This window comes from Lepidochelys kempii, chromosome 4 (genome assembly GCF_965140265.1).
Source record: "Lepidochelys kempii isolate rLepKem1 chromosome 4, rLepKem1.hap2, whole genome shotgun sequence".
Classification (NCBI taxonomy): domain Eukaryota; kingdom Metazoa; phylum Chordata; order Testudines; family Cheloniidae; genus Lepidochelys; species Lepidochelys kempii.
Genome location: NC_133259.1, coordinates 128,837,256 through 128,909,344, shown reverse-complemented (window position 1 = coordinate 128,909,344; position 72,089 = coordinate 128,837,256). Strand labels below are relative to the sequence as shown.

The 72,089-nt window shown below is 44.0% G+C and overlaps 1 protein-coding gene across 2 annotated transcripts; it reads right to left on the bottom strand.

The window, feature by feature from the left end:
- Positions 1 to 28,076: 28,076 nt before the first annotated feature.
- Positions 28,077 to 59,347, bottom strand: SUCLG1 (succinate-CoA ligase GDP/ADP-forming subunit alpha). 2 transcript variants are annotated; one of them, XM_073342911.1, is made up of 9 exons: positions 59,126 to 59,347; positions 47,202 to 47,305; positions 43,728 to 43,844; positions 42,860 to 43,072; positions 42,678 to 42,735; positions 34,430 to 34,513; positions 32,137 to 32,288; positions 31,365 to 31,553; positions 28,077 to 28,309 (listed from the first exon to the last, which is right to left on the bottom strand). In XM_073342911.1, exons 1-9 carry the CDS (start codon positions 59,172 to 59,174, stop codon positions 28,283 to 28,285), a joined length of 993 nt encoding a protein of 330 aa, XP_073199012.1. In that variant the 5' UTR covers positions 59,175 to 59,347; the 3' UTR covers positions 28,077 to 28,282. The 2 variants fall into 2 exon arrangements, with proteins under 2 accessions (XP_073199012.1, XP_073199011.1); XM_073342910.1 differs by lacking the exon at positions 59,126 to 59,347 and adding an exon at positions 58,387 to 58,805.
- Positions 59,348 to 72,089: the final 12,742 nt, after the last annotated feature.

Here is a 72,089-nt window from a genome sequence, read left to right as displayed (position 1 = left end):
ACACAGTACACGGGAAGGCAAAACAGAGCCATTCCAGTGCACAGCTAAAGATACCACAGCCCCGCTGTGGGTTAACCTTTGGGGGCATCTGTAAATATCTCAATGATGAGACAATAATATTGAGAAGAAGCAATTTTAGATAGCAAATACAGGAGTGGGTTTTGATGAGTCCTCAGTTATCAAGAGTAGGGTAAACAGTTCCAAATCTCCAGTCTCGTGGTGACATCTTGGATTTACCCAACTCTATTTCATTTCTTGTTAGCTCCCCCACTGTTTGTTTTCTCTTCTTCGTGCCTCAGTTGGCTTTTTCCTATGCAGACATGTTAGTGGGCTTCCTGACAACTCTCATTTCTTTCCAGTCACTCTTCAAAGGTCCCTAATCTCTTTCACCCACTTTAGTGACTCCCCTTAGCTATCACTTCTTTCGGTCACTTCAACACCTCACAAAAGGTTCCCGTGTTTGAAACACTCTTGTGAAGAACTGAATTGTTATTTGGAGCAGCCAGAGGCCCTGAAACCTTCTGGGGCTAGATGCAGTGCAGTCACAGTCCCTGCCCTAAAGAGCTAGCTGCTTAAGTAGACTCAACAGATGCACAGAAAGGTTAAGTGAATTGTCTAAGCTCACGCAGCAGCTCAATGGCAAAGCTGGGAATAGACTCTAGCCAAGACTCCAGACTTTCAGCACAGTGTCCAACCCACTGGGCCACATTGCCCTTCACTAGGGTCAGCTCATTCTCTCTTGACGGTTGATACTATGCTGAAACAAGGTTTGTGGTCAGTATAAATCAGGACCACTCACGTACAGTACCATGCCCGCTAATCGTGATTAAACCCTGAGGTTCAGGTTTGTTCAAAGCCTGACAATCTAATCACCATTATATTTACTAGGATTTATAGAAAAATTAAAAAGCTAAACCTGATTTGGCCTACACTGCGTGCAAAAATGCATATCTGTGTCCTCTAACTCCATTCTTCACAACTGTCGGCAAACACGGTGGTTCTCAACCAAGGGTATGCCTAGGTCTTCCTGGAGGTATATCAACTCATCTAGGTCAGTGTTTCTCAACCTAGGGGTTACAGGACTGGTTTAGGAGCATTGCAGGGCTGGCATTAGGGGGTGGCAAGCAGGGCAATTTTGCAGGGCCCCATGCCAGAGTGGGCCCCGCAAAGCTAAGTTACATGCTTCAGCACTGGGCGGCTGGACTCAGGTTTCAGACTCCTGAAAGAGGAACAGTAGCCAACAGCATATCATAGCAGCTGCTGAGAACTACAGCTCTTAAATCCATGACAAAATAAATCTCATCTGCACATCACAGTCTGCAGCAGCAACCCCCGGGATTGTACAAAAGATTAGCGACAGTGTGTGAGGCATCCAAGCCACAAACACACAGCAAGGCATGTGGTCTGATTCCACTGCTGCTGTAGCTGGCCCCAGGGACCACTCACACAGATGCAATCAGTGACTTTCCTACTGGTCTGCCTGTTCACAGTGAATTGAGCCAGTTGCATCCTTACCCAACACTCCAGCCGGCCCCTACGGCTGGATCCAGCATCCACTGAAGTCAATAGAAAGACCTCCAGTGACTTCAGTGGGATTTGGATCAGGTCCTTAGGGGGACAAAGGTCTATCGCTGTGGAGTTGAAGCCACTGGCACCTGGGTTCCCAGTATCCCTACCTCCCTGTGGAAGTGCTGGCAATGTACCTGCACTAGCATAAGCAAGGGGGTATAATAGGTGCAGCTGACTGAACCAAAGATTTTTCACTTAAAATGGGCATTATTTCGGGGAAGTTCTATGGCTTGTCTTTAGATAAAGTGATCACTTTAGATAAGCTATTACCAGCAGAAGAGTGGGGTGGGAGGAGGTATTTTTTCATGCTTTGTGTGTATATAAAAAGATCTTCTACACTTTCCACAGTATGCATCCGATGAAGTGAGCTGTAACTCACGAAAGCTTATGCTCAAATAAATTGGTTAGTCTCTAAGGTGCCACAAGTACTCCTTTTCTTTTTGCGAATACAGACTAACACAGCTGCTACTCTGAAACCTGCATCTGCATTGAGACTGCTGCATTACAATGTCAGTAAGGGGGCTAAGGGGGAAAATCACACCCATAAACTGGCAAAACTTGTTTTGTTTTAAACTTTTAAAGTTTTGTAAGCAGGGTTCATAAAGCATATTTCTGCCTGGGTGAATGCATATTGCTCACTGCAAATGCTGTTTAACTGATGGTGCATAGGGGGATGTATGGATTCCAAAGAGCCAAAGTCAAAGCACATCACCCTTCTTTTAGTATTGTTATTCATGAAGCCCATTCAGCGCACAGTTCAAAGGACATTTGTAAGCTGTTCTCGAACACCCGGGTCCCCTACTGTAATAAATGAGTCATTTATATGTGGGAAATGAAAAACCTACAATGTCAGCAAGACAAGAGCACGGAGAGAAGGTTGCAACAGGATTATGGGGCTCTAAATACAAGGTTAAAATTTATGAAATTTACAGAGCGGTGGGAAGGGCAAAAGAGAAGAGATGAAAGAGTGGCAAATGGAAATAACAAGAGGAATTGCCTGTAAGGAGTTGTCCTTAACTAACATCAGAGTTTATAGATGAGTGACGCTCATCTCATTTTACATAGCTACTGTGCAGTGGGCATCACCTAACCTGACACTCAACTAACTGGGAAGATTGAACTAGTAAATTTAGAGGGTAAAGTTGATCTCACAGGGACCAATTTAAAGGGCCTGGCCTAATACAGACTAATCATGTATAAAGTAAACTTGCCAATTAGTGACTTTTTTAGAAGGCAAACTGGTCTTATATGCAGTAGTTCAGAAGGCAATTTACCTAGTAAGGACTAGTTTAGAAGTTAAGACAGACTAGTTTAATGCAATCTCTTAGGGGAAAGGACAGGACTTTTCTCTATTCTCTACTGAGCCAAGCATACTGAGAGTCGTCAGCCAGTAAAAATGTAATAAAGGAACATAACGAACTTCCAAGCCACGGAAGATATCAGCCTTCCTTAAACTACTTAGCACTCTGGCACTAGGAACGAGCTGTCGTTAGAATCGGCCGTAATTCAGTTAAATCAGGGGTGGCCACCCTGAGCCTGAGAAGGAGCCAGAATTTACCAATGTACATTGCCACAGAGCCACAGGAATAAGTCAGCAGCCCCCCATCCGCTCCCCAGCACCTCCTGCCTGCCGGCAGCCCCCACCAATCAGCACCTACTTCACCCTCCCACTGCAATCAGCTGTTTCAGGTGTGCAGGAGGCTATGGCTGGGTGGGAGGGAGGGGGGAGGAGCAAAGGCATGGCAGGCTCAGGGGAAGGGGCAGAGGCCTTGCGGGAGGGGGTGGAGTGATGACAGGGCTTGGGGCAGAGCAGGGGGTTGAGCAGTGAGCACTCCCCAGCACACTGGAAATTAGCATCTATAGCTCCAGCCCTGGGATCAGTGCCTAGGTAAGGAGCCGCATATTACCCTCTGAAGAATCACATGTGGCTCCGGAGCCACAGGTTGACCACCCCTGAGTTAAATTATATGTGTGGACTGTAAAGCAGCTTTCAATTCTTATCTGTTACCCCACTGCTAAACCAAAGTAAGAGCACACTGAAGTCAGTGGAGTTACCCCAGATTTACACCAGGGTATTCAGATCATAGTGATACGGGCGGAATTTGTAGCTGCTCTGTTTTGTTTTCAAGCACAGCACTGAAAAATACTGCTTTGCCACCAGTGACTGAAAATAGAGGGAAAACCGAAATAAAATAGGGTAAGAAATAGGGTGGCAGCAGTACAGCATAACACTGAGGTGCATACGTTAACAATTACGCATACAGTAAAGAAATCAGGTGGTGGTTTATAGTTTAAAAGTTTGGTAATTGTAAGCGTGAGCTCAATGTTGGCACCTGGAGAAGGATTTCTTGCCATCTGCAAGCAATAGCTCTGCTGCCTCATGCAGTGAAGCGTGTGGATTCATATCCCTGATATATTTTTGGCCTACCTTATTTAACTGTAGATACATTTGTTGTCTCTACAAACACTGAAGCCTTTCTTGAATTTGGCATAGCACTTTGCCTCAAAAAGAACATGCGGCGGTCAGTACCACAAGTAATTCAGTGTGGAGTCAAAAGTATATGAGTTGCCTTTCCATTTAATTGTCTCTTGTATTATGAAAAAGGGTATAAAGGAAAGTGAGTAACGTGCTCCATGTCCTTCATTATTCGACCACATCCCTATTCTTCATCTGCTTATATGAAAGCTTTTTCATGCATCTAATCATTTTCATTGCCCTTCTCGGCCTTTTTCTATTTCTGCTATAACCTTTTTGCAGCTGGGGGGATCAGACAAGGACTGTATTCAAGCTGAGGATGTATCTTTAGTTTATATAATGCTATGATTATACTTACGCTATTGTTCTCTAAACATTTCTTAATGTAGTCTAACAACTTGGTTGCTTTCTGGCCCACCATTGCAAACTGAACAGAGATTTTCATTGAGCTGCCAACAATGATGACAAAGTCTATTCCCTGAGTGGCTCCTGTTACTTTAGAATCCATCAATGTGTATGAGTAGTTCAAATTGGTCTTTGCAACGTGTCTAGCCTTATAGATCAGAATCTGGCTCTGTGAATGCAACTATTTTTATTTTAAAGCCTCAATTCTTTGCAATGATCATTGATCCAATCCTTCACAATTACATGAAAGTGACACCTCTGTCATTCGAACGACAATGAATCTTGTTTCAGAGCAGCAGCCGTGTGAGTCTGTATCCGCAAAAAGAAAAGGAGTACTTGTGGCACCTTAGAGACGAACCCATTTATTAGAGCATGAGCTTTCGTGAGCGACAGCTCACTTTATTGGATGCATGCCGTGGAAAATACAGTGGGGTGATTTATATACACAGAGAACATGAGACAACGGGTGTGACCATCCACACTGTAACGAGAGTGATCAGGTAAGGTTCAAAGAAACATGGGAAAACATTAAAGAAGAAAAAGAAAAAGGAAGCAAGGAAAGAGAAAAGTACATGGAAATTGTTTAACTTCTGCCTTGCTGTGGGTCTTATGCATTTCCCATCCCTCCCTTCTTCTTCTTGGAATTAAAAATATGATTCAAAAAGTCCAGCTATTTATCTGAGCGTTTAGAAGAGGATGACCAAGGCATTAAAACATATTCAGAACTGGATGTGGACCCACTGCAGAGTGTGATATGCTCTCACCAATCTATCACAGTCAAGACAATCTGAAGCGTTGGATCAGCAGGAACTTTCACGTGGCCTTCACAGCCAGCCCTATAAGGTATACATTGCAATTAGACACCTGTGGCTAGCTCATTCCAGCTGACTTGGGCTAAGGGGCTGTTTAATTGTGCTGTAGGTGTTCGGGCTTGGGCTGCAGCCCAAGTTCTGGGACCCTCCCACCTCACAGTGTCCTAGAGCCCAGGCTCCAGCCCGAGCCTAAACATCTACGCTGCAATTAAAGAGCCCCTTAGCTCAAGCCCTGGAATCAGCTGCCATTGGTTTCCAGTCACAGTGTAGACATTCTACAGAGTGTGTGTAGCAGTAATCTTGCCTAAAGGCGATGGCTAGGTTTGCATCAGAGAAGGAGCATAATCTCTTTACCAAATGAACATGGGACAAAGCTTTTCTCGGTTCTGCTCTTATTTGAATGGGTGAATGAGTCATGCAGGGCTCGGACTGTGACCATAAGTTAAAGGCATAAAAGTTATCTGAGCATTAGAGTTTGGTTCTAGAACTGGGAGAAGCTCATGATAGGGTGAATTGGGTGGAGCTTATTTTATCCAATCTGGTTCACTTTCATTTTATTTCTCCTAGTTATGACTCTGATCCAAAGCTCAAAGAGGTCAATGGGAGTCTTTCCATTGACTTCAGCAGGCTTTGGATCATATCCTTGTTCTCCACCGCCTTGGCTTTGCTTGTTACATTTTGCAGCATGCAAAGTCTACAAGGAAAGCAACAAAACTTTTTGTTCCCCTTCCACGGGTTTTGCTCAGTTATGGAGCTAGCAAAACAACAGTAAAGCCAAGGGATTTTTCTGACATTTTTCAAATGTCACCTCCAGAGAGCATGGAAATGGAAATGGATGAACGTTTACGTGTTAACTGGAGTGGGCATTAGCAGTATGATTTTTTTTTCTGAAGGCTTCAGGGAATAGCAGCCACAGCCATACGAGTTTAGGCGTAATGAAGAAAGATTGAGCGATAGAAAAAGCATGTGTCAAGTGTCCACATGTGCAAAGATCCTACATTCCCTGAACCCACGGGGGCTACTGCAGAAATGAAATTCAAGAGCAGGGTTATGGGGGTGAAAGGTAGAGAAAAGTGGCTGAGCCTCGAGTAACAAGTTTGTTTTTAAAACTCTGTTGCAAGCCTGGGATTGGTGTAGTGAGTTAATATCCCAGTCACTCACCTCCTGGTACCTAAGTTTGTATTCTTCTTAGGTTGCCTATAGAATAAGCGTCGTAGCCTGTCCATCAAACCCTCAGCAGGGCACAATTTAGCATGGTTAGCAGCCTCAGGAAAGTCTGAAATGGCCAGTAACACATGAGGACTGAGGTCTTGGAACAGAACTAGAGGCTTGATCAAAATCCTACTGAAGTCAATGGAAAGACTCCCATTGATTTCCTTGCTGTGAAGCCGGAAGGGACAATTCTGGTAATCTAGTCTGACCTCTGCATAGCACAGGCCAAAAACACTCAGCCAATAATTTTTGCAGCACTCCCATAATTTCAGTAGGTATTTGATTTACATATTCATAGATTCTAAGGCCAGAAGGGACCATTGTGATCATCTAGTCTAACCTCCTGTATAGCACATCCCGGCCATAGAACTTTCCCCAAAATAATTCCTAGAGCAGAGCTTTTAGAAAAACATCCAATCTTGATTTAAAAATTGCCAGTGATGGAGAATCCATCATGATCCTTAGTAAGTTGATCCAATGGTTAATTACTCTCACCCTTAAAATTTTACAGCTTATTTGCAGTCTGAATTTGTCTAGCTTCAACTTCCAGCCATGGGATGTGTTAGATTGAAGAGCCCATTTTTCAATATTTTTCTCCATGTAGATACTTATAGACTATAATCAAGTCAACCCTTAACCTTCTCTTTGTTAAACTAAATTGATTGAGGTTCAACAAGGACAAGTGCAGAGTCCTGCACTTAGGACGGAAGAATCCCATGCACCACTACAGACTAGGGACCAAATGGCTAGGCAGCAGTTCTGCAGAGAAGGACCTAGGGGTTACAGTGGACGAGAAGCTGGATATGAGTCAACAGTGTGCCCTTGTTGCCAAAAAGGCCAATGGCATTTTGAGATGTATAAGTAGGGACGTTGCCAGCAGATCAAGGGACGTGATCGTTCCCTTCTATTCGACATTGGTGAGGCCTCATCTGGAGTACTGTGTCCAGTTTTGGGCCCCACGCTACAAAAAGGATGTGGAAAAATTGGAAAACATCCAGCGGAAGGCAAAAAAATTATTAGGGGACTGGAACACATGACTTATGAGGAGAGACTGAGGGAACTGGGATTGTTTCGTCTGCGGAAGAGAAGAATGAGGGCGGATTTGATAGCTGCTTTCAACTACCTGAAAGGGGGTTCCAAAGAGGATGGATCTAGAATGTTCTCAGTGGTAGCTGATGACAGAACAAGGAGTAATGGTCTCAAGTTGCAGTGGGGGAGGTTTAGGTTGGATATTAGGAAAATCTTTTTCACTAGGAGGGTGATGAAACACTGGAATGGGTTACCTAGGGAGGTGGTGGAATCTCCTTCCTTAGAAGTTTTTAAGATCAGGCTTGACAAAGCCCTGGTTGGGATGATTTAATTGGGGATTGGTCCTGCTTTGAGCAGGGGGTTGGACTAGATGACCTCCTGAGGTCCCTTCCAACCCTGATATTCTATGATTCTATTCTATGATTCTATGATTGAGCTCCTTGAGTCTATCATTATAATACCTGTTCTCTAATCCTTTAATCATTCTTGTGGCTCTTCCCTGAACCCTCTCCAATTTATCAGTATCTATCTTGAATTATGGGCACCAGAACTGCACAGAGTATTCCAGCAGCGGTCACACCAGTGCCAAATACAGAGGTAAAATAATCTCTCTCCTGCTGCTTAAGATTGCCCTGTTTATGCTTCCGAGGATCACACTAGCTTAGCTCTTTTGGCCACTGCTTCAAACTGGGAACTCATAGCCAGCTGATTATCCTCCATGACCTCCAAATCTATTTCAGAGTCACTGCTTCCCAGGATAGAATCCCCCATCCTATAAATATGACCTATATTCTTTGTTCCACGATGTACACATTTACATTTAGCCATATTAAAATGCATATTGTTTGCTTGAGACCAGTTTACTCAATGATCTATATTGCCCTGAATCAGTGACTTGTCCTCGTCATTATTTACGCCCCCACACACACAACACACCATTTTTTTGGTGTCATCTGCAAACTTTATCAGTATGAATATGGGGGTTACAGGGTGCCATTTTGAGGTACAATGTGTCACATTAACACCCTCCAGAAATTTCAGTAGAATGGAAAGAGTGTTATCCTGGCCATATGATGCAACTGCATCATCTGTTTTTTTCCCAAATACGGAACAGAAATATTTATTGAACACTTCTGCGTTTCTGCATTATTGAAAATTCTACCATTTTGATCTAGTAATGGATTAATACCACTGTCAGGATTCTTTTTGTTCCTAATATATTTTAAAGAATGCCATATCATTTTAAAATAGTTTCCAGTACAACACTGGATCTAGATCTTATGACTGGTCTTTATCTCTGTAAAGGATTGAAGTACGAACACCCTGTCTAACTCTATGAATGGGGAGTGGAGGAGAGGGATGAAATCTAGGTCTGAACCAAATTTTGTAGTTCAGGACCAGGTAGAGTTTTAAAATATAAATGCACTTGTAATATTTTGCCTGCAGAAGTAAATGGAATTAACATATTCCAGACTGAATGCTTGTATTCAGGCCTCTACTGACAAGTTGACCAGTTTGGAAGCTCAGGACTGAATACCACCCCAGAATACTTCTTGAATAATACATAGACTTTGTTCACTTGTCATATTTTTCATAGATTCACAAAGGATAGGACTGGTTTGAGAATTCTTCCTCATGCCAAAATTCATTGAGTAGTTTTTTCAGCAACTAATACAGACCAGTTCTAGACAACTGTATTCTTTATTTTCTGTGCTAAGCGTTTTGCACTGTTAAACAGCTGCTGCATTAACCTCCAGAGATGGGTGCCTTTTAATGGTGGATGGGATCCTCTCTACTGAAATGTAATGGTTCATGTTTCTGAAGGGCTTTGAGATCCTTCAGGGGGAAAGATACATTGAAAAGGTAAGTCATTAATAATCATTATGGACCAGCTTCTGATACCCTTATTCACGATGAATAGCATCTTACTTCCCACGTAGTTCCCACTGACAGCAATGCAAATAATAGACCAGAATTTGGCCCTGTCTTTTAGACTCTTCAGCGTGAGAGGTTTAAGGGAGAAAACAAGAGCAAGTGCTGTTTCATGCTCACTAACAAACAATCTTCAATCCCGAGGTTTCTTTCCATTCAAATGAGTCATCACAGCATTGTAGCTTTCAGCCCTTCAGGGAGCTTCTGCCACCTGGAGTATCTGGAGCTTATTAGCTGCTCCCCAGAGCTGTGTCTGTAAATAACATCATATTCTGATTACGAGGCTCGAATTTATTTCCTTAACTGGAAAAAAACAGTATAAAAATAAAATGCACACCAATAAAATGCCAGCTAGGAGCTAATCTCCCTCGCTGTCTTTCTAATCAGTTGGTTCATTTAATGACACCAAATGTTTTTTAACTAAGGAGCATCAGGGTTTAAAATCTATAAATCCTCCCAGGGTTGAACCTATTCAGGGTTTGTTGTGTCCGTTGTGTTCTAAATGGGGATACAGGGGTGGCAATTTACTTTAGAGGCCTGCTAGGGACACACAGATTAAGCGAGCTTTACACTTTAACTCACGTCCAAGGCTAAACCACTGCTGCCCACATCACATTCCTTCTCCTGTAAATATCCAGGTAATTAATGGTAATCCTCACCATTAATTCTCTGGCATGTTGCTGTTGATTTGAGGGAAATGAAAGTTATTCAGGGGGAGGGTGGAATTCAGCATCAGAGGGACATGATAATGAGAGATCATTAAAGAAGGATAATGAAGCTGGTACCACTAGGGTCGGATTCTCGCTTGCCAGTTACATCTTCCTGTCCACCCTAGCCCACTGCACCCCAGGGGGATGCACCCAGGACAAACCAAGATGATTATGCCACATGCCCACCATTAGCTTTGTACTTGTGGAAAGTGAGCATCTACTTACCCTTTGCACGTGCAGACCCAAGGTCTGGAAGCTCACATGGTGGTTAAGGGGAAGGGGGTGGGGGGTCGTCTGACTCTCCCCTACCCCCTGCGTAGCCCAAATCACAGTCTAGTCCATCATTTCTGCTGCTGAAGCCAAGGGATGTTCTGAGTAACTTTCACCCACCAGCCCAAACAGACATAGACACTGGGCTGAACCTGACCCGATGTGTCATCTTATGGCTCATGCTAATTCCGTGTCATTTCCAGCTGTTAATAGCAGTCCTTATGATGTGTAGAGCTGGTTCGAAAATAGATGTTCCATCCTATGAAAAATGTAGAGATTTCGAAAACAAATGATCCCAAATCACGGAAATTTCTAAATCTTTCACAAAATAAAATTCTAAAAAAATAAAAAAATAAAGAAGTTTTTTAGTCAATTGAAAACCAGGATGTTTTGACACTTTCAAAACGTTTTTTAACAAAATGTCATATGAATCGATACAATTTTGTGACAAATTTTGGTTTCATGAAAGTGCCATTTGCTGAGGGGAAAACGTCTCAATGAACATTTTCTGACTAGCACTATTTATGTGCTGAGACCTTGCTTCCTATCAAGATAAAAGGAGGCAGGAAGCTATTACAGCTTCTAATCTAAACATAGCTTTGTGTGCAAGGCTGTTTCTGGGTTATTCAGTTTGCCTCACTGCAATGCAGGCTCTGTGGAAGGATAGAAATACAGCCGTGTCTCTCGTCTTCAGACTGGACACTTGGAAATAGGCTTTTTCTATGAGGCTTAACTTCTGGCTCTTCTTTTCTCAGTTCTGACTCCTATTGATTGAAAGGATATGATCAGGCAAACACTTCTTATTTTCCCTTCTGGTCTTAGATCTTCTTTGAAAACCATTGCCAAATTTTCACACTGTGATCACCAAAGATTTGAAAAATCAGCATAAGAAGAAATGAGCCTCAGAGCTTCCCAGTAATTAACCCTATCACAATTGTCCCCTTATTTATTCTTTTCACACTATCAGAGGCTCGTTCACCTGCACATCCACCAATGTGATACATGCCATCATGTGCCAGCAATGCCCCTCTGCCATGTACATTTGTCAAACTGGACAGTCTCTACATAAAAGAATAAATGGACATAAATCAGATGTCAAGAATTATAACATTCATAAACCAGTCGGAGAACACTTCAATCTCTCTGGTCACGCGATTACAGACATGAAAGTTGCGATATTACAACAGAAAAACTTCAAATCCAGACTCCAGAGAGAGACTGTTGAATTGGAATTCATTTGCAAATTGGATACAATTAACTTAGGCTTGAATAGAGCCTGGGAGTGGCTAAGTCATTATGCAAGGTAACCTATTTCCCCTTGTTTTTTCCTATTCCCCCCCCCCCCCAGACGTTCTTGTTAAACCCTGGATTTGTGCTGGAAATGGCCCACCTTGATTATCAGACACATTGTAAGGAGAGTGATCACTTTAGATAAGCTATTACCAGCAGGAGAGTGGGGTGGGGAGAGAGAAAACCTTTTGTAGTGGTAAACACCCATTTTTTCATGGTCTGTGTGTATAAAAAGATCTTCTGTACTTTCCACAGTGTGCATCCGATGAAGTGAGCTGTAGCTCACAAAAGCTTATGCTCAAATAAATTGGTTAGTCTCTAAGGTGCCACAAGTCCTCCTTTTCTTTTTATTCATTCTTGTGTCAAAGGGAGATATTCTGAGAGGATTTGGCCAGATCCTCAGCTGGTGAAATCAGTGTAGCGCCATTGACTTCAAGGTAGGGAGTTTAGTGCTGGTGAAGGGCACTTGGCTGAGACCTGTGCTGGTTTCTTTAGCAGTAAGTGATACCCAGGGGGCAGAGCTAAGGGTAAGAGATCAGCATGCTGAAAGGCCAGTGTCACATGCAGAGGCGAGTTTGTATGGAAGCAGCCCAGTCTTGCCTTGCATTCCTAAACCCGTTGTCACACCAAACCAGGTCCCTCCTGAAATCTAACCCTCCTTTTCCAGTTCCTCTCACCCAGCTCTACTCGTATATATCCTTAGAAGAGATACAGCAAAGGGTGCAGACTTCCCTGTACTTCTCTACCCATATACCCCATCTCTGAGGATGACAGCTTGTTCACTGATCCAGACCTTGCCTTCTGTGCTGAGAGAGCCAGCCAGGGGCCTTACCTGAGCTTTCTCACATGATTATTCTTCATAATTAACGAGGCCTAAATCTTACCCTGGGCTCCACCATCATGGTACGGGTGGTGGTAGAGAGGCTGTGCAGCAGCCAGAGTTCCCAGGAGTAAATCTAGCTGAATTGGGCAGAATTCCTCTGAGGGCTCCCACTTCCAGGCAGTTCATAATGTCATGGCAGCTACACCAGCCTTGACAAAGGGTACGGCATACACCCAGTGAGCAGTGCTGGCCAGTACAGGAGAGGGAGAACCATGGCTCTCCCCCTTCCCTCAACCCCTTTCAGGCACTTGAAGTGCATCTAGGAAGGAGCAAAGATTACACTTTTCAAAGCAGTTCTGGCCAGCTCTTGAGCAGAGGTGCACATTTTTGGGGTGGGGAGAATTCCTTGAGCCTTCCTCCTCCCTGGCAGGCCCAGTCAAGGACTGGCTGGTTTGTGGTAGTGTAACAGCCACCATCTTGGCCAGCACGCCAGGGTTTGAAGTGGGGCTCTCCAAAGCTACATTTACAAGCTGCTACAGTTTCTAACGCACTCTGAGTGGGACTGTAACAGGCTCTCATCCCTTCCCTGTGCATTAGGCACAGAGGGGGACCTGGAACACACACTTGACCAGGTTACATTCCACATTCATGTCATTTCAAGCTGCCTGTGCCAATATCCGACACATCTTGTATTGTACCATTTCCACAGAGGGGCCAGTGTTGAATCTGAAGCTTGTGCAGCATTGTTAACACCAAGCATTCAAATATTATGAGTCAGGCCTCAAAGGAAAATTCATGCTTGGCTTAAAAATCATCAGATTTTAAAAACACAATAAATTTGAGGTTCTTTCTATTTGCCTTTCGACTTCTTTGGGTACACGCAGATCAAATTCTCAAGTTTTTTTTTATAACTAGAGCTAGAAATTAACAAAAACAAACCAACAAAAACTGGTGAGTCTTATGAAATCACTTGAGTCCAGAAGCTGGGGCTTTAAATGACAAACTCAGCATCACACACCTCAAGATGAAATTGCAGGTTTTAACAATGCTGCTTTCAGTTCAAAACTAAGAAAGACTTGCAAGCAATCAATATCAAAATCCCATTCGCACAAAGACTTCCAGATCTCTGAAAGTTGTGACACTTAACCAGTGTCTGAGTGATACTGGTATTTAAAAGAAAATGAGTTTATAATGGAGTCGTCCACTTAAAAATAAAGTTTCAAGCCGTAAGTCAGAAGGCCCAGCCTGTAGCAATGTAAAAAAACAATACATCCAAGAGAACACATTGTCTATTAATGCTATTGCTAATATTGCTCAGACATTAAATCAGAACTGACAAAGTAACTGTTTCACTTGAGCAGTTTCCATTCTTCTTTTTATCATGATAAAACAATTCCACTTTTTAACAACCTCCATCTGAATCATATAGATGCACCATTAGGGTGACAGTGCAGAACTCTAAGATGATGTGATTTTGGCTTTTCAATGCTTTACCAAGGCAGGGTGCTAATGAATTAGAAAGTTATTAAAATTTGTTTTACAAGAGAGAGTATTTTTAATTGTATAAAAATAGTTGTAATTATCAAGCATCTTATTATCAGGTCAGTTTCTCCCTCCATAAAGTCAGTTTATGATCGTAAGCCATTCTAAATCTCTCACCAGGTTTAATATAGTTGCCATTTGAAGACCATGATGCTGGATTTCTTTGCTGTAATCTAAAAAAAAAAAAAACAGTTGCAAGAAGCCACAGTTCATTTTTCAACCATCATACATAAAGCCGTCACTGGAGGACTTTCCAGAGCAAGTATCTATGGGACAATGGTCTCACAAAAGGCACTGGAAAGGTGCACAGGGAAAAAAAACACATTTTTATGTGGATTTCAAATTTATGAATGCAAGGATTTTACAGAGGCTATGTTGTTACCAGTTTTATATTAACTATAAACTAAAGGTAATAAACCCTGCATAGAATAGCTCTGCGTTTACTACACCTCAGTTTCCACTGTTGCAAGCAAGAGTCCAATGGACGATTTGCTATGTTAATTGGCAATGTAATACCGCAAGGGACCTGAACGTTCACCCTCAAGCCAGCTGTGCAGGGGATCGTCTATCTGTAGTCCCTCATCGCAAACAGGTTGATCATGGGTTACTCCACATTACAAAGATGACCTGGAGAACCCTGTCCTTCAGGGACCACTCATGGCTTAGGGAGAAAACCCTGCTGAGATGAACCATGATGATTTTGCACCCCAGTAAATGGACTGCTCCCAGAGTGATGTCATCACAAGTTGATCACCTCCAGGCAGAATACCTTGGAATGTGCCCTTCCCTTGCTTGTACTGTCAGTGAGTATGTAAACCACTGAGTGTCTGATGTGGTCGCAGAAGGCATGACATGCATTGCAGAGGCCAGACGTTCCAACATGTTGATATGGACCAAAGTTTCCTGTTCTGACCACAAGCCCTGCACCCTTCATGAGTCCACATGTGCCCCCCCAACCCAGAAGAGAAGCATCGGTAACCACTGACTTGGTCGGAGAGGGCCAAACAAAGGTCCTTGGGACACACTGTGCAGGGACTTCCAGCAGTGCAAGGAATCTAGGACTGTGGAGGAAAGCGAACCAACCTGTCCAGAGAATGCAGGGCAGGGTGGTACACCATCCTGAGCCACACCTAAAGAGGGCAAAGGTGCAGCCTGGCCAACTGGACCACCTGCGTGCAAGTAGACATGTGGCCCAACAGGCTCAGACACATGCAGACTCTTGTGGAAGTCTGCGACTGCGGACTGATGCAGAGCTCTTGTAGTGCCTGGAAGCAGTCGGTTGGCAGGAACGCCCTCAACATCATGGAATCTAACAGGGCCCCAAGAAACTTGTTTTTTTGAGTGGGAGCCAAAGTTGACTTTGCGATGTTTAAAATGAGTCCAAGACAGTCCCACAAATGCAACCTGGTGTCAACGTGGGTGAGAACCTCCTCTCTGGCACCGCCCTTCAGCAACCAGTCATTGAGGTACAGGCATATGTGGATTCCCCTCCTCCTGACCACCGCCATGCATCTGGGGAAGATTCAAAGGGAAGAAGAGAGGCCAAATGGGAGAACCATATACTGAAAATAGTGGTTCTCCTACCACAAAATAAAGAAACTTTCTATGGGTCAGTGGAATTGCCACACGAAAGTAAGCGTCCTGAAGGCCCAGAGCAGTGAACCAATCATTCTGGGACAGTGCAGAGAGGATAGCCAGTAGAGTGGCCATGCAGAATCTCATGTACTTGATCAATTTGCTGAGGCCATGAAAGTTGAGAAGGGGTCTCATCCCACCCTTGAATTTTGGTATCAGGAGGTACCAAGAGTAAAAGCTGTGGCCCTGGTGTTCTGGCAGAACCTCCTCCACTGCTCCTAACTGCAACAGAGAGCCTGGTCAATGAGCAGTGTCTTGTGAGCAGGGTCCCTGAAGAGGGACAAGGAAAGGGGATGGGAAGAGGGCATAGAAAGGAATTGGCTTGCGTAGCCTGATCTGATAGTTTAGGACCCAGCTGTCAGAGGAAATCGAGTCCCAAGCATTGTAAAAGCAGGCCAGCCTGTCCCCAAAGGGATGGGGGAATGGAGATGGCAGGGTAACTACTGGACCAGTGTTCTGGACTAAGGAGTCAAAATAGGGGCTTAGCCCCTGCTGAGGGAGGGTGTGTGGGCTGCCCGAAGCCTGAGCCCAACTGCTTCCTCTTGTGGGATCTCGTTCTCTGCCTAGGGTAGTCCTGCTCCTTCCGGGGGAACGGTTGTGCAGGGGAATGCTGAGGGTGATCTTGTTGTTGCTGCTGCATGCCACAGTAGCCCTGGAATCCTTGAAGGAGTGCAAAGTGTCGTCAGGCTTGTCCAAGAAAAAGACTTGGGCGTCAAAGGCAACTTCTTGATAGATTGCTGGACGTCCAGAGTGATTGCGGGGTTTTGCAACCAGGAAACCCTCACAGTTACCACCGGGACCGTTACCCTGACTGAGGTGTCTGCAACATCGAGGTGTCTGCAACAAACACCTGGAACTCTTCACTCTAGGCCTTGGGCAACTGGTCCTTGAATTTAGCTATAGCGAACCGGTTAAGGAAATGATACTTGGCCAGAAATGCATGTTGATGTGTGATCCTCATCTGTAGGGATGATGACGTGCAGATCTTCCTGCCCAGAAGATCCAACCTCTTGGAGTCTCTATCCTTACGGGGTAGACTTGAACCTACCCTGCCGGGCCCCATCATTGACCACCATTACAACCAGGGAACTTGGGGCCAGGTGGGAATAGAACCCCTCAAATTCCTGCATGGGAACAAAGTAGAGTTTTCTCATGCACTTAGCCACTGGTGTTACTGAGGCTGGTGTACTTTACAGGGCTCTTTCTGGCTGGTGTCACAAACAGTCCTGGTATGCCTTAAAGTCCTCTGGGATAGAAGTGTGTGGGGGGGGCAGGGGAATGAACCCAGCAGCACAGCATCATCCAGTGATGAGGACAAATGTCTTGGCTGAGCCAAAAGAGGCTCTCGCTCCCAGGGAAATGTGCCCAGGAGGGAGGACTCTTGTGGCTCTATGGAGAGGAAAACCACTGATGCCTGGGCCGGGGCAAATCTGAAGCTGCCACCATTGACCTGGCAGGTGACTTTGGCTTCAAACAGGATGAAGAGCAGGGTCTCTGTGAACAAGGAGCATCCCACTGAGTCCATGGCCACTGATATAGGTAGGGCCTGTAAGGGGCAGGACAGCAACCTCCGTCCTGGCCATAGGATGCAGACCAACTCTGGGAGCCATATTGGTCCACTGACAACCCCCAGAGCTAATCGGGTGATGCGGAGCAGTAGGATGATGACTCCAACTTGGAATCAGAGCACCTGAGATCTCAGCAACATGGGAAGAGTAATGCTTGAGGGAGCCAATAGGCAGTCCATTTCAACCATTGCACAGACTAAGGTGGAATTGGTGCCTCCAAAGAAGGCAGCATCATTGGTACTGAACGCAAAGGTCCTAACGCAAAAAGCAGTGCGAATATGTCAATGTGGATGGTGGATGGCTGGGACCACTCGCGGTGTTGAATACAGCCGAGGGTGGGGGCAAAGAGGGTCCTAGTGCCAAGGTCTCCTGCACTGATTCTGGTAGCAGGTCCATGCCCACGGGAGTGTCTACGTGTCATGCCGAGAAGCACAAAGGCTCCATTGGAGGAGCTTCCCGAAGACACAAACCTCAGAAAGTCCTCACCCAACAGTGAGGAGAGAACAGAAGGGCAGAGCAGGTCCACCATAGGCTGGTATGCTGACGCAGTGGTTACAGTCAGTACTGGCATTGCCTTCATTGGTACCAGACTCAACGGACGCCTGGAGGCCGGAAGCAGAGTCAACTGTACGGGGTTTCTGCCCTTCCCGCTGGGTACCAGGGAAAGGTCAGCGGTAGCCATACCATCCCATGCACCAGCACCAGTCCCATGCAGGTCTGCACTTTTCCTGGAGTAGGCAGAGGAGTCGCCCCATGACCTGGAGCAGGAAGCATGGAAGAGGTCTCTTATGAGACCTCTTCCTCAATGCCAACGATGGAGAACATCTCCTCTGTCTCTTCAGAGCAACGCCTGCCATGAAATGAGAGGCAGCTGTACTCTGAGTCTGAAGGTGTTTTTTGACCTGAGGAGGGCCTCAATACTGGATCAGGCTGTGTGGCCTGTTCAAGCAGGTAACAGACTGGCTGTGTAAAACCCAAAGCCGGGGTACTCAATAGGCGGACTGTCCCCTGAGCTTACACCCCGGCCTTGTGTCCCCTGAGCCCACCTCCATTTCAGCCTCATACCCCCACCCCATAGCCCACCCCAGCCTTGTGATCCTCACTCTCCAACCCCACCCCAGTCTCATGCTTCCTGCTGCTGAGCCGTTCGCAGAGCCCTCCACCCTGCCCTGATGTCCTCCCTACCCCACATCCTTCAGGGCCAGTTCCTGGAGCCCTCTCCAGCCCCCAACCCCACCCAAACAGGCCTCTTCCCTCCACAGTCCGCCTCCAGTCACCTGCTTCTCCCACATCCTGGCCTCCTCCCATCTCCCCAGGGCTGCTATCTGGAGTCTCCTCAGTCCCTCCCAGTACCCGGAGCCTCCTTCCTGTCCCTCTGCTATCCCAGCTCCCAAAGGGGCATCACACTGCTAGCTGGATCACAGTCCAATAGCGTCACTGCCTGGCTCTGAGCAAGGCCTCACACACATACACATCCTGCTTTGCTGCCCAGATCCCAGCCCATACCCATTCCTCGCCCCCTGCCCCGTCTCCGCTGCTTGGCTCAACTGGGGGCATGGGGGAACCGTGTGGGGTTTTTTTGGGGGGGGGAGGGGGGAGGAAGCAGCAACACCAAGTGGCTCAGGCCAGCCCCATGTGTCCCGTTTTCAGTTTAGGGAAATAAGGTCACCTAACTCTCTAGGCAGGGAGCTGGCAGACGATCATGGCGCTTTGTGGGAGGCGGGGGGAGGGGGGCGACTGGGGAGTTAGAGGAGGGGAGCTGAGCCAACGTTCCCTCGAATTTTTAACAGGCCGTGTGCGCAAAACATTTCTTCTCTGCAAATTGCTGTGCAAATGTTTGTGCGTGCGGTCTGTCGCCGTGTGTGCGGGGTTTAGGATCTGTGTGCTCGCACACACACGCACAGCTTAGAGGGAACAGTGGTCTGGACTGTGACTATGCTTTGACCAAGAAATTTGGACCGTGACAAAAAATAATTTCTTACCCCTGCCCTAAGGCATGATTGATATCAGCAAGCCAGGCCAGCCCTGGGCATGTCCTAGTTAAAAGATACTATTTCTCAGGCTGCTCAGTGTAGAACCGAGCCCACCTGGAAATTAGCAGAGCCCATTTTCTTTAGTTCACTAATTCGTGTTTATTTTTTTGGAAGCCGCTGTCATAAAATGTACAATCCGATTGCAATGTGCAATGGTTTCGAATGATATTGTTTCCCATTGCTGCAAAAAAGCATGGATTAATGGTGTGTGGGTTGGCTTTCTGTGTTACAGATACAGCTCCCAGTGTTGCAGGTTCATTTATAAAAGTCATAGTAAATCACTTGTTTAGTAGAGGTTTTGCAACAGAAATAGGCCATCGAGTAAACAGGACCAATTGAAAAATAGAGGGTTATTGCTTCTCTCACATACACATGAAACGATACTATAATAAAGACGGTTCATTGTCTATGACTGTTTATCTGCACTATAAGCAGAGAGGAGGAGCTAGGGCATAGTTGAAATGCTGGCCTGGGATTCCAGAGAGCTGTGTTTGATTTCTGGCTCTGCTACAGACTCCTTTTGTGACCTTGGGCAAGTCGTTTAATCCTTCTGTGCCTCGGTTCCCCACGGGTGAAATGAGGATGATAATGTTTCCTTGCAGGGTTGTCTGTTTAGATTGGAAGCTCTGTTGCGCCTTTGCTGATTTATACATAGTCACATCTGAATCCATCCCTGCTGCTACAAAGCCAAGCGCAGGGTCCAAGGGGGAGACACAGCAACTCCCTTAGCCTAGGGCTGCAAAACCTTGACCGTTGCACTAACTTGCTCCACTATAGCCATAGCTGCTGCGGGTCACTGCAGAACAGCAAGGATGCACAAATGTCCTGACCATGTCCCCAGCAGCCCCTCGGGTGGGGGTGGAGGGGGATGTGCTATTTATCCTAGCTGGGAGCCTGCTGATGAAGCCCCTTGTGCTGGGGGCAGGAGTATACCGACATGAGCGGCAATCACACCTCTGACTGCAGGATAGCCATACCCTTAAATACAAAGGGGGTCAGGTTCCCAACTGAAAGGTGTAAATTGGGCCATTGAAGGCAATACAGCCCCATGAGCTGAGATGCTGGCTCAGTGGCTTAAAACTCATCTCTGGTGCAATTCCGTTGAGCTAACAGGGCTGACTCTGGGCCCTGCCCCAAACTATCCAGCTGCTTAAGTGCTTTGCTGAATCCGCACCTTGATTTGCAGGCCCCAATGCTGATCGCGCAGCAGCGGAACTCCTGGTGGCGTTAATCCTGATTCACTGATGTGGTGGGGGAGAGGGCGCAAGCCAGTGCCACTCTAGCATCACAGTCATTGCACTCGGGTGGACTTGCAGGTGCAGGAGACCTCCGGACACTTACTGGGACGCAGCCTGTTCGGGGGCCGCCTTGGGGAAAGAGGACTGTGCCTTCCACCTACCTCTCCCCCCAGAGTTTAATGATCCCCAATAGCCTGACTGTTCTTGTCCGAGAGGAGAGGGATGAGGGGCAGGCAGAGGTTCGGCACACAAGCCTGAGACTTCTGCATTTCCTGCCCATGGCACAAACCCTCCAGGCGTGAGGCCAAGGCGCACAGCACAATTTAGATGTGACAAAACTACTCTGGAGGAGCAATTTTTATTTTTTTGCGTTGGTTCAAATATGACAGATATTCTCAAACTCTGCTCGTAAGGCACAAAGCCCTGGACTGCTTTGGGAGTGATTGAGTGCCTCGTGTGCAAAATTTGAACACCAGCAGCCTGGTTGTTGGTTGCTGGAAGTCAACGGGAGTTAAGTGTGTGGAACAATTTCAGAAACAGGCCCAAGAGGCCACATCATGTCCACCCCAAGGCTTGCTTGCCGCGACACCTCAATCATGTCTAAGTGGCAACGCTGTCACGATTCACATGCTCTACGGGGCAGTGCCTCGTGCTCATATAGCTAAGTAATTGAGAAGAATTTTTTCTTCCCAGTTTAATTTTCTCTATCTATAGCTCAGGGGAGCAACCAATGACTGCAGAAGTCTTTGGTTCTTTTTAATTTTAATATGATATTGCTTAAAAAAAATTCTGTTTGAGCCTAACAATGCTCTATTCTGTTAGTGGGCAGAAGAGCAAACACAAAGAAGGTATCAGAGGATCTCGGCACCTCTAGAAATTCAATTTAAAACTCATCCAATTTCAAAGTGAGGAAGGTGCTTCTTTGAGCCCTTGCCCTGACGCCTCTCTGAGGACTGCACTGCATCCTGGGAGATATATTCATGCCAAGGATAGAGGATGTCCATAGAGGATAATGGCAGCATGAGGGAGCACAGCTACGTTTCCAAATCAAAACATTTGGGATTTCCGACCAAGCGTGTAGATTTTCAGCTGGCAATTTTTGGTATTTGAATTTTCACAGAAAAGCTGAAGTTTTTCCATAGAAAAAATTGATTACAATGATTTTTTTTTCATTGGCAGTTGTTTTCATTGAAATTTTCCACATGAAAAAAACCAAACATTTTTCAACCAGTGCTAGGCAATACATGGATGGTGGCCTTGTTTCCAGTATTAATGAATACCATGTGAAAAGGACTATGTTGCATTTACTAATGCCCAGTGGCTCACTGCTTAACTCACTTCTATAGAAGTGAACTTGGCAAGCATTGTTTTGGAAGTTAAAAAAAAAAAAAAAAAAAAAAAAACTATACACCCCTGCCCACCACCACCAAACTTCCCTGAACATCTTGGGTACCTGTCAAGTTTGAGCACCTTGTCACTTGTAAAGCAGGCATGGGCATGCCTCTCAGAAGTGCGTCACACAGGAAGTCAGACAGAAACAGACAACTCATGAAGTGTGCAGAGCAGCATAGGAGAACCTAACCATGATGCAGGCATGGAAGTGTACTTTGCCTGGGGAAACAGGACCATAGAGGTGAATGAGGTTCAGAGGCAACCAAACTACAAATCCCATGAGACAGTACAGTAGCATTTTCAAATTGAAATATTTCAGTTTTCACAACATTCCGGTTTTTTTACAACGATCAAACATTTCCCCCAGAAAGCAGGCACCTTCTGTGAAAATGTGTTCAGTTAAAAACCCAATTCTCTATGAAAACATTTTGATGCAACTTGTCAGTTAACTCTAGTGATGGCTAATTTTCAGGAGGTAACACACATCCAAAAGTTGAGGCTTCATGGAAGGGTAAAGGCTGAGTCCAAGGAGGCTCGTAGGCTTGACCAAAAGCCCATTGAAACACATGGAATGGCACCTGTTGATGAATCAGGCTCTCTGTGAAGCTGATCCTTGAAGGTTTCATGGTAGAAAGACAGGTCAAAATTCTCAAACGTGCTCTGATTTTGGGTGCCCTCAGTTTTGGTCTGCAACTGGCAAAACTTTGGGCCTGTCTTTCAGAGGTGCTGCACACCTGCAGCTTCTAGTGAAATCAACAGTGGGATACACAGTCCAAAATAAAACAAGGAAAGAAGTGCACATTTTTAACAGTGAGAGTAATGAACCATTGGAACAATTTCCCAAGGACAGTGGTGGATGCTCCATCACTGGCAATTTTTAACTCGAGATCGGATGTTTTTTTCTAAAAAAATCTGCTCTAGGAATTATTTTGGAGCAGTTCTCTGGGCCGAGTTATACAGATTAGAATAGATGATCACAATGGTCCTTTCTGGCTTTGAAATCTATAAAATGTTATAAGCTGAGAAGCCACTTTTGAAAACACTGGCCTATGCTCATGCAGTAGTTGTGTGATTAGAAAAGGCAAAGGGAATAAGCCTCTGTTTATAGAAAACCCCTCCAAAATATCTGAATTAAGAGGACGGAAAGAATACTCCCTATACCCCATGCCATCGCTGAACCAAACGTATCACCATTTTTGTTGGGAACTGCCACAATCGCTCACAGTGACCTCTGTACTCTGCAGATACATAATGGTCTTTTAAAACATGTTGTTACAGTGAAACTGCAGTAAATGTACAGACTGCAGCCCACGGCCATGTCATGAGCCATTCAGAAAATAAATTTCTGCTCATTTGCCTGGTTTTTATGTTATTTGGGAGCACAGCTATTAAAACACAGTTTGGGCTCCCATCTTTATAAGCGGGCTGGAAGTGCAGTTGCCAAAATAGAGAGTAAAGCAAAAGTGACAAGACTTTTCATTCTGTAAGATGTTAAACTGAATTGTGATGAGTATCATCTCACGGTTGCTTTGGGCAACTGCAAACTATCTGGTGTGGGGAGTCACCATGCCTGTGTTATTTATTGATAGGAGAGGAGCATCTAAAGTCACCAGTCAGGATCGGGGCCCCACTGCGATAGGTGCTGTACAAAAGTATAGGAAGACACAGACCTGTCATGAAGAACTTACAGTTGAGTTTAATACAAGACATGACAAGTAATGAACAATAGGCGGGAAGGGCAAGGGAGGACAAGGCTAACAGTAAGAAGAGCACATGGTTATATTCAGTAACTCCACACAACTTCATGATTCCAAACTGCTTAGAAGTTTTGGGATTTTTTGCCTCTGATGCGGCCATCAGGTGCTGACTGATATCTTGCAGACATTGCAGCAGAAGCAAGTAACCTTAGTCAAAGATCCACCAAGGCTTTTTCACCACCAGTACAGTAAATGAATATGACCTGAATTCCAGGTAAAAAAAATGTGTTTTAAAAGTCCTATAGATTTATGTTTAAAATGCTCTGCTGTCATTAAATTCCACTTTCAAATGAACCCATTTTATGGAGGTTGATGGCATCAGTGTTTATTAGTCGATGTTCCCAGGAATTCATTTTATTGAACTTAATAGGGTCTTTAATTCATAACATCTTTTTAAATACAGAAGGTAATTTTCCACGTAGGGAGACTAGTGAAAAATAGTCATATCCCTAACATTCCAGAAGGAAGCAAATGGCTGACCCTTAGAAATCATGTAAGCCATGTAGAATACACACACAAAAAGATGATTTTTAGAATTATTGCATAGACTGCCAAGCCAATCAATACGCTGATTTGTATATACACAGTATGCACTCACTGGGCCCAGTACTCTCCTCTTCCTCATAAATCAGTAATAACTCAACTGAAGTCAATGGACATACACAAGTGTTAGTGAGAAGACAAGGTCATAGTGTCCAAGGGCAGACGCAGCTATCAATGAAAAGGAACGTAGAATAGACCTGTGGCCATTTCTTAAATATATAGCAGAAGTTGTTCTATGCTAAACTTTCTTACATTAACTTAAATGAAGCCTCTGCTATTGCTCCTCCTTAGGAGGCATGAGTGACTTATACAGCCTGAACATAAGCAGGAGACAATTAAAATCAGGCCCTTCAAATTTAGAATCAGCCTCTTGGAAAATAATTACATTTAGTAAGTCTTGACAGTTAGCTTGTCATTACAAGCAGGCACCCTCTCTTTTTCCATCAGCAGGAATTAAGTTACAGGGAAACAGAAGATCAGTGAACCAAAACTGTAACAAGACTTAATGGTAGAAGGTATTTGCCTTTTCTTTTTTTCTTGTGGGGGGGGGGGCGCAAAGGAGGACTAATGTTCCCATTCCAGCCTTTTAAAGTATTTATTCACAAGCACATGAAACATTAACACACCACGTTCTTGAAGCAATTTTAAAAAAATACATTGCCTATGAAACTGTAACAGCAGCAGGAGCTGACAACTTACATTTGTTAAGAGTTATACTCTCACTTCAGAGGCAGCTGCACAAATTAAGCTTTATATCCAGGTAAGGATATACTTCGCCCACGTCTGTAAGTGTTGCAGAGTTCTAGGCTAGCAGAGGCTGTCCTACTATATAGGAGAATGGCTGGCTGGCTAGTGAATAGCTGGTGGTGAAGTGTTGTAATTGTTAAAGCAGGGTCACATGCAATTTAAAACACCACTTTTCAGAAGTAGAGGTAGCATTCTGTCACCGGATAATTGCCATTGGTTTTATGGTAGCCTGTGCCCCTAAAAGGGCTTTAATGAAGCAGTCTCCAATAGGCAGCTTATTACACTGAAGGTGGGTGTGACTTTGCAAGTCATACTTCTAATGGCGTGGAAGTTCATGCAAGTTGAGCGGTAGGTGCCTGCTGAGAACTGTCCCTGGGCAAGCATCAGCACACCACTGAAGGCAACTCAACTATTAATAGGGGGTCACTGCTACAGTGGTCTCAAAGCTGTCACAGCTTATTGGTTAAGAGGTAGGCATACATTCTCATAAATTAAACTGTAATTTCTCTCTCCTCATCAGCAAATGTTCCAGATTAAACCATGCATAGGTTGCAAAACTCAGCATATTAGCAAGAATAATTAAGAAATTACTATTATAAAGTCTAACATAAGTATAGCCCTATTGGATAAGATCAACTGTCCATCTAGCCTAGTATCCTGTTTTCTGACAGTGGCCAGTGTCAGAGGGAATGAACCAAAGAGGAGAATTTGTCCAGTCCCAACTTCTGGCAGTCAGAGGTTTAGGGACACCCAGAGCATGGGGTTTTGTCCCTGACTGTCTTAGCTAAGAGCCATTGATGAACATATCCTCCGTGAAATTATCCACTTCTTTTTTTAAACCTAGGTATACCTTTGGCTTTCACAACATCCCATGGCAACAAGCTCCACAAGTTAACTGTGTGTTAAGTAGTGTGTGTGAAGTAGTACTTCATTACATTGGTTTTAAACCTATTTTCATTGGGGATCCTTGGTTCTTGTGGTACATGAGGGGATAAATAACACTTCCTTATTCACTTTCTTTACACCATTCATAATTTTATAGACCTCTATCATATCTGCCTTAGTCATCTCTTTCTTAAGATGAACAGTCCTGGTCTTTTTCTTCTGTCCTCATATGGAAGATGTCCCATACCTCAAATCATTTTTGTTGACCTTCTCTGTACTTCAATTTTATTTATTTGGGGGGGCAGAGGGGAGACCAGAACTCAATGCAGTATTGAAGGTGTGGTCATTCCAGTATTGAAGGTGTGGTCATTCCATGGACTTGTACACGGGTATTATGACACTGTCTTATCTCTCTTTCCTAATGGTTACTAATATTCTGTTAGTTTTTGTCTGCTGCTGCACCTGGAGCACATGGTTTCAGAGAACTATCCACAATGACTCAGATCTCTTTCTTGAGTAGTAACAGCCATCATTTTATATGGCTAGTCGGGATTGTGTATTCCAATTTAAATTACTTTGGATTTATCAACTTTTAAATTCATCTGCCATTTTGTTGCCCAGGCACCCAGTAACTCTTCACAGTCTGCTTTGGACTTGACAATTCTGAGTAATTTTGTATAGTCTGTAAACTATGCCACCTCATGGTTTATTCTTTTTTTCCAGATTTACAAATACATTGAACAGCTTTGGTACCTGTACAGATCCCTTGGGGGATACCAATATTTAGCTCTCTCCATTGTAAAAACTGGCCGTTTATTCCTACCCTTCGTTTCGTCTTCTAATCCATAAGGGGACCTTCCTTATCCCATGACTGCCTACTTTGCTTAAGAGCATTGAAGAGCCTTGTCAATTCTTTCTGAAAGTCTTGTGCAAATGTGCTATTTATCCGACTCATACCACCTTCAACCATCCAGTGGCAGTCTTAGGACAAGTTACTTCTGTAAACTAAACTGAGATGAATATTGTAATTGTACCCAATAGCCCACCTTGTAAATACTAGGGTAATATTGACAGAGTTTGTTTCCAGTGCTTCAGGACCAAGGTTTCCGAGACCTGAAACAGCCGCCTTAGAAAACCTGTTCACCACGGACCATGGAGCATCAAGACAAACTGCAGAGTGTGCTGCTGAAAACCACAACTACAGCTTTACATAATAAGGACATGAGGTTTTGGAATAGAATTGTTATGGCATAGCATTTGTTCTTCAAGAAATGTTACATAAGCAGCTAATTTTGGTTTCCCTAGCTGATTTTGTTTATAATGAAAGCAATCCTAAATTCAGTCACTTATTATAACTTGTAATCCTCATTCACAGGCACTCAATTTGCTCTATTCGTACAGTAAAATAGAACCTTCGCATGTAGCACTGGTGGATCATTTACAAGAAATATACCCCAGCACGTTTGTTTTCAGAATTTTTTTTTTTTTACTGCAGCAAATCCTAACATTATCAGTATTTCAAAACATTCAAAGCAAAGCACCATCTGTCTAAGGTTAAAAGAAGAAAAGTTAAGGTAATATAAGCAGAAAGAATGCGATTTCCAAGTTACACACAGTATGAATATGCATTTTCATGGGAAACTATAATTTAAACTCTTATGAACATAAATATAACTCTGAAATATCAATTAAAGCATTTATGGGGCATTGGCTCCACTCTGGACAAGTGTTTAAGACAAACTCTCTGAAGCTTTCCCCAGAAATTACACAAAATAACAAGCCCCTCACTAATGTGGGGCTATGCTCTGTATGGTTCAGCAGCTCTGAATAATACATTTTGACGTATACCAACATAGCCAGCTGCAAGGATCAGCAGGACACACTCTGTGGATCCAAACAGCAGTAATTCAATGGACGGCATCAACTTTTGCCTAAAGCTCAGAAAGTATTTCCTAGTCACTAATGAGCAAGAAAGACTGCTTGGTTTTTAAAACGTGCGTGCTCACAAAGCGGATATCTTACCCCACTCAATGCATCTTTGTACAAGCTACATTAACTCAGAGTGCAATGAGTATATAAATCTAAAGCTATAAAAATGCTCTCAAATGCTTCCAGATAGGGTTGTGCTGTTTTTTTCTCCTCTTAAAAAGCTGTCTTGCAATGGGGGGGAGGAAAAAAAAAAAATCACTGAGCTGCAGAATTCAAAAATCAAATTTAGTGATAGATTTATTAATTTGCTATGATGTACAATCAGGTGACCATTTCTGAGCAGGAGACAGTGAAATAAAGTTTATGGCTTTAAAGTCAAATTCAGAACCAAGTATCAGTCACATTCAGGCAGCTGAAGATTAGTGGACGACATATACAGAGGCAAGGTGCTGTCTTGACTTTTCTGTGATAACGTTCCAGGGGTTTTACAGCAGTTTCCTCTTCTCAAACTCCTTCAGAGAGAGCAAAAAATAGACATATTACTGTTGTGACAAGAGAGTTTTCCAAAAAGCTGTACATTTCAGTATCCTTTTAAAAACACAGGCAAAACACACTAGAAGGAGGGCACTTAGAAGAAATGCTATTCCAAGTCACCCTTGTTTGGGTCTGTTTAAAATTTCACTGAGCCAGGTGCAGGGCTTTAACCTCCCATATACAGATTCACTCAACCTCATTTTCACATTGCAACTTGTTTTTTGTTGACAGTTTCTTAAACAGTGAAAATATTGACAGTCTTACATCTTCCTTTTATTATTAAATGCATCTGCCCATGTCATTATTATATTTTATATATATCTATATAAAAATCTCCACTCACGCCTTTATCTCAAGTGAAGCTGATTTTTGGAATGAAAAAGATGGCAGAATTTTGCTGCCAAATTCTCGAAAAAGATGGTAACACCAAACTATATATCCACTTCTCACAGTCATTTCCTAGTCGACCCTCCCCTCTACCTGCTAGCAAGATAGACAACATGCCTCAATTTTCAATCAGAAGCCTGATACACCAACAGGGAAGTCTTAGTACCAAGTTAAAATTGGAAGATAGTGGATTCTACAGGAGAGAAGGAGGAAAATATCTCCCCCATCTCATACCCCAAAAAGAGTCCATGGCAGATGCAGGAGGGGAGGGGAAAGAAAAAAGAACCAATACACACCCCACTGTGCGGGGCCTGTAATATATTAACTCATCAGCCTCATCTAAATATGATGTTGTCAAGGCGCTCCTGTTGCCCCCAGTCGTGGTCTAACATTCTTTCAGTGAATTCTTATAACGGTGCTGCATCAGAACAGCAGTTTGCATTTCAGCTCTTTAAAGAAATGACTAGAAATGGTTAAGGCTAGTAATTGATTTGTCAGTCCAAAGGACGAACCAAAAACATCCAAAAATAATTCTGTTTGGAACTAAACTGAACTCTTCAGATAAATTTCAAAATGGTCAAAACGAACTGTTTAGACTTTTTGAAAAAACTAATTTTTCCAAGCCGAAACCCATTGGAATTTGGGAATAGTTTTGCTGTCCTGAAAAATGCATTTTTTGGTGAATTTCCTATTTGCTGAAGAAATTTCACCCAGCTTTAGTTAAGACCTCCATTTTAAAGTATACAGAAATACAGCAGAAACCGTGAAAATTTTCTAAATATCTTGCAAATATCTTGCTGTGCAAGAAGAAAAGGAGTACTTGTGGCACCTTAGAGACTAACCAATTTATTTGAGCTTATGCTTTCGTGAGCTACAGCTCACTTCATCGGATGCATGCAGTGGAAAATACAGCGGGGAGATTTATATACACAAAGAACATGAAACAATGGGTGTTACCATACACACTGTAACGAGAGTGATCAGGTAAGGTGAGCTATTACCAGCAGGAGAGCGGGGGGGAGGGGGGATCTTTTGTAGTGATAATCAAGGTGGGCCATTTCTAGCAGTTGACAAGAACGTCTGAGGAACAGTGGGGGCGTGGAGGGGGGGAATAAACACGGGGAAACATGCTGTGCAACGTAGACAGTTATCCCGAAAGAAAAGCAAAGATAGTTAAAATAAATGTTAAGTGACTGTGTAGACTTTGAAAAAAATTAGGGCTAGATCCACAAAAAGGCCTTAGGTGCCTACCTGCAGCTTCAGGCAGCACAGAGATCCTCAAAACCCCTGCTCAGCTGTCACCCAATGCTGAAGACACCTAAAGTCCACAAGCATCTAAACTTCCACCATTCAAGTTCTGTAGGCATCCTACTTTTCTGCCAGTGAGCATGCATGCAGACACATCAGTCTAGAGCCCTGTTTCATACCTAAGGCCCCTGGGGAGGAAGGGGTCATCAAAATAGGCATTCCCCCACCTATCTCACCTGCAAGGCCCAAATCAGTAAGTGTGTTCTGAGCATACTCAAAACAGTTGGGGGGGGGAGGGAAGCGGGAGACTCCCTTGTAACTTTCAGCCTTGTGGTTAGAGTACTCATCTGGGAGATCTAAATTCCATTGCCCACTCTGCCCGATGTGGAGAAGGCATTCCAACTTGGGTCTCCCATCTCTCAGGTGAGTGCCCAAACCACTGGTCAATATTCATTGGGCCAGAGAAAATGAGTGATTCTATTTAATTTGTACCCAGAGGAATAGCTGCAACAGGTGAGAATGAGTCTCCAACACCAGAATACCCCATAGTCCAGTGCTTAGGGGAAATCCTTGCCCCTCTTCTCAACATTTCCAACTGCCTAGCTTAGGTAGCTCCATGTTGAGCGTGTTGGCTTTTGTGGATCCCATCTGTAGGCTCCTAACTCTCCCCATGAGTTGTACAGAGAACCTAGGCTCTAACTCAGGGCTGTGGATTCCACCAGACGACAAGGTGCTTAGAAGTTCAGCATCACAATTTGCTGAGTGTTGCAATGCCTAAGACCCTTTGTAGATCTATGCGGGAGAAATCAGAAAGGAGTTCAACTTCTGTATGAGGTACAGGATTGTTATGAATTGCATGCATATGCCCAGGGATATGAATTAGCTTTTTTTTTTTTTTTTTATAAAGTCAAAATAATGTTCTTAAATAAATCAGTAGATAGCTGTGGAAAAAGATAAGCTAGTCCATGCACTGTTACAAAGTTACCGAGTATCTGTAACGTAAAAAAAGTAAAGGGTGTTTTCTGATCTAGAATCAATTCAGGTTCATATGATGTTTAGCTGCTGTAAAAGAAGAATGGTACTAGTCTGTTACTGAGCCAAATATTCTCTGAATTTTGCCACATGGCTTTGACAAAGGAGAACATGACACAAAGTTGCTTGTGTGAATAAAGACTCAGCTGCAACTGTTATTTAATGGCTTTTTTGTTCAGTAGAGCCGCTACATGTCAAGATGCAGTTTTAAATAGACTTAAATGAGGAAACAGTGTATTATAACTGTTCACTTGGAAGAAGCAAAACTGACACAAAAGCAAAAGGCAGCTTTCATATGTCTGTTGTTCTGGTTATACTGGCTAAATGCCATCATTTCAAAGCACTTCTGACATCTGTGTAACTCACCTTGTGTATAGTGCTACCCAACTGAGCAGGAGACATACTGACAACAACGCCAGCATTTTGAAGAGCAGCAATTTTCTCTTTAGCACCACCTTTCCCCCCAGCAATGATTGCCCCAGCATGACCCATTCTTCTGCCAGGAGGAGCAGTCAGACCAGCTATGAATGACACTACAGGCTTGGCATTTGGACCCTGTGGTGAAAGAAGAAACACCTACCATGAAAGAGATGTACCACTTCTGGCCAAGTACTCAAAAGGGGAGCAAGAACTAGACATCTAGATTTGGAAAACCCCGCGGGTAAGGGACATGAAAGCACTGGCCGAGGATACTTAGAATGGCTTCTCTCAGAAGAAGTGTGCATGTAAACAGCAGTCATGAATATATAAACAGTGCTTCTACAGAGGAGCCATATATGGGTCACAAAACAATTAAAATATAAAAACTTTGTTGTTGTAGCCATCTTGGTCTCAAGATATTCGAGAGACAAGGTGTAGGAGGTAACATCTTTTATTGGACTGACTTCAGTTGGTGAAAGACAAGCTTTGAGCTACCCAAAGGCTCTTCTTCTGGCAGACAGCACTGTAGAATTGTGACCCAAAATTATTCTCAAGAGAGTCTTTAAACCCTAGCTTTAACTGCATTTTCCAAACTTTCTAGTAGTGGCTTTTTATTAATTGAGAACAAAACAAGTTTCTCTACAGTGGTAAATGCTTAAAAGGTGGTACACATTTAATAGAGTCTTTTGGAATGAATGGCACATTCTCTGAAACTTACGGAATTATTTTCCTTCAAGAACGCTGCTGCATCTTCTTCGGCATTGCCTCCAATCTCACCAATCAATATTATCCCCTCTGTTTGGGGATCCTTCAGGAAGACATCAAGACAGTCAATAAAATTAGTTCCATTGAAGGGATCTCCTCCAATCCCTGAAAGGCATTAACACACAAACATGAGTAAATGTGAACATGAACAACCGAGACAAACCAATTTAATTTCAGTCTATTATTATTTGTATTACACTGGCACCTAGAGTCCCCCAATCAAGATCTGGGACCCTCTCTGCAAGGCACTGTACACACAGTACTAGACAATCACTGCCTCAAATTCTTATAATCTGAATAGATTAAAAAGTGCACAGTGGTGGGGGGAGGGGGAGGAGAGATTATTAATCCCATTTTACAGATGGGAAACTGAGGCATAGGCAGATTAAGTGACTTGCCAAAGGTCATAGAAGATGCCTGTAGTAGAGCTGGGATCCTCTTAATCCCAATCAGGTTTTTAAAAACTGTGTTTTGACTTAACCAAACATGTAGTGGCAGGTATTTCAAACACAAGAATAAGGCTATGACTTCACTGCCAAGAAAGGTACATTTTATAGTGGATGACTAATGCCAGTTAATTCACTGTCCAATCCAAGTGGAGACAAGGCACAGGTAATTTTTACCTCAATGCAGCTAGGTGAGGTGAGCCTTAGGCAGAGGGCATAGTGAACTCACCTAGCAACATAAAAACTACCTTGTAGTATTTTATGGCAAGATAACAGACTTGCATTAATCATCTCACTGTAAAAAAAACAACTTTTTCGGGCAGTGAAAACATAGCCTAAAATAAAGAGCTCACCAAGTCTGGAAGCTCAATACACATAAGTCAGAGCCTTTTAAAATTTTAGGTCAACATTCATCTTTGTGTGCCAGTCTTTACAAAACAAAGAAGAATGTAATGGATGTGACAACTCCCGTTCACCCGTCCTCAGGTTTAAGGAACGTGCTCGGAATGGTCAGTGTGAGGATGCCTGCATTGCCTTTGTCAGTGTTACACAGAGTCTGTGGACAAAAGAATTTCAGGCAGTCAATCTGACATTTCCAACCCAAAGAAAACCTGTCTTTACCACCTTTGTTCCCACACTGTACTTCAACGCCAGAGATGACTAGGATAATCCGCCACTAGCAGGCATGAAATGTTTTATGAACAAATTTTAAACACTGAAAGGTAGTTCAATATAAAGGCTAAGTAAGGGTAGATCTATATTTGAGCTGTCAGGTGTGATCCCCACGCTTGCTCTGCTCAAGCTAACATCTAAAAATAGCAATCTGTGGCTGCTGTGGCACCTTGGGCCAGCCACCCCAAGTACAAACCCATCCTAGCCCCTGCGAATATACTCTGGCAGTTAGCCCGAGCCGCCATGGACACACTGCTATTTTTAGGCATTAGCTCAAGCAGAGATAGTGCAGGTATCACACCTAGCAGTTTAAGGATAGACATACCCTAAGGTTTGTATCATTTAAAAACAAAAAACACTCAAAGCAACTCTGATCTCTCAAAACAGTTTCCATGGCTAAGCGCCATATCTTGATTTTTATTCTATGAACACACGTGATGTCTTTAGGGCAGGGATTGTCCTAGGTTTGTAGAGCACCCACCACAACAGGACCCAAACCTGGATAGGCCTGAAGGTGTCACTGCATTATAATCAGAATACATATTCTCTGTGTGTATATAAAGTCTGCTGCAGTTTCCACGGTACGCATCCGATGAAGTGAGCTGTAGCTCACGAAAGCTCATGCTCAAATAAATTGGTTAGTCTCTAAGGTGCCACAAGTCCTCCTTTTCTTTTTGCGAATACAGACTCACACGGCTGTTACTCTGAAACCTGTCAAATATGTGCTACATTCTCCAGTAGTGTAAAAGGGTGAAACTTTTTACACCAATAGAAAATTTGGCCCAATAAGCTATATTTTCTATGTTGTGCCTTAAAATAAAACTAAAACCACAGTAGGTTCCAGCATATTGGCAGTTTTCCATGCAAGATTGCTTTGGCCAGGCTTTTGATGAACTCAGAAAATGAGAGTTAGTTAACAGAAAGGGCTGGTTATATTCTGCTAAATTGCAATTGTTATTGATGCAAAGTCCCTGAGTTAGGTTGGTTAGAAAGGTGTAACATTTCTAACCAAAATTAAAAGACATTCAATATTTTTCAATAGTTTCTACAATCTAATGTGTTGTGGTTCTTACACACTGACTGGGCCTGTCTGTCTTTAACAGAAGAGGTTTGGTGGAAGAAACCCACCAACACAGAAGGACTGTCCCAATCCAACTTGCGTCGTCTGATGTACAGCTTCATACGTCAGGGTGCCAGACCTTGACACAATACCTTAAAAGGAAGAAGACAAGGTTGATAGTATTGTATGTAATGAGCTGGTTTCTGGATATGCATTAGTTCACATGTTCAGGGATATAACTTTAGAAGATTACAGGGAATATTCAATACTTCCTAGATATCCTTGCATACACATGAAGATTCATATTCTATAGTAGTTAAGATTAGATTTGCCCTCCCCTCTTGCTTTCTGGTCGGCTTTCCTGACACTCAGTTGTGAGTTATCTAAAGTTGTCCAACAAGCCAGTAGCATTGGCCAAAACAGCACTCCTCACAGTACAGCTTTACACATGGAGCCAATTACAAAAGCAAACTGACAGTAGTTCTCAACCTTTTTAGGCTCAGGACCCATCTTGTAAATTTTGATGGCCTATCACGGCCCAGTAAATAAGTTTTAATACAAAAAAATCTGGCTTATTAAATATTTTTTAAATCTGTATATTCTATATTATGGGTAACAAAATAAGTACACTCTGTGCACCACAGTGGCGGCTCCTGCAACTCCTGTCCAGCAGGACTGGCTGAGCTTGGCTCCCTGCTCAGGGGATTGCAACCATTTGGGCAGTAGGATCATTCAAGTTTGGCCCAGGCCCCTTGATGGGGGGACAGCTGGACCAAATCTGTGGAGTAGTATTGCGCCGTGGTGCATGAGGTTGCAGACCCAGTCACTCAAATTGTGTGTGGCAGGTCCCATGCAGTCATTATGCTAGAGGGGCAGCTGGGCCAAACCTGAGCACCACTGCGACCACTGTGGGAAGCCAAACTAAGCCCAGATAGTCTCTCAGGACTGAAGCCACAGGAGCAGCTGCTTTGAGGTGAGCTGCAGCCCAGAATGCGAACCCCCGACTTCAAGACCTAACCTCCCAGGGCTTCCCACACTACCCTTTGGTCATGACCTAAAACTAGGTTGTCAAAACATGTCTGCAGTCAGGTGTCTGCCCCACACAGGTAGATGGAGGGTTAAAGCAGCCCTCAGGGAGGCCGCGCAAATCCCAGCCAATGGGAGTAGGGCTTGTAAAGAGCCAATCAGGGGAAGGTTTGATGGAGCAGCCAATCAGAGCCAGGGAGGGCCATAAGAAGGGCTGCTAAACAGAGCAGGGTCAGTCTCTCCCTGGAGTACAAAAGAGAAGGACTGGCTGCCTTAGAGTACCACCTTAGATAGCGCAGTGCAAGGCAGGGTCAGGGTAGCAATAGGGAGCTCCACCCTGAGGAGGCCCCTGATACAAAGGGCCGAGAAGGTGCTAGGGCTACGGGGAAGTGGCCCAGGGAAATAGGAGGCGGGAGTTGGAGGAGCGGCAGCACGTGGCTGCCAGCTATAGGGTCTCTGGGTCTGAATAACCCTCAACTGGAGTATTGTGTCCAGTTCTGGGCGCAACATTTCAGGAAAAATGGACAATCTGGAAAGCCACCCTGGCCGGTGCCATTGAGCAAAGGATATCTAATAGGGAGTCTGATGGTTCCTCTAGCTTCTCCGCCTGGAGCGTGAGGTTAGAGGCAACTCTTTTCAACAGGTCCTGATAAGCCTTAGTATCATCCTGAGGAACTGAGGGAGGGGGCCCCCCACAATCGCCTCATCAGGCAAAGACGAGGAGGAAGAATCTGGTGCCATGGGGTCTGATGCATCCATTGGTGGTCCAACTGGCTGATCCCCGGGATCCATGTGAGCCTGAGGAGTTCTCTCTTCAGGAACGGCTGGCTTGGGGGGAGGGTGGGATACTGAAGCCAATGGTTTGTCCGAGGCCCCCGCCACCGACCTGAGCCCTTGTGAAGGCTGGGTAAAGCCCCATAGGTTCCACAGGTACTAGGCAGCCAGCCACTGGCCCTGGGGCCATGGAATAGTTGGTGGTACCGCCAACATCGAGGGAACCACCAGTGACAGGTTTTGGCTCACCAGCAATTAATCCTGCCTGGTGCCGGCGACTGAGGCTGAGTGGTTGCTTTTAGGCGACCATGTCTGAGTGGACTGGCGACCCCGTTCACTGTGCTGCCTATCGCTGCACCTCGATGGGGAGCTCTCCACTCAGGATTAGTCCCTTCTGCGGGTCCTCTGAGACCAGTGGCATTTGGCAGATCGGCAATGGCATTCCGGCGATCTATGCCTTACACAGTTCGACCAGTACTGGGATCTGGAGCAGCACTGGAAGCTGGAGCAGGTCCGCCTCTGGAAAGACCTTCCGCCCAACCTAGGGGATCCATGTCACAGCGATGCATACCGGCGAGCTGACGGCTGACTCCGCTCCTGGGAGCGACTGTCTCAGGCCCGCGACCAGTGCCAAGCCATGGGTGAAGTGCTGGTCTGGTCTCAGTGCTGTTGATGTCAGGAAGGGCGTTCCCTCTACAGGCCTTTGCCAGGTCACCAGCGAGGTGCATCTCAAGCCCTGCGGGCAGTGCCCTGACGCTGGAGAACGGTCAAGGCTTTGCTGAGCCTGCGCCTCTGCCTTCGAGACCTGGTGGCTCCATGCAGACGAGTGCTGGTGGGACGTCCCCCACGATAGAGAGTGGTGCCGCTGAGACGGGGACCTATAAAAAGGACCCAAGGTGCGTTTACCCTTAGACTGCGGTACCGCCGTAGTTGGTTTGGGCAGCACCGGTAGCGCCACGATATCCTGCACTGCCTGCAGGGCCTCGGGCATTGACGGGACCGCTAACTGACGAAGGCCCGTGTCACTGTCAAGCATGGCAGACATGGGTTGGGGTGGGCTGGACCACTTGACCTGAGCTGGGGCCTGACTCCCAGTTGGAGGTGCCGAGCTGCCCTCCTCCCCTCTGCTTCCCCTTGCGGGATGTAGATTTTCCTCTCCTGGTCTTCTTTTGTCGCGTGGCCGGTGCTGGGGAAGGGGATTGGTGACGGTCTGTCGATGGCACCCGTGGGGTGCTCCGCACCGCCGCTGCGGTGCTTGGGGCAGAGTCAGACTTCAACTGCTCCGGTGCCGGAGTTGGAGCAGACTCTGTAAGGAGCACTTTGACATGGATGTTTCACTCCTTCTTGGTCCGAGGCTTGAAAGACTTGCAGATACGGCACTTGTTGCTTATATGCGACTTGCCCACACACCTTAAACACCTGTTATGGGGATCTCTGATGGGCACAGATTTTTTGCAGCGATCGCAGGGCTTAAAGCATGACCTGTCCCTAGCCCAAGTCCCGTTCACAACTAACCAAGTCAAACACACTAACACTAAGGGATAACTTAACTATGTACAACTATTTTATAAGAAAAAGTTCGTAACACTGAACAAAGCAAAAAGGCTTGCCAAAACAGCAGACGCTCCAGCACCATCACTGGTGGCAATAAGGAACTGAGGGTGGGGGTAGCCGGTGGCCTCCACTCCAGATGGGGCCAGAGCCAGTCCCCTACGGATACCACTGAGGGAAAAACTTCTGGCACCGGTGTATGTGGGGAACACAAACACCTAATATGGAATGGACATGAGCAAGCACTTGAAGAAAAATTGTTCTCTGAACCTCTGAGGACAGGTCAAGAAGCAATGGGCTTAAATTGCAGCAAGGACAGTTTAGGTTGGACATTAGAAAAAACTTCAAAACTGACAGGATGGTTAAATACTGGAATAAGTTGCCTAGGGAGGTTGTGGAATCTCCCTCATTGGAGATTTTTTCAGAGAAGGTTAGACAAACACCTGTCAGGAATGGTCTAGATCAGGGGTCGGCAACCTTTCATAAGTGGTGTGCCAAGTCTTCATTTATTCACTCTAATTTAAGGTTTTGTGTGCCCGTAATACATTTTAACATTTTTAGAAGGTCTCTCTCTATAAAGTCTATATTATAACTAAACTATTGTATGTAAAGTAAATAAAATGTAAAGTAAATAAAATGTTTAAGACACTTCATTTAAAGATCTGCATTTTAATTTAATTTATCAGTTTAGTATGATCCTTGCTCTTGCTTTTCCTTGCTGAGTTTTCCAGTGTCTGGCATGTATTTGGATACTTTAAGCTGCACACGGGTTTTTGAGTAATCAGTTGTTAACCAGCTCTGAGAGGGACAGAGGACAGATTTCATGTGTGAAAATATCTGTTCACACAGGTACGTGGATCCAAATGCTGAAAGCACTGCAAACACCATTTTCTTCAAGAGTTAAATTTCACAGGCAGAGACGTCCAGCAGGTGAGAATAGAGGCCCCATGATCTCTCTTGGTAGCTTCAAGTGCACTCCGCAGATCTGCGAACTTTGATACCCACAATTCTGAGCTTTTTAACTGAATGAGCTGCATTTCAAAATATTCAACACCCATCCACTGATATACAGACAAATCCAAGTCGCTTTTGTTGAACTTTTCAGGTTTAATTAGAAAAGAAAGCATTGGGCCAAATCGCTGGAAATCTTGAAATCTGTCAGAAAATTCTGATTCCAGTTCTTGCATGTACATTCCAATCTCATTGACACTGACAGTGCAACGTGTCAATAGCTTTTTTATGTGTTGGAAGTAGCAGAAAGTCAAAGTTCGAATACCCCGAGAAACAACTGCTAGTTTTACAACAAATGCCTTCCAGGCTTCATAAAGATCAGAACCATTTGCCCTGCACCCTGGAGATAGAGGTTGAGTTTGTTTAGGTGAGCGGTGATGTCAGTTAGAAACATGAGCTTACAAAGCCATTTGTCATCATCCAGTTTGGGGTAGTTTTGTCCCTTTTCCGACAAAAAGGCCTGGATTGCATCAAAACAGTTTACAAAGCACACCAAACTTGCCACGACTTAGCCACTGAATATTACTGTGAAGTGAAATGTCGTTATAAGCACTGTCCATCTCGTCTAGGAGTGCTTGAAACTGTCTGAGTCAAAGCAGATGAAGCAACAAGGAAATTCACAATTCGCAACACTCTATTCATTACATTATTAACCTCTGAATTAGAAATTTTAGCATATACGTTTTCTTGATGGATGATGCAGTGAAATTTGACTATCGGGTAGCCAATTTGATCTTCAAGTAACTTTACAAATCCCTTCTGTTTTCTGACCATGGCAGGAGCATCATCTGTTGTCACACAAAATATTTTTCTGACATCAACTCCTCTTTCTTCAAAAACGGTTTACAAAACTTTCCACGATACCTTCCTCCTTTATTGTGCCATGCACGGGTTTTAGGCAAAGTTCCTCTTGGATTTCATTGGAAGCACAGTATCTTGCAACAACTGCCAAACATGGAACATCGTTTATATCCACGCTTTCATCAACTGCAACTGCTGTGTCTTTTAATGTAGTGGTCTGCTTTTCGTTAATGTTTTCTGCCATTTTGCTTACGCATCTCTCAACTATTCTGGCAGAGACAGGCAGTTCTTTTATTCTAGATATGATCGTATCTTTATTTGGCAAATCACTGAACAAAACCTCTGAATTGCCGAGAAAAACTTTTTATATGCTCCCCATCTGTATACAGCTTTTTGTTTTTTGCAATGCACTGTGCAATCTTGTAACTTCCTTCTGTAGCTTGATTTTTACTTACACTTAAGCATTTAAAAACACTGCTTTGCTTCTCATATCCTGCTACTGTCTTTTTGATCGATTCAGTCTTGTCTGCTTCATCAAGAAAGGTTTTCTTGTGCTTCATTTCAAAATGTCGAACACCTGATGTGCAACAAACACTTTCACAACAGAAAGCACAAACAGTACTGTCCTTCTTTTGAATAAATCCAAATGTGTTTGTCCAAGAAAGCTTAAATGAATGGATATCTAACTTTGCTTTCTTAGGAGCTGACATTTTGTCAAATGTACCCCTCAACTCACAGTGGGGGGAAAAAAAAAATTGTAACTGACGGCACGCACAGTGTCAAATGTAGTGCGCTGTTCTATGTGGCGTGATATAAGCAGCAAATCAGGACTTAATATCTCATTGGCGCTGGAAAAATTTTTAAGGGGGAGGTGCTGAGACACGCCCCCTCTCGCCCCTGTCTGCACCCCTCATTGCCCCAGGCTAGGGCCAGTGGGCCACAGCTGGGGGCAGCTGCAGAGCACCGGGCTGAGGCCAGGAGCAGAGCCCCTGGTTGGCAGCCGGGACACCAGGCCGGCGGCGGGCTGAGCGGGGCCAGCGGCCGGGACCCTGGCTGGCAGGGGGCTAGGGGCCAGTACCCCAGGCCAGCAGTGGGCTGAGCGGGGCTGGTGGCCGGGACCCCGGCTAGCAGGGGGCTGGAGGACAGAACCCCAGGCCGCCAGCGAGTTGAGCGGGGCCGCCGGCCAGGACCCCAGCTGGCAGGGGACTGGTGGCCTGTACCCCAGGCCAGCAGCAGAGCCCTGAGGCCAGCGGCCAGGACCCAGGTAGTGAGAGTGCCACTAAAAATTGGCATGAGTGCCATAGGTTGCTGACCTCTGGTCTAGATAATACTTAGTCCTGCTGTAAGTGCAGGGGACTGACCTATAAGACCTCTAGAGGTCCCTTCCAGTCCTATGATTCTATTTACTAATTTAAATCTAGTTCTTTCAAGCCTAACTGTGTTGTTGGATGGTGGAGAGTTTCACTCAGTCCATGAAAATAAGGTAATTTCTTTTTTTAATTGAGATCAAATATCCTTTAAACAGCTGGAGGTTAAATAGCAGGAAACAGGCCACTTTTTTACTGTAGTTGATGTGTCTTTAGAATATTACTAAAATATATTACTACGAAGGATCCAAAAATCCTTCAGAAATGGGGGGTGGAGGGGGAGGGAGAGAAGATGAAAGAGACCCAAGAAGCACATGGCACAAGAAGAGTTAGGGAGGGGGACGGGTGCCATAAAGCTCACATTTGCACTCACGGGATTCTTAGAACGCTGCTAGCTATGCTTCCATTGGGGGGGACAACGCGAGAGAATTAAGTACTTCATGGGCCTTGCCCTGGATTCTCTCTCTTTCAAACATTTTATGAGTATCTGACATCTCTTGCAGACTTTTAGAAGAGGTTTGATTCAGAAGGGAATGTCAGACAACTTGAGATGATACCATCAAACCAATGCTTTATGACTATTAAAAGAAGTTATCTACAAAGGGCATAACTGCACTCGTCTTTGATTTTTCAATTTCAGGTTTATGGCTACTTTTGAAACCAGAGGTGTGACCCGAATGCTAATACTTAATACTGCATCCAGCTTCTGCTTTCACCTTCGAATTTGCACTGCAGTGACACTAAATGCAAGAGTTTTGAAGCTTAGCTAGCACACTCCTCTCCTTCTGATTCTGACTCAGGATGTCCCAGCTGGCAGTTAAGCAGCACCATCTCACATGTAAAAATCTTGTGAAGAGTGACACCAGATGGTGCACAATTCTGAAGTCAAACCAAGTGTACCCTGTCTACAGTAGAAGCCCAAAAGCTCTGTGTAATAGCGCCTAGTTTACATGGCGTATCATACATTGTAGCTTTAACAAAAAAGTTTCTAGTGTTTTAAGAAGGGGAGTAGGAATCAAGACTCCGGACATCCTGGTTGTGTCATTGACCCTGTGTGTGATGCTGGGCATGTCGCAGCCTCATACAGTCTATCCTCCCTGCCCCCTTCTGAAAATATCTACCCCAGGGGTTCTCAAACTGGGGGTTGGAACCCCTCAGGGGGTCAGGAGGTTATTACGGGGGGGGGGGGGGGGGGGGGTTGCGAGCTGTTAGCCTCCACCCCAAACCCTGCTTTGCCTCCAGCATTTATAATGGTGTTAAATATATAAAAAGGTGGGTTTTAAAAGGGGGGGGCGCACTCAGAGGCTTGCTATGTGAAAGGGGTCACCAGTACAAAAAGTCTGAGAACCACTGATGTGCCCTATTCAGATATTTATCACATACTCATCAGCATGGTATATAGGTGCAGACAAATCAACATTCAGTGAGAAGCCTATTTTCCTCCCTCTTAAAATCCTCACAGTGTTGAGAAGATAAGTGTTTCGGAGTTTGGTTCTTTATTTGAGGATTTTAATGCTTTTTATAGGCATAGTTCCTTTAAGAAAACAAAGTGGCTCACATTGCCTCAAGAATCCTTTTCAACCTCTTGCTTGCATTACTTCTGCTCAAGCAATGTCTGTGGCAAAATAAGGGGCTTCAGTCTCCAGAATTGTCAATCTGGCTCCACTGACCATTGCTAAATTCACTAATAACTTGTTACACGGTATATCTATTGCTTAGTTATATGTCATGACATGACCTGATAAAGCAACATATTTCAGCTTCAGCATGAATATGCAAGGCTTACCAATTCTTCCTTTCTTGTGAATGTGGCCTGGCATGATACCAATTTTGCATTCTCCAGGCTAAAAGAGTAGAAATAACAAATACGTTAAAAAAAAAAATCATGATGAAAATATTTTTTGAAAATTCACTGAAGATGAATTAGTCTCTGAAAAATTAGAAGAAATGTTTGTTTCAAACACTTACATTGATGACTCCAGGGCAATTTGGGCCCACTAGTCGAGTCTTATCCTGACGGATCAGTCTATGTTTAACTCGAACCATATCCTGCTGTGGAATGCCTTCCGTAATGCACACAATTAAGGGGATTTCTGCATCAACAGCTTCGTTAATTGCAGCAGCAGCAAATGGAGGAGGCACATATATAACAGAGGCAGTGGCGCCTGTTTGTTCTTTAGCCTAAACATGCATTAACAAAAAGCACATTAAACATTCAGCAAACCTTAAGAGTACATTGGGCAACTAACTCTTTAAATGTATCTATGTAAATATTGATGACAAAAAATAAATCAGGAGTTTAAAAGTCTATGGTCACAGCAGGTCTGTGCATAGCAATTTCATTCAGATTAACAGGAGATATAAACGGAGTAACTGCAGAACTGATTCCTAAAATAGGTTAATCTTCCAGGGAGTTTACACCACATACAGCAAAGTGTCCTCTTCAGTCCATTTATTCATTCAGTTTTTATGATCTATTTATCAAGAGCTTAAGTCATGAAGGATATCTAAGACTCTCCATATAAAATAAAGGTAAGTTGACACCAAATGACATCTAGGCCCTTATTTTATTTATATGTACAAATCAAAAAGTGACTTTTAAAATGGAACTCCAACTTGATTCATTGGTTGTGCCCACTATTATACAGACACTGACCGCAGACCACCTTGGTTTTATCTCTCACATATTTTAAAACCAGAAATGTAACCATGACTCCACTCAAATTCTGTCCCTTTTCAACTCTGGATGCTAGACATGTTCTAGCGTGTTCAACTTTGACAACCTTCCCACCCGCATCTTTACTGTCTAGTAGTCAATCCATTACTATTCAATTACCTCTTTCACGGAGTTAAAGACTGGCAGGCCCAGATGAGTTTTACCCCCCTTCCCTGGGGAAATTCCACCTACTAGTTTGGTGCCATATTCCAATGCCTGTTGGCTATGAAAGGTGCCCTATAAGAGATACACAGGAAACTTCAGATGCAAGCAAGAACGAACACTTTTATACACCTTCAAATAAAACATTTAAAAATTGAAGGCACATTATGAACAAATTATAATTAAGAATAAATAATGTAATTAAGAACAAATATATGCCAATAAGAGAAAGTAAATTAGAAGCATATGTCAAAGTCAGAGTAAAATATAAACTACAAGTTTTATGTATGCCATCTAAAAGGCTCATTTCAATGTATGCAAAATTGCAGCACATTTATCAAACATTCTAAAGAAGTGTAATATTCTAAATCAAATTATTGTTTAAAAAAGGAAACCCAACTATTCGCTATTAAAACTGTTGGTACTCTTAACATATTCCTGTGTTTATATAATCTATGTAGAACCAAAGCAACTTCACAGTTGTAAACTGAGGAGAAGAGAAAAGTTTTGGAATGAGATTTAGAAGAGAGGGAGTGATCTCAATCTTGAAGGGAAATAAAGAGGTGCAAAGTTTCTAGATAAATGAGGCAGCACAAATTAATAATGAGAGCAGAGGAGCATGGGCCTGGAAAGGAGGGTGACAGGGGAAAAGTGGAGTAAATTCTTGGAGAGATCTGAAAGTCAAGAGGGAAACTGTTATATGTGGAAAAACAGCGAAAAATGAGCGAGATAAGATCTCTCTCTGGAGAAAGGTATTAGTCTGCCCACAGCACTCTGTACCCCATGGAGTTTAGTATTGTTAAAATGAAGGAATTCATTATCAAGCAAAGGAGTTACAAAATGAACTGTAACACACACGCAAACACACACACACTCTAAAATAAAAAGTGGGATCAATTTAATTAACACAAACAGGGTTTGAGATTAAGGGCCCAAAACTCAGGGCATAAATTTCTATTGAAAATGTATGAAGACAAAAAAGCTGATGCACAAGCATGATGCATAAAAACCTTTCCTTTGAGAATTCAAACAAAATTCATTATGTTATGAACAGAAAAAACAATTCTGGGTATTCACATGGAAATGAAGGCTATAATTAGAGGTCATTTGCACTATATATACACACAATATATAATTACTGCTGAGGAAATTCTGCACCAAAAAAATAAAATTTGCAAAATTTTCTTGGTCAATAAATAAATGTGGAGGCTGCAGCATGGCAGTGGGGAACCCTGGCCACTGGATGCACAGAGGTAGAAAATCATCCTGCAACCCCTCTTCACCCCCAACACACACTTCCCTGAACATTGTCTTGGCCACAAGACTGCATCCGACCCTGACCCAGCACAAGGGCTAGGCCTGCCCCAGGAACACCCCAGGGCCCTGCCCCTCTGCACCAGGAACATCAGGTGTGGGCAAGCAGGTTTAGCCCAGCAGGCTCCAAGTATAGAGGGGCTTAGTACGGGGGGATCCAAGTGTGGGGTAAGAGGGTTCTCTGTGGGGCAATCTAGGTGCAAGTGGCTCAGTGGGGGACCTGGATGCACAGGGGCTCATTGAGTGGGAAAGGGGGTGTTTCCAGATGCAGGGGGGTCCAGAGGAAGGTGATTGAGGGTCAGCGGGGTAGAAGAGGGCGAGATGGGGCTTGACAGGGCTAGGCGCTGGGGGAGCGGAGCTTGCCGGCGTGGGGGTCCAGGTGCAGCTAGTTGAGGCTCCATAGGGTAGGGGTGTGGGGGGGCTTGTCAAGCTGGTTCAGGTGCAGGGGGGTGAGGCTTGTTGAGGTGGGGATTTGATGGGCTTGCTTAAATGGGAAAGCCCCAGCTGCTGCCACCAAGGGGACATTGCATACTGGGCTCCTGCCCCTCCCCATGATTCCCCCCATTCCCTCCCCCTTTCTCTCTTCACTATCCCCTGCCCCTATCCCCCTTCCCTTACTCTCACATCCCCCTCCTCTTGCCCCATCCTGCCCCCCTCTCCTATTTCCCCCATTGGCACTCACTGTTGCTCAAAAAACAGGAGAGTTCCCAGCACACAGAAGAGGAACATGACCGGCACTAGTACCCAGGAGGCAGCATCCAAGTGGCACCCTCCTTCAGCTGGGTAGCTCTGCGCTCACAGAAATGGGGGGCAGTGGCTCATGACCCTGTGTGCCCCTACACACCTTGCCTGCTTGGGAGGGCAATGTCCCCCACAAAATTACACCCAGGGGCATCCCACTGCCCCCACTCCACCACCACCACCCACACCCCACCATAGCTTCCCTTTGCTTCCCCTCAGAAAATGACAAGGAAGCAAAGAAATCTGCAGGGGGACATGAATTCTGCAAACGTGCAATGGCGCAGAATTCCCACAGAAGTAATATAATGTGACACATGGACATAATGAATAGCTATTTTACAGTGCACATTAAAGTTTTAAATGACCTTCAGAATACAGCATGCCTTTTTTTCTTTTCTATCAGAGCAGTTCGGCTCCAAATCACAAGATAATAGTTCAGCTAGTTCTCTCCTGCCAATACATTTTCAGACAACATAGGAAAGGCCCACATTTTATATTCCAAATCAGCTTTAAACAGATCACAAACATGATACTCAAGTGCAAAAAAAAAAACCCATTGGCAGCTGCTGCTAATTCATCTCAATGCACTTCTATCTAATGCGGTCTTTTCCTCATTCAAATGTGTAACAATGAGAGAATGTGAAAGGAGGATTAAATGAATTAAGATGACAAAAATTACAGATTCCCTGTGGAAAATAAACTCTTAATTTAAAACAAAAAGCATTGTCTCAATGATAACAGCATTTGAATGAACAAACACTAACCAGAGAAGCTAAAGAGCCCAGTTGCTGAATTTGAGCATGAACTGGATTGGAAACAGTGGGATTCCAGATTGCTATCAGAAATTGAAAATACAAAGAATAAAGTGACTACAAGAGGCAACCTCTTATTCAGAGGTCACAAAGCTTCAATTAACACATACCATGGAGGATTGGTTCTAAACAAAATAAGGATGAAAGTCAGTGGTGTCAAACAGTAACAGAATTATATACAGGATATGGTTTTGCAAAATAGTAACACACAATGCTTGAAGCAAATTGCTTCATCAATGAAAAACATTTCCCTTTATCCAGAAGATAATTCAGCATAAAAAATTCAAAGCAGAAAACAGAAAAGCTCTTTCTACAAAGAATACATATTTTCCTTACAGAACTTTTTGAAGAAATACCTTATATTAGATGTGGTGACAAGGCTAAATAATGCAAACAGTGATATGATAACTCAGCTTTTAAAAAGTCTGCATTTGCTAGAAGGACATATATATGCACAACAAATGAAACCAAAAATATGGAACACCTGTTAAATCTCTTGGCTACTCAATTTTTTCCATTTAAAGAAGGTTATGCTAAGCATTTCATCTATACCAAAGATACGCACCTGTTTGCCAGTAAAACCCTGGCAAATAACTTTTGTATTTGTATTGATATTAAGATTTTTCCGTGTGGCTGAATAGGAACAGTGACGTACTCCATTCTGCTGCACTAAAAAAAATAAAAAAATAATAAAAAGGTTAATCTCTTGTGTTTCTAGAATCTTACTTTACCCTTCTATATGGCCTTACAAATGTTACTAAACTAAGCCTTTCAACACCCCATGAATCAAACATGACTCCATTCTACAGTTACATAAGGGAAGGACAGAGTCTGAGACTCAGATTTTCAGAAATCTTTAATTTTTGGTGCCCTACTTTAGATACCTCAGGCTGGATTTCCAGGGGTGCTGAGCACCTGTAGCTCCCATTGACTTTGTCTGGAGTGTGGGTAGGGTTGCCAATTCTCCCAGACTGGCTGGGAGTCTTCCAGAATCAATCTCCCAGTGGCTACTGAAATCAATCCGGGAGATTTTAATAGGCTGCTAAAAGTCCAGGCAGCAGCTCCTAGAAGCAACTAGCACATCCCTCTGGCTCCTGGGCGCAGGGGGTCTCTGCGTGCTGCCCCCGCCCCGAGTCCCAACTCTGCAATTTCCATTGGCCAGGAACCACAGCCGATGGGAGCAGTGGGGGCGGAGCCTGCAGGAAGGGGTAACAAACAGAGCCACCTGGTCACTCCTGAACCTTAGAACCAGACATGTCAGTCGCTTCCGGGAGCCACCTGAGATAAGCACTGTCCATCCGAAGCCCACACCCCTCATCCCCTCCTATACCCCAACCCTCTCCCCTACCCCTGAGACCCCTCCTGCACTTAATCTCCCTCCCAGAGCCTGCACCCCACACTCTCTCCTGCACCTCAATTCCCTGTCTCAGGCTCAGCCTGGAGCCCTCTCCCACACTCTGAACCCGTTGCCCCACACTCCAGACCAGAGCCTGCACCCCCTCCCACACTCCAACCCCTTACTCCAGGCCCCCACCCTCACCCACTTGCACTGGACTGGGTCAAGCGGGGTTTTGGGGAAGGGGCAGGGCAGGGATAAGGCCTCAGGGAAGGGCCAGGGCAGGGCATTTGGGTTTGTGCAGTTAGACAGTTGGCAACCCTAACTGTGGGTGCTCAGCATGTGAAGAGTCAGGGCCTGTTTCCAAAAAAAAAAAAAAAAAAATACACCCCACAACAGAGGCCACTTTTAAAAACATGGCCTAAGACTTAACCACGGCCACAGAGTGAGGCATTTCAGAACTGGGAATAGAGCCAGCTCCTCAGTCCCAATAGCCAAGGTACCACACAGCCCCGAGTATATACATAGATTACACCTTAGCCAATATGAAACATCTAGAAGGATCACTCAAGGCTAAAGATTCAGTGAGAAGCTTTTTCCAATAATTTCCTAGCTGCTGGGGCTTAGAAACCACAAACCTAAAATCATGCTTGGACTTGTGGGGAAAAGGAAGGCCCTCCATCACCACTTTCCATCTAATTCAGCAAGAGAATGCTTGCATGTGCCTCTTCTCACTGCTTTCAACACCCTAAAGATATACAGCTAAAGAAAACCAATTAGTACAGAAATTGCATACTAAAAAGAAAGGGGACTTGCTAGCTAGGTTGGAGGCTGTGAAAAGCAATATTAACATACAAACAAATATCACTTTTCACAGCAGACTTGATAGCTGGCTGGGAGGCTGTGAAAAGTGAATTTTGCATGTTTGTTAATATCACATTTCACAGCCTCCAACCTAGCTAGCAAGTCTGCTGTGCAGTCTGCACTAGTAAGTTTGCTGTAAAAGCTGTATGTTTTGTTAATATAAATATCACTTTTCACAGCAGGCTTACTCAGCCTGGGCAAGCCCCAGCACAGCAAGCAGTGTGGGGGGGGAGGGGACACCCTGGGGTCCCAGGGCCTCAGGCCCAAAGTCCTACGACCCCCAATAAGATGGGTCAGGAACTCACTGGCCATCTGGAGTCCAAGGTTCCCCCATTGTGCCTACATGTCTCCAGAGGCAGTGCAGGGCACCAACCCCTGCTGGCAGCATTAGCAAACACCTAGGCAGCCATACACAGTAGCAACAGGGAGGGGAGGAGCTGCTACTTTGCCCTCCACCACTCAGGAGGCTGTCCTGGCTGCAAGAAAAGTGACTGGTAACTGCATGCGGCACGTGGCCACATTTGGGAAACACTGGTCTAATGTCTAATAAAGCTTATGCTCAAATAAACTGGTTAGTCTCCAAGGTGCCACAAGTACTCCTTTTTTTTTTTTTTTTTTTTTTTTTGCAAATACAGACTAACACGGCTCTTACTCTGAAAACTGGTCTAATGTGTGCACTGTATCTGAAGAGTAAATGGTCTGCTTATCCTAACCATGTCCAAAAAGTGACTGTAAAAATGGCATAATAAGGCCCATGTTTATTGTTTAAGATCTTCTCTATACTGGGAAATACCAAGAATCCTAATCCTAACTTATTACTTATTGTTTGAATTACAGTAGTGCTAGAGGCCCCTGTAACACTTTCCCAGAGTATCCAGAGCTGTGAGCACCTAATCACCACCACCTGCCCTTAGCATGAGGAAGTTTTGTATATGCCTGCCGTGGATCAGCTCCCTGAAACCACCAGCCTCTGGCAACATAAGCAGAGCTGCTGAGCTTTCCAGGCCTGACTCACTCTGTGTCGATTAACGATAGGCGCACACCAACCACCGTGTCCTCCGAGCGTCCCTCTGGAGTGCCCAGCCCCAGTTATGCCGGACGCTCACAGAACTTTTAGATGCTCTATTCACAAAGGAACAGTACACATCAGCTTGTAAGATTCAACTCAGGATCACCACTTCACACACAGCATATATTTTTACACAGTGAAAACAAGAATAAGTTTATCAAAGAAAAGAGATTCAAGTGATAGGGAGTGAGAATACTGGAAGCAGACGGTTGTATATAAAACAAAATTACCACGTTTTCTAGAGACTAAACTTAACTAACAAGGCATTCCCCTATTTCCTACAAAATAACTTACTCCAAGGGCTTTCCAGCTTTTCAACCAACCCTGGCTGAAATCCCTTTTCATGAAGCCAACCCACTGTCAATTTACTTCCTCAGTGAGGGACACCAAGGTCTCTCTGCACCCCCAAATATACCTGAACATACCTTTGATGTTCACCTGAAACTACCATTCTCCTCCGCCTTCCCAGTTGTTTACTTCTTTCTGTTAATTTCCTTCTCAAGGCTCTACAAGTTCTTCATTAGCATTTGACTTAGCATGTCATACAAGTCAACTAGCACACCATCTTCATGGTGGACCACTGTGTATAAGTGTTTCGAGCCACCTAACCTGGAGAAGGGGGTCTCCAGAAATGCTACCTTTGTGTGATCTGCTTTTAACTAAAGAGCTAGATAACATAATTTTTAGTATATAGACACTTAACTGGTACACTGATCATAATCATTCGCAAAAAGAAAAGGAGTACTTGTGGCACCTTAGAGACTAACCAATTTATTTGAGCATGAGCTTTCGTGAGCTACAGCTCACTTCATCAGATGTTTACCGTGGAAACTGCAGCAGACTTTATATACACACAGAAATCATGAAACAATACCTCCTCCCACCCCACTGTCCTGCTGGTAATAGCTTATCTAAAGTGATCAACAGGTGGGCCATTTCCAGCACAAATCCAGGTTTTCTCACCCTCCACCCCCCCACACAAATTCACTCTCCTGCTGGTGCTAGCCCATCCAAAGTGACAACTCTTTACATAATCAAGTCGGGCTATTTCCTGCATAGATCAAGGTTTTCTCACATCCCCCCCACCCCCATACACACACAAACTCACTCTCCTGCTGGTAATAGCTCATCTAAACTGACCATTCTCCAGGTTTAAATCCAAGTTAAACCAGAACATCTGGGGGGGGGGGGTAGGAAAAAACAAGAGGACACAGGCTACCTTGCATAATGACTTAGCCACTCCCAGTCTCTATTTAAGCCTAAATTAATAGTATCCAATTTGCAAATGAATTCCAATTCAGCAGTTTCTCACTGGAGTCTGGATTTGAAGTTTTTTTGTTTTAAGATAGCGACCTTCATGTCTGTGATTGCGTGACCAGAGAGATTGAAGTGTTCTCCGACTGGTTTATGAATGTTATAATTCTTGACATCTGATTTGTGTCCATTTATTCTTTTACGTAGAGACTGTCCAGTTTGACCAATGTACATGGCAGAGGGGCATTGCTGGCACATGATGGCATAGATCACATTGGTGGATGTGCAGGTGAACGAGCCTCTGATAGTGTGGCTGATGTTATTAGGCCCTGTGATGGTGTCCCCTGAATAGATATGTGGGCACAATTGGCAACGGGCTTTGTTGCAAGGATAAGTTCCTGGGTTAGTGGTTCTGTTGTGTGGTATGTGGTTGTTGGTGAGTATTTGCTTCAGGTTGCGGGGCTGTCTGTAGGCAAGGACTGGCCTGTCTCCCAAGACTTGTGAGAGTGTTGGGTCATCCTTTAGGATAGGTTGTAGATCCTTAATAATGCGTTGGAGGGGTTTTAGTTGGGGGCTGAAGGTGACGGCTAGTGGCGTTCTGTTATTTTCTTTGTTAGGCCTGTCCTGTAGTATGTATGTAGTATGTAGTATGTAGTATGTAGTTATGCAAGGTAGCCTGTGTCCTCTTGTTTTTTCCTACCCCCCCCCCCCCCAGATGTTCTGGTTTAACTTGGATTTAAACCTGGAGAATGGTCAGTTTAGATGAGCTATTACCAGCAGGAGAGTGAGTTTGTGTGTGTATGGGGGTGGGGGGGATGTGAGAAAACCTTGATCTATGCAGGAAATAGCCCGACTTGATTATGTAAAGAGTTGTCACTTTGGATGGGCTAGCACCAGCAGGAGAGTGAATTTGTGTGGGGGGGTGGAGGGTGAGAAAACCTGGATTTGTGCTGGAAATGGCCCACCTGTTGATCACTTTAGATAAGCTATTACCAGCAGGACAGTGGGGTGGGAGGAGGTATTGTTTCATGATTTCTGTGTGTATATAAAGTCTGCTGCAGTTTCCACGGTAAACATCTGATGAAGTGAGCTGTAGCTCACGAAAGCTCATGCTCAAATAAATTGGTTAGTCTCTAAGGTGCCACAAGTACTCCTTTTCTTTTTGCGAATACAGACTAACACGGCTGTTCCTCTGAAACCTGATCATAATCATTGTGACACAGGCTTTCATTAGAGACCTCACATGACAGTCCTTTGGTGAACCCAGGGGATCCCTGTATTCTCTGCCAGTTGGCATTCAGAGGTTCTTGGGTCACAGCCCCAATCAAGATCAAAGCCCCATTGTGATAAGCACATAGAATGTAACTATCCCTGCCGCAAAAAGTTTGCAATCTAAATAATCAGGACAGAGTTAGGATAAGAGGGAAACAGAAATGGACAAGTGAAGTGACATCCCTAATTCACAGTTGTGAAGAGTCAGGGCCAGGAACAGAACATGTGTCTTGATTTCCAAGTAAGGCCTGTATCCACACTGCCTCTCCACAGTTCTAACGCCAATTCAGCTGACCAATTTATTGGGAGTTAAAGTATTCCAACGTAAGTTTACTCACAAAAAGCTCTGTGTACTTATGACAGAATAGGTATTTTTCACTCTACTAGAAGAGGTCTGAAGCCTGGTAGCTAAACATCAGGCAATTTGTTTCTGCTGTAAAATGTATGCCTTTTGCACTCGTACAGCTTAGCCTAGTTTTAATACAGTGCAGCAACCAAAGTGGCTATGTCCAGTGAAGACAGATTTTCAGTACAGACAGCTCGAGCCGACACTGCTACTCCACCACTTTAAAAAGCTGCAGCACAGTGAGTCTGGTCAGCTTTCCTTGCTGTTATTTAGAACCCTGTTCATTTCATAGGGGTCCACAAGAATCAGGAGAATTTTATTCTCTGCTGCTTGGAAAAGCTTTGAGCATCTGCAGATTCAGGATCAGGGTGTATTCATTGAGAGGAATCAAATACAGAAGCGTGGCAGGGGCACAGCAAAGACATTCCCTTGCAGCAGCTGAATTAACGGTAGCATAGCAAATCCACACTGTTACTCCAATAGCCAGGAGGCAGGCAAAAACGTAGAGGAGGGTAACTCTTCCTCCTACATCCCCTTGAAATAGTCAGGAGGTTTTGGGCGAAGGCACAAATAGGAAGAGAAAAGATTGTTCCTTCTCCTCTCCAAGATCTACATAAGGTATTGGAGAGAGGCTTCCAATTTCAGACACCTACTGGTTGGAAAATGTAGCCCCTAAACAGGGTCCACAGAAAGAACACTGGTGAAACTCCAGAAGCTGCCTCCTCGTCCCTTTCCCCTTGTCCCTAGCCCCACCCCTCACCCCCATCAGCCAGGAACAGAGGGATTGCTACTGGATAGCCACTCAAACCCAATCTTTTGTATATTCCTTTAGCTAGGTTTAGTCCTTGGCCTATTTCATGACCAATAATATCTCCAAGCTCTTTATTGGGTGAGGGAGATAGGACAGAGTGGATAACAATCAAACTTTTCTGGGAACCATCTCCCCCATCAGATTTTGTTATTTAAAATTATAATTTTCTCCTTTTAAAACTAAACCTTTTAAAAATGAAATCTGAATTTAATACATAATATGTTAAGGCCTGAATTTATTCTAATCTCTTAAAACATTCAATAAAAAACTCTGAATCCATGAGCCTCTATCAAAAACTAACTAAACAGCTGCTTCTCTGTATAAAGAATCAGGGAATAAACCTCTAACTTTATAAATACGGCACAACAGGTCATGTACTGTATTAAGGGCTTGTTTTCTTTAATAAAAAAATTGTATGCAGTTTTCTGTGTTTAAATTCCAATTACCGTACTAATACAACTTGACAGATCATGAGCAAAACATCAATTTAGTGAATAAGCAATATATCATTCACCATTTTCTAACATACTAAGAGTGTACAATTAGAATCTGAAAATATTGAGCAATACAATTGCTTAAATAAATGTATACAATTATAGTGTACCCTCCTGGGTAGCAAAAAGATGTACAAGATCTAGCATAGAGATGCTTTATGTAGGTGCAAATCAACATGATTTAATAGTTATATCAACCAAAGGCAATGCATCTTTCTTTAGAAAAGATCTGAAGTACAAATTGAAAAGTAGATTAAAATTGAGGCTTTCCACTTGGTGATTTAAATCAATCCACTAAGATGAGAGGAAACATGCAGAAGCCAACTTTGGAAAAGATACACCATAACCTCTTATGTGAAGAAAAAAATAAAATGGAGTGATGATATGAAGGGACAGAAAGTATAATAAAAGCAAGAGGGCTGTAGCAATATTTTTTAAATAGTTTATTGAATAGCAAGTTGGTGTTCCAAGTACATACAGTACCCCACTTTCCTCTTCACCTTTGCCTTGTTTTGTCAATCAGGATCAGCAGCTCTTGTTCCTCATCTCCAAGCATTCTTGTCAAGTGCATCTTCCAGGCTGACACCAACCTTCTTCATGTCACAGAACCATAGAAATGTAGAGCTGGAAAGGACTTTGAGAGGTCATCTAGTCCAGCCACCCTGGCTGAGGCAAGATCAGGTAAAAGCAGACCGTCCCCTGACAGATATTTATCCAACCTGTTCTGTCCAGTGCTTAACTATCCTTATAGTTTGAAGCTTTTTACCAATATCTAACCTCAACCTCCCTTGCTCCAGATTAAGCCCACCACTTCTTATCCTACCTTCATTGCACACAGAAAACAATTGATCACAGTCCTTCCGTATAACAGCTCTCAACAGTCATCACATGTAATCAGATATTCCTCATTTTCTCAAGATTTAACATGGCTAGCTTTTTTTAAGCTTTCCTTATAGGTCAGGTTTTCTAAACCTTTTATTATTTTTTTTTTGCTCACCTCTGGACTCTTTCCAATTTATCCACATATCTCTTATGCATCATGCCCAGAATTGGGCACAGTATTCCAGCTGAGGACTCACCAGTGCTGAGTAGAGCAGGATAATTACCTCCCACATCTTACATACAACACTCCTGTGAATACACCCCTGAATATTAGACTTTTTTGCAACTGCACCACATTGTTGACTCATACTCAATTTGTGATCCACTATAATCAAGATTTTTTCAGCTGTACTATTGCCTAGCCAGTTATTCCCCATTTTGCAGTTGTGCATTTGATTCTGCCTTCCTAAATGAAGCAGTTTGCACTTATCTTTATTGAATTTCATCTTGTTGATTTCAGACTAATTCTCTAATTTGCCAACCTAGTATTGAAGTCTAATTTTGTCCTCCAAAGGATTTGCAACCCCTTGCAGGTTTGATGTCATCTGCAAGTTTTATGAGCACACACACTATTATCCAAGTCATTCATGAAATTATTAACCAATACTGGACCCAGGACTGACCCCTGCAGGACCCCACTAGATATGCCCTCCCCGTTTGACAGAAACCACTGATACCTACTGAGTACAGACTTTCAACTAGTTGTGCACCCCCTTATAGTAATTTCATCTAGACCACGTTTCTCTAGTTTGCTTATGAGACTTATGTGGGGCTGTGCCAAAAGCCTTACTGATATCAAGATATATCACTTCTAGAGCTTGCTGCCCTTGAGTAAGCCAGTAACCCTGTCAAAAAAAGAAAATTAAGTTGGCTTGGCATTATTTGTTCAGATCTGTGCTGGATATGCTTTACAATCCTATTATCCTCTACGTACTTACAAGCGGATTTAATAATTTGTTCCAGTATCTTTCCAGGTATCCAAGTCAGGCTGACCGGTCTATAATTCCCCAGGTCCTCTTTGTTCTTCCTTTAAAGATAGGTACTATAGCTGTCCTCCTCCAATCCTCAAGGACCTTCCCTTGTCCTCCATGAGTTCTCAAAGATAACTGCTAACAGCATTGAGATTGCTTCAGCTAGTCCTTTAAGTACCCTAGGATGACTTCAATCAGGCCCTGCCAACTTGACTACATTTCACTTATCTAAATATTATTTAACTTTCTCTGACTCCTAATGTATTTTAAGGCAATAAGAAGAGATTATTTAGGTTCTTTGCTAAGTAAAACTCATTTTGTGTCTTAGCCATTCTGATTTTTGTCCCTACACGCTTATGCTATTCTTTTCTACTCCTCAGCAGTTCATCCATGTTCCCACTTTTTGTAGGATTCCTTTTTTATTTTCCAGTCATTAAAGAACTCCTGATGGAGCCATACTGGCCTCATATTATCCTTATCTGTCCTTTCCATCAGGATAGTTTGCAATTGTGCCCTTAACATCATCTCCTTGAGAAACTGCTAGCTCTCCAGAACTACTTTTTTCCTTAGATTTTCTTCCCATTGGATCTGACCTACTAGTTCTTGGAGTTTCCTAAAGTCTGCTTTTTTCAAGTCCAATTTCAGTATATGTGCTGCCGAAGATTGCAGAAACAAAAAAACCTTCGGTGAGCGTCTTTCTTCCTGATGCCTTGTCGAAGTTTTGTAAAGGGAGCAGAAAGGGATGTTTGGTTCAGCAAGAGTAGAAACTGATTTAGGCTCCAATCTGTAATTTAAAGCACACAGGCAGATAGCTGCACCTTCATGGAGTTCCAAAGAATTCAGGGAGCTTAGTCGCCCATATGCTATCAGTTGTAGGATAGAAGCCTGACAACTAAGGGACCAATTCTTCAATGGATTCCAAATGAGCAGATCCCTGTGCAGATCTCCATTGACCTCAATCTGTCCATTCAGTGCTCACTACAGGATCTGTGTCTAACTTATTACACAGCGATACAGCGAAACTTGCTACACACAGCACTGCCAACTGCAAAGTAAACAAACTAAAGGCAAAGAGAATGTTTTCGCGAATCTCTTTCAGTTGTAGTAATCTTAGGTGTTACTCGTAACTATTATAACCACACAAAGTTTTCAGGCAGAATTGAGATTTTCAAGTTTAAATAAACTTCACAATTTTTTAGTTATTAGTAGGGACCCACCATACCAAATTTGTGGCCAAGAAAAATACATCATGGACCGTGAAATCTGGTCTCCCTGTGATATCTAGTCTTTTGTGTGCTTTTACCCTATACTATACAGATTTCACAGGGGAGATCAGCATTTCTCAAATTGGGGGTCTTGACCCAAAAAGGAGTTGAGGGGTATGGAGGGAGAGGCGTGTTGCAAGGTTATTTTAAGGGGGTCCAGTATTGCCATCCTTACTTCTGCACTGCCTTCAGAGCCGGACAGCCAGAGAGCAGCAGCAGCTGGCCATGCGCCCAGCTCAGAAGGTAGTGCCCCACCCGCAGCAGTGCAGAAATAAGGGTGGCAATACCATACCATGCCATCCTTACTTCTGCGCTGCTGCTGGAAGCGCCTCTCCCTTCAAAGCTAGGATCCCGGCCAGCAGCAGTCACTGCTCTGTGGCTGCCTAGCTCTGACAGCAGCGCCATCGTCAGCAGCAGCGCAGAAGTAAGGGTAGCAGCAACCTCCACTGAATGCATCCGATGAAGTGAGTGTAGCTCATGAAAGCTTATGCTCAAATAAATGTGTTAGTCTCTAAGGTGCCACAAGTCCTCCTTTTCTTTCTGCGAACACAGTCTAACAAGGCTGCTACTCTGAAACCTACAAATAACCTTGAGACTCCCTCACAACTCCTTTTTGGGTCAAGACCCCTACAATTACAACACCATGATATTTCAGATTTAAATAGTTGAAATCATGATATTTATGATTTTTAAAATCTTATGACCGTGAAATTGACCAAAATGGACCATGAATTTGGACATTAAAAAAATACCATTTGTTCTTATCCTTTCTAGAAACCCCCCCCGTTTGTTCAATGCTGGCCTTATGACATACAGGACTTTCAGCTAACAGAGAAAAGGAAAATTAAAGGTATTTTAAGAAAGAACAACAGATGACCACCTCTGATTTTGCTGGCTGGCACAGCACCACCCAGCACCATCAACAGTTGGGCCTGCGTGTTCACGCTTTCCTCACCATTTACAGTACTATAAGACAATGATGTCCTACACAGGAGGTTTCCTCCAGTACACGTTTACTGAACTTCGTAACTTCTCACAGATTTCTCCCTCTCTTTTTAAAAAATACAGGCCGGCAGCAACAGGTGTTAAGCGCCAGAAGGAAAAGTTTGCCGAACCATCGCACATACAACCTTTTTTTTTTTTTTATTTTGAACAGCTACGAAGTTTTGCTAAAAGACCACCTCACCTGTACCCTCGGAAGGGCCCACGGAGGGTTGAACGCTGCCTGACAGAGCAGGGACACGGGCCTTTAAATACCTTTCCGGACCCGACAGAGTTCTGCGCGGCTCCAGAGCGTGGCCTTTCCCCAGCAGAAGCTGGGCCAAGAACAGAGATGCCCCCACCCAGCGCGCCGCTCCAAGAGGAGACTGAAAAGCAAGGCAGCGGCGAGAGCACTGGACTGGGACGCAGGAGCACGGGGCTCTTCCCCCGGCTCTGCCCCGCATCCACCCCGCGAAGGGAGAGAGTGACCCCAGCTTCCCCGGCAAAGCGCTTGGCGCTGCACGGCTGAGGCCCGCCCCGGCGCAAGGGCCGGGACCGGCTACGGGCCGGGACGTCGCGCTTGCGGCGGAGCGAGCCGCGCCCTCCTGTTACCCCGGGCGGCGGCTACACAGCGGCGATCCCCGGCCCCCGGGGGGGGGGGGGGGACCCAGGAGGAGCCCGGCAAAGAGCAGCAGCAGCGGGCAGCACCCGCCCGAGGCACCGAGCCGGGGGCAGCCCAGCCCCGCGGGGCCCGGAGACACCAAGCCCCGCCCGGGGAGGAGCAGGGACACTGGGGTGTCTCTTCCAGCCCCAGGCCAGACCGGTGTAAGCCCCCCCCCCACCCCGGCCCGGCCCAGGGGGGGGGGCCCTTGAGGCCTCCCCCCAGCCCCGGCTGCCAGCCCGACCTAGCGCCCGCGCGGGAGGCGGCCCGGCCCGGTACTCACAGAGCAGGAGGCGGCCCAGGAGGCGGGAAGCGCCGCTGCAGTGAGACATCGTCTCCTTCCCCAATGACACGGGGGCCCGGCGGGCGGCGGCGCTCGCGCCCGCGCGCGCAAGCAGGCGGCCAGCGAGAACGCCGGAGGCCAAACCGCCCCTACACCCGGCTCTGCCTGGGCAGCCCCGCCCTGCCACGGGGATATGGGGCCCGGCGCTGGCCCGGCCACCAATCCCACATCTGGCCCTGCGCGGCGGCTTCGCAGCTGGCGGGCAGGGGTCCTCGCGAGCTGAGGGCAGGACCCCGCCACGCAGGGGCTTGTGGGGCTTGTAGTTCAGGGGAGGAGGGAAGAGATGGCGGAGGGCTTAGTGGGAGTGGGAGGGGGAGGGGAAGATGTGAGGGCGAAGGGCCAAAGGAGAAGGGGGCAGAGGCGGGAATGTCATCCCAGACTCAGACCAAATCAGGGGAAAGGCTCCTTTCACCGTCCGTTCAGCCCCACCCCTCATGGCTCCATTTCGGACTCAGCCCGCCACGGTGTGGCACAGCCTGGCCCTGAGCCAGCGAAACTCTTCAACACTTGCCAAAGCGTGATCATCTGGGTAGACCCATTCAAGCCAAGTTCAAGTGCTTGGCTGGATCAGATTAGGGTTGCCAACCCTCCAGGAGTTGGCCCGGAGTCTCTCAGAATTGGCATCCATCTCCCGGTGACTACTGCCAGGGACCCAAGACATTTGAATAGGCTATTTTTTTAAAAAATGACATTGCATCATGTTGGGGGGGTGGGGAGTCTCCCGGGCTAGGTTCAATCAGAGGTGGCAACCCTAGATCAGATCCGGACACCAGAGTGCCCAGTATCTTGCTGGCTTGAGTGCTTAGTTTGGACTGATCTCTAATTAAGAGTTTCCCTATACGGTGCCAGACTTTGCCATCCATAATTTTATGAAAATAAAAAACAATAATAATTTACCTAAACAAAGGAAAGACAATGAAAACTGGCCCACAGATAGGGTGACCAGATGTCCCAATTTTCTAGGGACTGTCCCGATTTTTGGGTCTTTCTCTTATATAGGCTCCTATTATCCCCCACTCCTGTCCAGATTTTTCACATTTGCTGTCTGGTCATCCTACCCACAGAACTCCCAATTTCCTTGTTTGAATTTAACAAAAATAATTTAAAAAATACTGGCCAAATGATAAAACCCAGTGTTCCCTATTAAAAGGCATACTGTTTACTGACAACAGATCAGCAGAAAGCAAAGTGAAAAGAGGTCTTCACATAAAACTTTTAGCGAGCAAAGGTTATGTATTTATTTATTTGCATTGTAGTAGTGCATAATGGCCCCAGTCAGGAATCAGGGTCCAGTGTGCTAGGCACTATACAAATATACAACAACAAAAAACAGTCTGCCCCAAAAAACAAAGTAAATATAAAACAAGAGACAACAGCTGGATACAACAGATAGATTCAAGAGTGAGATTATTATGATCAGCATAATCAGCAACAGTCACAACACACAAGTTGCATAATCATTGTCAACATGGGAGATTAAATGATTTTGAAATGAATTGAAAAATAATTGCTAATCATAGTCCTTGTATACCGTGAAGTTTACTGATTTGGCTGACTTTCGGGGTGAGCAAACATGTTTGGATAAATTAAGTAATCACCTGAATCTTCAACCAAAATTCAAACTGAATTTTTTGGGGAGGATTCCTAAAGGTTGAGGGTTTTCTCCCAAGTTTCATGCATCTCTGCACTTTTTTTGGCCAGTACTGAAAGAGGAAATGCTTAAATAACCACAAGAAAGGCTGTTCTTGTGAGATTTGCAGCCCAGTTTTTACACACTGAAGCAGTTTAAGTAATGTCTGGATGAGCTTCTAAACTTCTAGGTTCTCAAAACCTCTAAACCTTTGAATGTTCAGTCATCCATCACTTGTTGACATACCTGCCAGATTCTCAGCTGGAGTAAATACAGTGTATGCCCATTTATCCAAATGGCCTGAGAGACATTCAAAACTTTTGGATAACTGGGCTTTCAGATATACAGAAGTGCTATTTTTAGCTGCAATGTCACTGATATAGAAATACAGGGAACAAAGAGAGTAGTCCTGATGTTTGCTTAATGCTTTGTACTTTATTGAAGTGTGAAAAATCAGCTGAAATGGTATTAGGTCTCAGTAATTTAAGGTAACGGGTCAAAATTGGTATACAAATACAAAGCTGCTGATTAAGGCTAACAGGCAGAAAGAAGCTAATAGGGAAGTTAATAGTGGGTGATTAACATCAGACTGGGGGGGGGGGAGGAGACACACTGGATTCATATAAATAGGATTTTCGGATAAAGGGAATTAGGATAACTGGAATTATACTTTAGTTCAACTGAAGTCAATGGATCTGTACCGATTAATACCAGATGAGGATCTGATTCAGAATCTTTCTAGGTAGTGAGGATGAGATTTTCAAAGCTACCTAAGTGATTTAGCAGCACAAATCCCATACGTTTTCAGTGGGACATGTATGCCTATATTACATAGGCAGTTTTGAAAATCCCATCCACAGACTATATAGATGAAGTTTACACCAGTGATGACGACATTCTTGTGTTGAAAAATTACAGTTGAACTACAACTTGGAGGAATTTGCTCCCACCCACAAGTGATTGTCCAAGTTTACCAGTTTGACAGAATAATTTATAAGTTGGCAAGAACAATGATCAGTCACAGGGGTCTGACAACTGCTCCCTTAGTACAAATGGAGAAAGTGTATGTGTAAGCATCCTTTTTAAGGTCAAAATAAACATACTGGTTTTACACCAGCACATCTCAAATTAATCCATTCACTTAATGCCAGTGTTACTAAGATCAGAATGAAGTCTTAAATGCTATATTAAGCCTTCAGATGCTCAATTTCTGATGAAGTTATATTTTGCCCTGGGATTACATGCCCCACCATTTCACATTAGCTTTAGAAGTACATTGCCTGCCATGAGCTTTATACCAGGGTCCATTTGATAACCTATTTTTCTTCAATATGTGGCTTTCACTGAGACTCATGGAATGATTATGCAGTTTTAGTTGAGTAGTCATTGTATTATTATCAGCATATGTAGTTGATCTTTCCTATTAGCCATTTCTATACAAACTGCAGAACCATGAGAAAGCCATTCAAAAGGAGAAAATGAAGACAGAAAATGAAGTGGAGAACAGGAAAGAATGAAATTAGGAGAATAAAGAAAACCAAAAGGGAGAATAAACAAACAGCTGTTCTCAAGATATTTCCCTCATTTTGATTCACGTATTGGAGCCAAATTCAAATCTACACCATTGTTAGGAGTTGGATAAGAATCCAGTCCCTGAATTCTAACTTTGGTAGTATCCAGATCTAGAGAATGAGTACACTTGTAGATTATATAATGGTGCCTTTTATCCTATTAAGATATTTGGTCTCCAAAAGAATGCCATCTGTGAATACGTTGCAGGGCTTCATAATTGAAAGGACATCCATGCATGAAGAAAGCAGTCTGGAAAAAATAAGACATGTTCCGTTTTGGAGTATTTCTGGAGCACAGTCAGGGTTTCGTTTCGACTCCCAACCCGAGAAGCTGAAATTGGCCTTTAGCCATTCAAATCCTGAACGTTGGTTCTGGATGCGAAAGTTCGTTTCAGGCTCCTCATATGCATGGAGGTTTTTAATCATCATTACATCAGAAAAGATTAAGGTACAGAAGCCTGGCCATCCCCAGCTAGAAAATATATAATTAGGCATATATGTGTGGAGGCTGAAAAAATTCCATGTTTTTAAGACAATAGACTAGCTCACACCAGAGAACACTGTGACTCACCCCACTTAAATTTACTGCTTTGGTAAACTTCTAGGAAATAACTTGTTCTGTCTGGGTAGGAATAATATAGAAATTACCAACACACTCATGAACTGGTATGGGATCAGGACACTTCTAGGTACACAACAAAGCAAATGCACCCTCACAAAATACAGCAGAAAGACTACATGATCTGTCATAGATTTCAAGGCCAGAAGGGACCCTTGTGACCATTTGACTGACCTCCTGTATAACACAGGCCATAGAACCTCCCCAAAATAATTCCTAGAGAAGAGCTTTTAGAAAAACATCCAATCCTGGTTTTAAAATTGCCAGTGATGGAGAATCCACCATGGCCCTTGGTAAATTGTTCCAGTCATCAATTACTCTCACTATTAAAAATGTACACCTTGTTTCCAGTCTTGGTCAGGCAGCCAGGTGCCAGGCAGCCAGGTGCTACTGTGACACAAGTAATAAAAATAACATTGGGTGGTACAAAATCCATGAGGAACAGTGTGATTGCTTCAAATGACAGCAGGACTGGGAGTCAACAGCTCTTGAGTTCCATTCCTGATTCTGCCACTAACTTCTCTGTCTCTCCTTGGGGCTAGTAATTTAGTTCAAAAGCTGCAGTTTAAAACGAGGCACCTAAATCCATATGTAGACTCCTAAATAATAGATCTATGTATAAAATATGGATAATAAAAAGGGTTGTGAAGCTAAAGTTATGTTTGTAAAGTGCTATGAGATCTTCCAATGGAAGATGTGATAGAGGAAGACAGTATTATTATGACTAAAATAAAGAAGACAGCATGACACACTGTTTTGTTTTGAAGTCTCAGTTTTCTTTTTATTTATTTCGTGAACATGCACTTGATGTCACCAGTGCTGAAACAGTCCTCAACACCTTTCTCTAGCCCAGGACAAAGTGATGAATGATATGTCGGTCTCCTTTGCACCCTTTCCTGATTTTGGCTTCTGATTTCCAGAATAGCTCCTTGAAGCAATGCAAAACCCATTCTTTATTTTCAGATTCTTCTTGCAGTAGCGGTTAAAGTGTTGTTTTGGCTATAAAAGGGAGCACGTAAAAATGGTACCTTTTTACTCTACTTCCTTTTTTGGCTCTGTAGAGTGAGTCTGGACAAACACTTCAAGTAATTTTCTGCTCAAGTTTAAGGTTGAATAGCTGGTGGTTTACAAAAAATATTTCTATCTGTAAACTGAGCAAATTGGTTCTGGGAGACAATAAACATGGAATCAATCCCACCAGGTCATTTTCACACAGCGTTCTTTCCAAATAGATTCACATTTTAAAGCACGACAGCTTTTTGATTACTGCTTACTTGTTTCTGCTGCCTTTATGGATTGTGTGGTTTTGCATTTTGTGCTGAGCTTTTTGGACTTTGGGTCTGATTCTGCTCCCTATGAACAGGGCCCATTGACTTCAGTTTAGTCACTCTGAATTGACACCAACATAAATGAGAAGAGACTCGGGTGCTTTGGTTCCAGTTTTAAAATCTAATTGGGCTTATTTCTTACTTATTGTAAATTACATTTTTGTTTATTTTGGTTAGGGTGCCCAAAGGGCTTCAGGCCTGCACGGTCATTAGTTAAAGGTTGAATCACAGAAATGTTGTGTTGGAAGAGACCTTGAGAGGTCATGTAGTCCAGCCCGCTGCCCTGAAGCAGGACCAAGTAAACCTAAACTATCGCTGACAGGTTTTTATCTAATCTCTTCTTAACACCCTCCAATACCAGTGATTCCACAATCTCCCTTGGAAGCCTATTCCAGAGTTTAACTACCCGTTTAGTTAGAAAGTTTTTCCTAATATTTAACCCAAATCTCCCTTACTGCAGAGTAAGCTGATTACTTCTTGTCCTACCACCATCCTCTTTATAACAGCTCTTAACTTATTTGAAGATTGTTATCAGGTCCACCCTTAGTCTTCTTTTCTCAAGACTAACCTTGCCCAGTTTTTTTTAGCCTTTCTTCCTAGGTCAGGTTTTCTAAACCTTTTATCATTATTATTTTCAAAGCTTGTTACATTCACCATGAATAAGTGATCACATAGTTGAGTAACATCTCTAGATTGTGGGGCACCCATATACTATGCTGACAAGTAGAGCTGGCTGAAAATGTTTCCCATGAAACAGTTTTGTGTCTGAAAATGCAGATTTGACAGAATTGGAATGTTCCACAGGAATGAAACAATTCTGTTGAAGCTCTTGATGGAAAATAAACAATCTGGCCAGCCTGCCTGGTTTCCTGCCTTCCTTCCTTCTCACTGCCTGCCTGCCAGTAAACTGGCACAAAACCAGGATGGCCGGGTTCCCAGCTCCCTTGGTTGCCTGAGTGGGCGGCAGGGCCGGCTTCAGGCACCAGCTTTCCAAGCAGGTGCTTGGGGCGGCAATGAGAATTGGGCGGCAGTTCGTGTTCCGTGGCGGCAATTCGGCAGCGACTGCTTGCGGCGGCAAAATAGGTAGAGCTGCCTCTGGTGGCATACCAGGTGGACAGGGTGACCAGATGGCTTGCCAGCTGGCCAGCTCACCAGCTTCCTGTTTTTTAAAATGTATTTTATATTACCTTATTTTTATGGTTTTTTAAAAATTTTATAGCGATATTTTCATTTTATTTTCATGTCATTTATATTATTTTTTATTTTATGTTGTTATTTTATTATTTTATTTTTATATTTCATATATTATACCAATTACAATAGGAAATTATCCATTATCAAACCAGTTACCAAAGCAAATCCCAGTTATCACTTAGAACAGCATTTACAAATGAAAAATTAGAATACCAGTCGAGCAGATCAAATTCCAATTACCAAACCAATCAGAATAACAATGCCATGACATAATAGCTGAAACCTTTATTTATATTATATTACAGAGTCATGGTATAAATCCTTAGACAAATGGGATACAGAAAATAGACCAGATTCTGCTGTCACTGGCACCAGTGTAAATCCATTGTAACCTCACAGATTTACTCTTGATATACCTCAATGTAACTGAGATCAGAGTCAGTTCAAACATACGTAGTACTAAGACAGAGAGAACCGTTCCTAATGTGGGCTTCATGAAGATTCAGTTCTCTCTGGCTACTCATGCTCTAAGGCAGCAGCAGATCTCAAAGTTCATAAGAGACACAGACTTCATTTAACCAGATACGTGCCCACAGGGTCTGATGTGTTAATTTTGATGGAATAAGTGGGCCCACATAATCAAAGGTGTTAACATGACCCTACCACTGTACAGCACAAAACAGTTAAGCATGATTCAGGCATTTGAGCACAGAGACTCAGCCTGCTTAGTCCCATGGCAAAAATTAGAAAATTCATGCCAAAATTTGGAAATGTATTGATTACGATGTACAAGAGAAAAGGGAAACAAAACATAAGGCATTTTGAAACTCAAATTTAATAATTATGCAAAACCAACTCAATTGAAACTTACAGTCTCATTTTCAGAGAGAGGATATCAAAGTCTCTTATTCAGTCAAACAATTCAGTAGGGGAGAAAAGGTTAGTTCTGTGGCTGAATTTTGCATTGACTGCTGTGAATGGTGGTTACTTTTCCTGCTTTTGACATGACAGACCAGACAGACACAAGAAGGAGAAGAGATATATTACTCACAGTGGGGGAAATACAGCTTTTGTGGAGGTTCTTGGGAGACAAGGTGGCTAGTCAGTCATGGATGGCTGTTCTGGGCTGCCAGGTTGGCCACAACAGCTGTTGCTCTGGACCCTGGCTCACTTTCCCATTCTAGGATGCAATCTAGTTAGTCTGGTCAGGCCCTCTCCTTTACTGGTCCTCTTAAGGGTGGGCAGTGCCCTCTGATCTCATAGTGCTGGTGCTGTGTGCAATTGGTCTCAGAACTAGGTGAAAAGACCAGGCCAAGCAAGAGAGAGAGAGGGAGAAAGAGGACAGGAGGAAAACAATGGCAGGCAGAAGGAACACACAAGGGAAAAGACGACAAAGCAGTATGTGTCACATGTATCAGCCTGGAGTCCTTGCTGGTCTAGCAGTGATGGGCAACCATCCTCACCTGTTTGCTGATCAGGATATCCCAATGATCAAGGCTCACCCACACAGGACAGTCTGTGGTGCAAAGCAGAGGCCTGTCAGCCGTTCCCCAGGGAATCCTACACAGCTAGTTCCATACATGCCATTTTAATCCTCAAAGTCCCTCTTTATAAGGACCCCAAAAAAGCAATGGTGAATGGGCAGAATAGCCCATCCCCTCATTATTTTGTCTGCCAATTAGGCCTAATTTATGACACATCAATTTTGGTCCAATAATTTCCTGTTCGAGTCTCTTCTTATTTACCTGTCGTGATCTTAGGATGGTATCAGTAAACCTTTTGATATGGAGTAATCCCTGTCTCCATTTTGCACCATTTTGTATCCACATTCATTGTTATCGGTGATTGTAACTTTTATGAACTTTCACCCACTTTCCGACAGGTGAGCTCACAATTGGAGTAGGCCTAGTAGCCAGGTCTCATTTATTACAGCAGGTCCATTCGTGCCTTTTTGGAATATAAGGTTTACCTGAATTGTAAATTCTTATCTCTAGATTATAAAATCTGCAGGCCAGGGACCTTCCCTTCACACAGCACCTGTCTGTTATGCATCATGCACACTGAGTGCTGTACAAAGGCTACAGAGCAGCAGTTTTCAACATTTTCCATGCTCTGACCTCATGTTTCAACAGGGAAAAAAAAATGTTGGCACCCCACTTCTACCTAACGAAGAAGAAAGGGAGGGTGATCACGATCTCAAAAGACCTGTTCACACCCCTCCCCAGAAGTGGTGACCCCTAAATTGGGAACCCATCATATAAAGGAATAATGAGCTTGTGGTCAGGGTGCTAGACTGGGATTTATGCAATCTGGAGTTCTCCCCTAATTCTGTCAGAGACTTCCTGTGCGACGTTGGGCAAGTCACCATGTGCCAGATTTTCAAAGGTGTTTAGGCACCTTCAGATGCAGAAACATGCCTAGTAGAAACATGCCCCAGTAGCGGTAGTGGGACTTACATGGCTACACCTGCATAGGCCTTTTGAAAATCCTAACAGGTGCCTATTTGCCTCTTTAGGCACTCAAATGCCTTTGAAAATCTGGCCCTTAATCACTCTGTGGCTCCGTTTTCTCCCTGTAAAATAGTACTTTCCTTCTCCTACCCTTTGTCTGTCTGATCTGTTTCGATTGTAAACTCTTTGGGTTGAGGACCATTTCTCGCTATGAGTTTACACAGTACCTAGCACAGGGAGGCCCTAATCTCAGTTGCATCTACTGGATGCTACTGTAATGCAAACAGATAATAACAACAGCAAGATCCATGAGATGTTGGGATGAGGACAGGAGACATGCTCCACATATTAAAAGGGATATTTAAAAAAAAATTAGCAGATTTAGTTCATGTCAGTGGCCATATATGCAATACAGTTTGCAGAGCAGCAAAGGCAAAACAGCCTTTGTAGATACCTGAGATTTCAGCCCATGGAAAGGCTACGTGCCTCCTATTTGGAACCCCAAATGAGTTTGTCTCCTAGCATTGGCCATGGCAAAGAGACCTCTATTCCATCTATAACACATTGTTCTGTGCATTCCAGACCTGCAGTCCTCCTACTGTAGCATTAGGAGTCTTTGATGAAAGCATAAGCCAGCGTTAGGGTCTAATTTTAGCAGATTTTACAGAGAACAATTCCAACCTTTTTAGGGATTGCCTGAGACTGAGGCCCAGATACTCAGCTGGTATAAACCAGAAAGTAATTAATAATAAATAATAACTTAGATCTTCTAGAGCACTTTTCTTCACTAGATCTCAAAATGCTTCATCATCACTTCCTTGAATTCGCTGGAGCTTCACCCAGTTACACCAGCTGAGGACCTGACCCTGAATCACAGTTTTATATGAGAAGATTAAATAAATATGGATTTTGTTATCCCTCTAGTACCCATCACCCTTGTATCTGGGTGCCTCACACGTCAAGAACAAACAAATGATCAAGTCATCCATATGGATGGTCTAATTGAAATACTGACCCTTCCTCACCATAAACATCCATCCTACACTGCTGCTAGTTCAAGGCCAGGGTGAACGGATAAGACTTGAACTAGCCAGCCTAAGGCTCTGGTGCAACAGCAAGGGAAGCAGGCGTTTCAGAGGCAAGGACCATTTCACAGCACCATGCTGCCACCTTTCATCAAGGCGGAAGCTTGAAGGGCCAAGAGTTTGAGCAACCCATTAACACTCCCTCTAATAAATCCCAGGCCATTAAGACAAATCCCAGGTTAAATGTAAAAACCTGCAGATGTGTGCGTGCATCAAACAAGATAAACTCCAGAGCACCACTTTGGTAAAGGAGAGCTAATGCCCTTTATAAAGAAATAACTTTCAGAAAGTCTTGCTTGTGATTTTCTCTGTTTTACTGACAGATGGTAGGCAAGAATAAAACCTCAACATCTCAGTCCTTTGAGAATGGCCCAGAGGGGCTGAAACATCAGCTTTGTTCTCATCTGCCATGTGTAAATAACACAGAGAAAATCAGAAGTAAGGATTCCTTTTAAGGAGATTAGCTATCCGTACTCTTGCAGTGCCCCTGTGGTTTAACCAGCTTGATTTTTCCTACAGCAATATGCTGTGGGCAGAATGACAAAGCTATGGTTGCTTGCTGAAAAATAAGCTGGAACCAGACTTACTATGGCTACAGAGATAGCTAGCAATCCCATGGATGTATTTAGATGCCACTGTATGGAGCACAGTATAAAACCAGAGAAAGAGCTTGATAATGCTCGTGACTTGACCATTGTTCCCTGTCTATTGTGACGGGGCAAGGCCAGATGGCTATAGAAAAGTAGTGGGAGATAGTAGATATATTAGCTCCAGGCTAAACAAATCCCTGGTACCAGGATAAGTGAAATGGCAGCTGCTCCAGGTCAATTAAGACACCTAGGGCCAATTAAGAACTTTCCAGAAGGCAGGGAGAAGGCTAGGTTGATTAGGACATCCGAAGCCAATCAGGGGCTGGCTGAAACTAGTTAAAAGCCTCCCAGCCAGTCAGGTGGATGTGCATGTCAGGAGCTGTGGGAGGAAGTTGTGCTGTTGGAGAGACTGAGTAGTACACACTGTATCAGGCACAAGGAAGGAGGCCCTGAGGTAAGGGTGAAGTGGAGCTTCAGGAAGTGAGGGCTGCTGGCGGGGGGAAGTAGCCCAGGGAATTGTACCTGTCATGTTTCTAAAAGGTCAGCTATCATAGCTGATACTAATAGGGTCCCTGGGCTGGGAGCCCGGAGTAGAGGGTGGGCCTGGGCTCCCCCCCCCGCATCTTTGCCCCCTGATTAACCACTGAGACTGGGAGACAATGGAGACTGTGCAAGGAAGGATAACTTCTCCTCACCTCCCTCACTGGCTTATGATGAAAATGGCTCAGTAGACTGTGACCCTTGTCTCTAGAGAGAGAAGGGTTATGTGGAGGGTCACAGTGAGCCACTGAGGCTAGCGAAATCCGCCAGGAAACGCGGGACCCACGGAGGCAAGGACAGAGCTTTGTCACACTATATAATCCAAGTTATAGTTATCAATGGGCAAACATCTAAAGACTTGTATTCATTTCCATCTGGATGATTATCCAAAGCTTATGTTCATTAATTACGCTGCTGTTCTTATTAGTAAGCAAGAGAGAGGTACATTGAGTGATATCAGAATATGAAAAGAAGGATCCATAGTACTTCTGTGGTGCCCTCCACTTCTCAGCATTCTTTACAAATGGTGAGCCAGACCTTTAGATGGTGAAATTTGTCATAACTCCATGGACTTAATTGCAGCTATGCTGATTTACACAGGTTGATGATCCAGCCCATTATCTAATTAACAGTTCCCAAGTGAAAAGGGTTATAAGTGTCTGTCTGTTAGTAAAGGTAATAAACCTTTATGAGGGATTTATAGTTTTCTAAGTAAACCAACCCCTTCTCCCCCGCCCCACCTCCCTGCAAAATAAAATAGCTTGGAAATTAAAAGTTATGGTTAGATTTAAGAAAAAAGAAAAAGTTGCCGGTAAGAAAATGAACTCAGGTCTGGGTTTTTAGGAGTGATCGTATGGTCACTCAAGATTGTCAGGTGTACTTCCAAAAAGCATACAAAGAATGTGTGCAGAATCCTCAACAATATTTTTGTTGGTTTCTAATTAAATGCAAATGCAAATAAAGCTGCCGGTACAACAAGGTCTACAGCTGATGTAGTGGTGGGCTGTGTCAGTATAAATATTCCTCTGCACTCTGAGGCCTCACTTCTGCAAACGCTTAAAACACATGTGCACGGGAATGACTTTATTCATGTAAATAGTCCCACCGGGTTCACTAGGACTCCATGCACCTAAAGTCACTTGTGCATAAGTGCTTGCAGGATTGGTGCCTTCCATATCTCTAGTTCTCCGCTGTGGTAACTGCATTGAGACAATAGTGCACATTTAGAATTCTCTCCAGGATTTATACAGGAGATGTTATTGATGCTTAATTCCAGGCTTTGATACTTCAAAAAGGTTTTTGAAAATCTAATCCTGTGTTAATATGCTGAAAGATATCTCAGTACATGCCAAACTCTAGGGAAAAAGCTCCTTTCTCTTAAGACCCCTGGGAATTCTTTCTGCTGTGATACAGATGGCAGTTTAATTGGGTCAAAGACTTTGAGTTTGCTTTTTTTTTTTTTAACATTCACTTTATTCCTCAGCCATTTGAGTTTATTGCATTCTATGGCAATGTTTACCTAAGTCCAGCAGCAATTTTGCATCCAACATAGGTTTCCCTATCAGTTTAGAGTAGCAGTTATCACAGCAAGGACACAACATGCCTGAACCAAAACACATTGCAGAACAAGCTGCAGCAGCTAGTCCCCAGGCTGAAGTGGCAATGCAGCCATCATGCACTGTCCAATTACTCATTCTGAGATGTGACAGTGTGGAGTTAGCCCCAGACAGCAGGAGAGCCCCATATTCTCCCACCTACTGATTCCCCTCATTTTAACAGTGTGGTGATGTACGGTAGGGAGAGGTGGCCATTCCCTAGCATAGTATATTCAGAACAGGAAAGACAGCATATGTTAGCTTTGTCTAATTTTCTCTAATCGGAGCCTAACTTTTACCAT

Coding starts and splice junctions, on each gene's coding strand:
- SUCLG1 (XM_073342910.1), bottom strand. CDS start 58,645: ATGCGGGGCAGAGCCGGGGGAAGAGCCCCGTGCTCCTGCGTCCCAGTC. Junction 34,514..42,677: donor TCACAAGAAAGGAAGAATTG/GTAAGCCTTGCA, acceptor CTTCCTTTTAAG/GTATTGTGTCAAGGTCTGGC. Junction 31,554..32,136: donor TCTTGAAGGAAAATAATTCC/GTAAGTTTCAGA, acceptor CTTTCACCACAG/GGTCCAAATGCCAAGCCTGT.